We start from the raw sequence: 72,089 nt of genomic DNA on the forward strand, positions 1-72,089 counted from the left end.
GGTGTTCCCCAAGGGTCCGTGCTTGGACCTCTGTTCTTTTTGATCTATATCAATGACCTTCCTACAAATATTTCATCTAACATCAGATTATTCGCTGACGACTGTGTCATCTATCGGCCCATTTACAACATTAACGACACCCTAGCGCTACAATCTGACCTAATTCACGTTGAAGACTGGTGCGCCAAGTGGCTGATGTCGCTAAACGTTAACAAAACATCTCTGTTTTCATCGCAGGAAAGACCACCACACACCACAGTACTTTCTTAGCAATTCTCCAATTTCCTCTGTCTCCTCATATACATATCTTGGCATAGAACTCACCACCGATCTCACTTGGACACCCCACATAACCAATATAGCCAGCAAAGTTAACCGCGTACTCGGTTACCTCCGCCGGAACTTACGCCTAGCACCATATTCACTAAAACTGTTAGCTTATAACACTCTACTGCGACCCAAGTTAGAATATGCATGTACCATATGGGATCCTCACCAACGTAACCTGATGAAAACATTAGAATCTGTCCAAAATCGTGCAACTAGGTTTATCCTCTCTGACTACTCATACACTAGCAGTATTACGGAACTTAAATCTCGTATTAATCTTCCGAACCTTGCTCTTCGCCGCAAAGTCGCTCGGCTCGGTCTTTTTCAGAAATTTTATCACGCTACCCCTCGTACACCTGCAATCATTCCAGCTCATCGCCATTCCAGCAGACTCAACTACAGCAAATCTGTTCACCCGCCCTGTGCTCGGACCGTAGCGCATTCGTCCTCGTTTTTTGTGCGCACGCCAAAGGACTGGAACGCTCTCCCTGCCAGCCCCGTGCACCACTCCAGTTCGATACTCTTCAAAGAACACGTTGTAAAACTTGTGCTATGCTAATCTACTGCCCACCCCTCATGTAAAACCCCTAAATAGGGGCCTTTGAGGTATTGGAAATAAATAAATAAAAATGAAATCTGTTCAAACAAACCTCCATTGCATTTATGATGCCAGGAAGAAAACGGTACGAGAACGGCATCACGGGTGGCCGCGGATGAGACCAGGACTCATGTATACCTGGCGACAACTTTCTGTGGCAGCACACCTAAAGCTACGTGGGCGGAGCTTCTGCACATGTGTTACTACGCCAAGTAGTCCGTTCGCGGGCGATTTCGGTTTTGGTTTCGCGAGCGCATAAAACATGTGCGTTTCCACACGAGTATTCATGGCTCATGATGTTATTTGGGAATTTATGCAGATAGTTTATTCACAGATGTAGTTGAAATCTGCATGACTTGATATACTTAAGCATGCAGCATAAATACCTGGAATTGTTGCTGAGCTCTTCTGCAAATCTAATTATATAACGCTAATGTGCTAGCGGTTCAAGTCCACGTGCAAAGCGAGCGCCATTTAGTATTGTTTACATTTCTTTTTTGGGAAAGCATTTTGCATTGCGATGGAACGCAGGAATCAGCTTTATTAAAGTGGTCCGTTTTACTTTTCAAAGAAAAAAGCAAGCCACGGCCCAGCAGTAAGTGCGCAATCGGACATCTTACGCAAAGGTAAGAAGTAGGGGTGTGCGAATATTCGAAAGTTTCGAATATTCGTCGAATACTACATTCAAAATATTCGTATTCGATTCGAAAATCGTGTATTCGAAAAGTTTCGAATATTCGATAACTTCGAATATTTCAAAAATTCGAATATGCGATTCGATGATCATGCAGAAGATAACTCGTCTTTCACATTTCTGCTGCGTTCGTATAGCTAAAAACGTTGCGGAGAGGAGCGATAAACATCGTAAGTACACGGAGGCACGATATCTGTCTGCGACGAGCGCCCCAATACGTGTGATTTATTGCTGGTGCATCTCCGACGTGCAGCGTTGTTGGCGATCATGTAACCGTACATTTTCAATATTATGCGGCCGTAACGTGCCGCACTACCACTCGTTCACTATCCGGGACCACTTCTGAAGAAAGACAGTGACCCATGTGACTAGTGGCGGACTGTAGGCACCTTCAGATACCCCAGTCTGGCAAAGATAACTCGTCTTTCACATTTCTGTACCTCCCTATACTCCCCATGTACCTCCCTATACCAGGCACTTCTGTTCCAAGCGAGCGTGCCTTTTCAGTGGCAGGGGGGGGGGGGTGAGTTGTCTCTGTTAGAAGGGAGCGCCTGCTGCCTGATCATGTGGAGCAACTCATATTTCTTCATGATAACATCTAGTCATTACTTTCATTGTGCCGTGATATTTGCTTGTGTTGTGATGTGCATTGTGCTAGCCTGGACATTGTGTTCTGGAGATAGCAGTGTATGTTGTGTTGCCAGTCAGGCTGTTAATGTTTTTTTTTTTTCAAATATCTACATGTTAAATAAAATATTGCTGCTGTGGAGGCATTTTTCCTTTGATATTCGATATTCGATTCGATATTCGAAGGTGGATAATCGTATTCGATTCGTATTCGAAAAATTTGATATTCGCACACCCCTAGTAAGAAGCCATTTTCTGAATTTCGGTGCACACAGGGTCGACATCGTCGTTTTCCTACATTTGGAGACGCTGTAACTTTCTGGAGACGCTCAAGTCATTTTGTCAGGGGACGCGAAGGCATCGAAAGGCAGCAGATATCTTGGCCACGACCAGTAAGGAGCGGTCGTCTCACGTGTGGGATTATACAAACGGGTGAAACGCGTTCCTTACTCCCATGGTCAAGAATGCTTTTTTTGCAAATTGAAAATCACGCTGTCAGTCGCATAATAGACATGAACGCGTCTGTTGCCGAGGCAAAGCTGTGCATGGGTGATTTTGTCACCGTAAATTGCTCTCATTGCAAAGCGCCAAAACTCCTCCCGCCGTAGACGCCGACGGGCACGGTGTTAGACGCAATCTTCGGTGCGACTGTATCAGTAATAGTAGGCAACCGAAATACCCACCATGTATGCAATGCATTTTATGAAATGGGCCACTTATTAGGGGCGAAGCTCCTTAAGGCGGCACCCGTTCGTCCCTCGTAGTCGTAGTCGTAGTCCGTAACCAGTCTTACGCTTTGACCTCCAAGGTGGTGCCGGTGGGAGATTTTTCCTGTGCGTTGTTGAACAATAAAAAATTCGCAGCGGTAGCTAAAAGCCGACTTCTTCTGTCTCTCATTCCCATTAGCAGCCATTCTTTACCTCCAAGGTAGTGCCTGGTGAGATTTCTCCTGTGCGTGATTAATCAATAACAATTTTGTTCAAAACGCTGTTGATTGATGAAATAAACCAACGAAAGACGCCAGATGTTTTGTAAAAGCAAAACGGAAGAACGGCAGATGTTTCTAAAGCAAGAGGAAAAGACGCCAGCTGCCTAACGAAAGACGCCAGATGTTTTCTAAAGCAATGGTTTTCTAAACAATGAAAATTCACAGCGTACATGTAAAATTAAAGTGAGCTGCAAGTCGTCATAACTCATCGAACCATTAGTATAAACGCGCCCTATCTCACGTCGGTGATGATGTACTGGGCAGAATTCACGGAAGATTCACGGTTTACCGATGAACCTCCGCAGCTTCGCCCACTCATCATCATTCACTCCGTGGAAATGCTGCGATTTTTTTGTACGTACTGTTTCCAATCGCAGTTTTGCTTTCAAGCGGCTCTTCTTGCTGAAGACTTGAAGGTCACCGTCGTCACTGTCAAGGAAGCTATCGCGATGCGAGACCCACTTGCGATGGTGGTATCACTTGCACACTTCTTGCTCGGTGATAGTATGGGCAAATCAACAAAATAATTCACAACGCACCGCTGTCTTCGTTTCATTCTGGTCGATGAACACAGATCACCTAACGAACACGCGCTTATGCTCACTTGCAAGCTTCGATGTGCACCTGTTGCAGCCGAGCGACGCCATCGTTGTTTAGTGGGGACGGAAAACGTGAAACAGACAACAGAAAACCTGAAAACTCGAAAGAGCGAAAATCGCTAATACTTTACGGGATTATCATTCTAACTTTCAACGCAAGCAATCTTGAACGTAATACGTATTTCTTTTCTTTTTATGTTTTGTTTTATACTACGTATTCTACAAAAGCTAGCGTTCGCGGACTACATACAGAAGCGGAGTAAAAAAGTGCGTGGTTTGGTTGCGTAGCCTTCGCTGTGCTGCCACAGAAAGTTGTCGCCAGGTATAGTACGGCCGGCAGAAGACTACCGTATTTCGACGAGATATGCTTCTAGTGAGGAGCTGCTTCTTGTGCTTCTTGTGAGGAGCTGGGATCTTTACGGCCCATGGCATCCCGGCCACGGCGGCTGCATTTTCGATGGGGGAAAATGTTTGAGGCCCATGTATTTAGATTTGGGTGCATGTTAAAGAACCCCTGGTGGTCGAAATTTCCGGAGCCCTCCACTACGGCGTCTCTCATAATAATATCGTGGTTTTGGGACGTTAAATCCCAGATATTATTGTTATTATTTACGGCCCATGGCGGAGGAGATCTTAACCACGCCCTTCTTTCCACGTGACCTCTGAGATCCGCTTCGGCAGCGAGACCAAAGAGAAATTTGGACCAAGGAATACACCTTCGCCAAAGGACGCCCACGTGCCAGTGCAACTACCAGACATCGCGGTGGTGCAGTGGTTACGGTGCTCGGCAGCTGACCCGAAGGTCGTGGGTTCGAACCCGGCCGCGGCAGTCGCATTTCAATGGAGGCGAAATCCCAGAGGCCCGAGTAAGGGCCTCTGGGATTTCACATCATCAACAAAGTGCGCATAATGCCTTACATGCGTTTAGCTGGTACCACGGCTGTCTGTAAAATGACGAAAAATGGCACAGTGCCTACTGCCCTGCTTCTCAAAAATTACAATGATTTATAGCGTAGTGGGTTCCTCGCAAGTGCACTTCTGTTGGTTGCCAAGGAAGCCCATAAGGCTCCCATGATCCATTTCCTCAGGGTCTCAATAAAGTCAATTCTCTCTCTCTCTCTCTCGCTCTACGTTTCTCCGGTTAAAGTGGGTTATAAAGCGTGGTGGGACAGTTAAATAACGACTGGGCGTCACACAATATGCATTACGTAACTAGTGGGTCGTTTAAAGCTTCCAACCCATTACAAAGGGCGCAACCATATATTTATTCGTCGTCATCAACCGCCGCATCAACAAACTGCACATAATCGCTTACATATGGTACCTCGCTTCTCCGCAGAACAACGAATAATGTCGTGCTGGGTGCTTCCCAACTTCCCAAAAATTACGCTTTGTGGCGTAGTGGGTACGTTGCTAATGTACGTGTATTAGTAGCCACAGGAGAGTTTATAACGCGCTCTAGAAAAGCCGCTCTTCCAGCTTTCGCTGTGACTGTGCTGCGCTTTCCGCGCAGGCCTGGCGTTTTTTTTTTTCCTTTATTTTTTTTATTTTGAAAGCTCGCCTTTAGGATTAAACGGAGGCGCGTCAAGCGCCCACGAACAAATTTTAAGCACGCAAAAAAAGCACGAACAAGCTCTCAGGGTCTCTTATACATTCGCTTAGGACGACTAGAAGCGAAAGTCATAACTTTCTTTTTTTGTCAGCGGACGTATTGATTTTCCCCCGCACCCCTCCAAAAGCTTTTGGCAGTTGGCGCGACTTCTCACTGTCTCCAGGATCGGCGGCATTGCGAGCGTAATCTGGCTTTGCACTGCCTTGGTGATCGGCCCACCTTTGCCCAAGCGATGATGCGATGTGATGATGCCACTAAGTGACGTCACGTTATGTGACATAATTGTGACGCCATGATGAAGTCTTATGGGGACGTCATGCCGTGCAGTATTTTTGCATGACTCGTGTGGACGTCAACTCCGCGAAACGATAGTCGACACCGACACTCAGTTTTCGCGTTTGGTGAGGCATCTAAGCTTTTCTACTTGATGTAGAAGTGAGCGATTTAAGGCCGGAAAATCGTACAATTCTTCATAAGTATGCGGGGAGATAACGCCTGTCAGGAAACAGTGGTAAACTCCTGTGAATAATGCGGCGATGATATTGCGTCAAAATAATTCGGTTTCCCCTGCATTGAATGGTTCAATAAGGTATGGTGTTCTTATGTGTGGGCTCGGCGGCACCAGATAATGAAATAAAACAGTTTCAGTTTCAGTGCATAGTTTCAAGAAAAGTTTTATTGGAAGGTTGTGCAACTGTTGTTGTTGGTAGAAAAGAGCATTGTGTTGGCTCAGCTATTCAATTGGCTACGTTGGCAGTTTGTGAGAGCTCGCCTGTAATGACGGGACAGCATACAGCTCTCCAGAAGTAGATTACGTAGTTCTTTGAATCGTCAATTTGAAAGGCGAAAGCCTTGAGTGACAATTTTGGAGGTCCCCTTGCAGACCCAATCACTTGGAGGCGGCACACACCATCACGACCTTTCCATGAATGTAAAGGCGAAAACCTCGGTTACTAGTAACCTAAGGAGGGTCCCTTATGCATTCACCTAAGACGACTGGAAGGCTAACGCCATTTCTTTTAATAGCGAAGCTATCCAAGCCAGAGGTTTGGCCGTTCGGTGTGCGCAGAAATACTTCGCCAAGCGATGACATCACGATGCGTTGCCTAGAAACGCCTTGCCAGCTGTGCTGACTCCGCCTTGTCCAGCCCCCTGGCGCAGCCGCGCTCGGACTAGCTTTTCCGACTCCTCCTCGCCCTCTCTCACCACAGATGTGCACATTGCCTAACTTTTCCTCCTTGCCAACCCACTCGAGACAGCTGTACTCTAACTTGCTTTGCCTCCTCGCCCAACCTCTCGCCACAGCTGCTAATGAAGTGTCCCTATGAGAAACACCGGTGCTTCGCACCTCCCTAGGCTTCATGTTAGTGGAGCCGTCTTGTAGAGTATAGTATAGCGAGGGGTGGGAAAGAGAAGAGAGAGTGAGGAGGAGGGAAATGAGGAGGACAACGCCATCGGTTCCGCCGCTTCCTTAGTAATCGCACTACTAGTGTGTAGCTGCCCCATTTTTATTTTTATTTTTTGCAATCTCATGTGCCAAACGCTGCGTTCTCTGGTCACATGTGCTGCGCTACATGTTTGGTTTGCTGGTCAGGTAGCGGCGTCACGTGTGCTGTGAGGTGAGCCATATAATGTGCTGTAGGGTCATGCAATAAACAAAAGTTGGAAGTTTAGCGCTCATCCTATTGCCAGTGTTTCCTTCTTCCGAGGCGAAAACAGCGCGTACAGACGAGTACGAACAGACACAAGAAAAGGCACAGACACAGGCGCTGACTAACAACTGAAGTTTATTGCTCATACGCCACGAAAATAAATAGCACGTATCAACAAAAAACCAATACGAAGAGAGACACAGCAAAAAAAGCAAGGCTTGATAGGACACTCAAAGCAGTTAGCCAGTGGGACCGTGTTTATCTAGCCCCCGATAGGAAGGCTAGCTCTTTATCTGCTCTTTATATGCTCAGTTTGAGCATAAAGAAAAGAGGCTGAAGCCTCTTTTCTTTATGCTCAAACTGAGCTGCGCTATACCCATACGATATCATAATGCACAAACTTGCCCATTCTGCAGTACTTGTTGATAGCCGGAGATTTGATCCTATTCATCAAAAAGCAGAACTTGAATGTTCAGGAATATAGATGTTTAATTACAAGTTAGTCAGGATTATATACTACAAAACGTAAAATTATGTCATCATTTTTGTCGCAATAAAATATCGGTGGCCTTGAAATACTGTTGCGTAAATTTGACGCATATACAAAGAGGTTTTCATAGTTTAGGTTGCAGAAATGGCTTCTTACGCTATTGAGAAATATGCTGGTGCAAGAATATCATCATCATCAGCCTGTCTATGCCCACTGCAGGGCAAAGGCATCTCCCATGTTCCGCCAATCAACCCGGTCCTGTGCTTTCTGCTGCCACGTAATACCTGCAAACTTCTTAATCTCATCTACCCACCTAATTTTCTGTCTCCCCCTCACGCGTTTTCCATCTCTTGGAATCCAGTCAGTTACCCTTAATGACCACCGGTTATCCTGCCGACGTGCTACGTGCCCGGCCCATATCCGTTTCTTCTTGATTTCAACTATGATGTCCTTAACCCCCGTTTGTTCCCTGAACCACTCTGCTCTCTTCCTGTCTCTTAAGGTTACACCTATCATTTTCCTTTCCATCGCTCGCTGCGTCGTCCTCAATTTAAGTTGAACCCTCTTTGTTAGTCTCCAGGTTTCTGCTCGGTAGGTAAGTACCGGTAAGATGCAGCTGTTATATACCTTCCATTCATGATTTGATAATACTTGCCGAATGAGCCCCAACCCATCCTTATTCTTCTAGTTATTTCACTCTCATGGTTCGGCTCCGCGGTTACTACCTGTCCTAAGTAGACGTACTCCTTTACAACTTCCAGTGTCTCGCCACATATCGCAAAGCGCTGTTCTCTGCCAAGATTGTTCCACATTACTTTAGTTTTATGCATATTAATTTTCAGACCTACTCTTCTACTTTCCATATCCAGTTCAGTAATCATGAGCTGCAATTCGTCTCCCTCGTTACTAATCAATGCAATGTCATCAGCGAATCGTAGGTTACTGAGATACTCTCCATTAACTCTTATCCCTAACTCTTCCCAATCTAGGGCCTGTAAACACGCGGTGAATAACATTGGAGAGATCGTGTCTCCCTGCCGTACGCCCTTCTTTATTGGGATTCTGTGGCTTTCTTTATGGAGGACTACAGTGGCTGTGGATCCGCTGTAGATTTCTTCCATTGTGTTTATATAGGCTTCGCCGATGCCTTGATTTCGCAGTGCCTGCATGACTGCTGATGTCTCCACCGAATCAAATGCCTTCTCGTAATCTATGAAGGCTATGTATAGGGGTTGGTTGTATTCCGCGCATTTCTCTATCACCTGATTGATAGTATGAATATGGTCTATTGTTGAGAATCCTTGGTTGATTGAACTCTAATGTCGTATTAATTCTGTTAGCAATTACTTTTGTAAATAGCTTGTAGACAACGGACAGTAAGCTTATGGGCCTGTAATTTTTCAGGTCCTTGACGTCCCCTTTCTTATGGATCAAGATGATGTTGGCATTCTTCCAAGATTCTGGTATCCTCCCCGTCGAGAGGCACTTCGTATACAGGGTGGTCAGTTTCTCTAACATAATCTCTCCACCGTCTTTCAACAGGTCTGATGTTACCTGATCCTCACCAGCTGCTTTGCCTCTTTGCATTCCCTTTAGGGCTTTCTTTACTTCTCGTGTCAATACTGGTGGGATGTCAGATTCCTCTGCGCTATTACTCCTTCTTACGGTATCATCCTGAATGAGGGTGCTAAGAATCTCTGGGTACGGACAGGCCGCCATTGGAATCTGAATTTGACTACGTATAACGCTAGAACTTTATCTAGTGAGGCGAGTCTAGCTATACTATTCGAGGAATTAGAGGGTGTTAAATGGGATGTAATAGGGCTCAGTGAGGTTAGGAGGCCACAGGAGGCTTATACAATGCTGAAGAACAGACACGTCCTATGCTATCGTGGGTTAGCTGACAGAAGAGAACTAGGAGTGGGGTTCCTTATTCATAAAGATATAGCTGGCAATATAGAGGAATACTATAGCATTAATGAGAGGGTGATATGTATCGTAATTAGGTTTAATAAGAGGTACATGATGAAGGTGCTACAGGCCTACGCGCCTACATCCAGCCATGATGATCAAATGGTTGAACGCTTCTACGAAGACGTAGAATCAGCAATGAGTAAGGTAAAGACACAGTATACTGTACTGATGGGCGACTTTAATGCAAAGGTAGGCAAGAAGCAGGCTGGAGATCATGCAGTTGGGGAATATGGCATCGGCTCTAGAAACTCCAGAGGGGAGTTACTAGTAGAGTTTGCAGAACGCAATAATTTACGCATCTTGAATACCTTCTACAGAAAACGGGCTACTCGTATATGGACGTGGAGGAGTCCTAATGGCGAAACTAAAAATGAAATAGACTTCATAATGTGCGGCCACCCGGGCATTGTACAGGATGTGGAAGTAGTTAACAAGATCCGATGCATTGACCATAGAATGGTAAGATCTAGAATTCAACTTGACGTGAGGAAGGAACGGCAGAAACTGATACGCAAGAAGCCGATTAATGAACTAGCTCTGAGAGGGAAAGTTCAGGAATTCAGAGTTTCACTTCAGAATAGGTACGCGACTTTAACCGAGGAAACCGACCTTAGCGTTGACGCAATAAATGATAATCTGACTAGTATCATCAAGGAGTGTGCAGTTGAAGTCGGGGGTACAGTCGTTAGACAGGACACTGGTAAGCTATCCCAAGAGACGAAAAACGTCATTAAGAAACGTCAAGCTATGAAAGCCTCAAATGCAACAGACAAAATAGAGCTGGCGGAGCTTTCGAAGTTAATAAATAGGCGTAAAGTAGCCGACATAAGAAAGTATAATATGGAGAGAATTGAGCATGCTCTAGACAACGGAAGAAGCCTCAAAGCTATGAAGACAAAACTGTGCATAGGCAGAAATCAGATGTATGCATTAAGGGACAAGGAAGGCAAGGTCACAAGCAATATGGATAGAAGAGTTGAGATAGCGGAAGAGTTCTACAGAGATCTGTACAGCAAGGATATACTGCTTGTTTAAAGTTCGCTAAATGCGGCTACTGTTTCCTAAATGATTACAAATATTGGCTTGTGTTGGCTAAATGGCGGATAATATCGACTAGGGTTGGATAATATAGGCTACAGTTTTGCCATCGTAACGCATTATGGTCCTGGGTCCACCTTTTTAACCAAAGTGCAACAATGATTCCCAACAGTCAAAGTACACGTGCGTCATCAGAGAAGCAAATGCGACGAAGCATATTTAAGGCTTAAGTTAGTGCTTAGTTGAGTGGTCTGCCCGTGTCAGTTGGGCGCACGCAACCTACGGTTGGGCTACCGCACACGTATATATGATAACTTTTTCATTCATTCATTCATTCATTCATTCATTCATTCATTCATTCATTGCTATGACTATCAGTGCTTCTTTTGGTTGAATCTGCCTCTTGCTTGGTGACGAATTCGTAGCAGAGAAACGGCACCATTCCGGGTATTTTTATCATCTTGTTGTCATTTGGTTAGAAGATGAAATGGAAACTCAATTTAATTTTTGGCGTAATTTTTATTGCTTAGGTTTTCATCAAAGCTATTTTCAGAGGCAGCAGAACTCTGCCCTAGAGCCAGATTCAGCCCGGAAGCTTTTGAATATGACGCAAGCTAGCATGTTCCCTTCTCTACTTGGCTCCATTGACGGTATGGTGCGCGAACATTTCCCGCTCTATTGTGTAAGGCGAGAGAATTGCGTGACTCATTGCGTAACCTCATTGTTGCCAGAAAGCCGTGGCAGAAAAACGGAACAAAAATTGGGGGACGCTTAAGCTTCGCCTTTAAGAGTTGAACGCAACAGCAATATCCTGCCCCTAGTGCGCACTTTGAACACTACGAGTGTTTAACAGAATGCGCGCAATAAGGTGTGTGCCTTATGTAATGGGTAGCATGCTTTAAACCAGGAGCAATTATGCGCGAGAACCTTTTTCGAAGCTGCGATGCACCCACTACGTGGTCTTAAGGTAATACGCACCGTAATTTGTGTGCCTTTTGTAATGGGTGGCTGTCTTTAAACCACCAAGTCGTTATGATATTGACGTGGTGTGACGCCCGATGGCAATGTACGCTTGTACCACGCAATATTACTGCCATATTACATCTCGTACTGTGACACCTGTATACAGGACGCGTATTTTTGGGAAACATCAAAGTTACTTTCAGCGCAGGTCCAAGCAGAGGCGTGGCTATGTGGTAGAACACCTGCTTGCCACGCAGACGGCCTGGGTTCGATTCTCACTCGGACCCAACATTTTTATTATTTACTTTATTTGCAGCTTTTTCGATTTTTCGGTCACGGACAAGATGATTTTTCGCTCACAACCAATGGTGCCGGCGCCGACGCCGACGGCGGAATTTCTGCAATACGAGCTCTTTAACGCTATCGCGTTAATAACTACGTCATCCTCGGAAAGCGAGTTGTTCGGAAAGCACGCCTTCGAACAGCGGACGTAAGCAGGCGATTGGCTAGGTGGCACCTACGTCCACTGCGGACGCGAAAGGCAGAGCGAGCCCGATGATGTCCAGAGAGGCAATGGGCAATGTTCTCTCCCAGGAATGACCAACTGCTTGTTTTGATCAATCGACAATGAACCCTTCACTGGCCTAGCCATTAATCGGAATCTACGCGATTCTTTTGTTCATTATTCTGCATTTTGGACACGCACTTTCAAAAAAGCAGAAACAAAATTTCTACTCACGCAAGACGCTATTTATATGGCTGGTCAAACACACTGGAAAGATGCAGGTGCGTAACGGTTTGATCGATAAATGATATTGTTTACTTCGGTGATTACTAAATATACTTGGCACAAATGTCTAGTGAAGTAATCAACAAGAGATCACATCAAACCAAACAAGACGGATATTCCGGTGACGTTAGAGAATCGAAGTGGTAAAAAATTGTCGAACGGAGGGCTGGTGTGCTGGAATGGTGTGGAGCATGTAAATGTCATATAATATAGGACCACTTATTATTTTTTTATTTATTTATACTGTAACATGGTAGGGCGCAGACAAGAACGCCAGCGAAAGAAGAAGACGAAGACGGTTGTTGTTGGTGCTCGCGCTTGCTCGGCTTGGACCGCTGATCACTTCAGCTGCTGCAATCTTCTAATAAACACCTTACTGCCTCAACGTTAAACGCATACCATCAAGTGGTGGAGGTGCTGGTTCTGTTCTCCATCCTGGAACTCCGCAGCCGGACTCTACTTTCCCCTTCAACAATGCCGAACGATGCTACCACACCCCAAGCTGCCCGCTGTCCCGGTGTTCCAAGAGAGCGGGACCCCGTCATTTTCAGCGGTACTGATGAGCAAGACGTCGAGGACTGGCTCTCTTCTTATGAACGAGTGAGTGTCAACAACAGGTGGGATGACAACGACAAACTTGGCCGTGTCCACTTCTACCTGAGAGGAGTAGCGGAACTCTGGTTGAACAACCACGAGGCTGAGATTTCCAACTGGGCCTCTTTCAAAACGACCTTCGCGGACGTATTCGGCCGACCAACCGTGCGCAAGCTCCGCGCAGAACAGCGCTTGCGTGATCGCGCTCAACTGGCTGGCGAGTGCTTCACTTCGTATATTGAGGACGTCGTAGGCCTCTGCCGCCGCTTCAACCCTGTCATGTCCGAAGCCGATAAAGTCAAGCACGTATTGAAGGGCATTGAGGACGATGCGTTCCACATGCTTGTGGCGAAAAACCCTGAAACAGTCGCAGACGTCATTCAGCACTGCCAGAGCTACGATGAGTTGCGAAAGCAGCGCATTTCCACGCGACGTCCTAGTTCGGACTTGACCAGCACGTCAGCAGTGACCGTTGGCGCAATATCTGCGGACCCGGCGGTCCTGACACAGCAGATTCAGCAGTTTATCCGAGAGGAAGTGGCTCGCCAATTGTCTCTTGCGCCCTTTCTCCCAGGCAATACTCATGGGCTCACTTCATCGCTGCGACAAACCATCGAAGAGCAAGTCTCCGAGGCACTACCGCCCACGTACCAGCCACCGCCTGTATCCGCGCCCCTCACCTACGCTGACGTCGCGAGAAGGCAGCCACATGCGCTGCCACCCATCGCGGACACTGCTCCCCAAACAAACGCATTTTACGCAACGCGGGCGCCGGCAGGCCCGCACGTTCCTCTTTATCGCCGTCCTGCAACGCCTTCCAATAACCCTTGGCGCACATCGGATAACCGGCCAATCTGCTACTACTGTTGTCTACCCGGCCATGTTGAACGGTTCTGTCGCCGGCGCGTCCCTCGTCCAGGTACCATCGATGACAGCTACAGCTACGTCCGCCCAGAACCACCACAGTCAATGCCTCTACACGCTACTTCAGACACCTCTTCATCGAACCGCCGCGCCTTCAACCCACGTCGATCGCCCTCCCCGCGGCGACGTTCGCTTTCACCTATGGTTCGTCGACCACCACCCGCCCAAACGGAAAACTGACCATCGCAGTTCCGGAGGCAAGAACTGCGCCGCTGTCGAACTCTACAAGGCCTCGTTCTCTACCTGCCAACGAAATTTCTGTGTACGTTGATGGTGTTGCCGTGCAAGCATTAGTCGATACTGGAGCTGCTGTATCTGTATTGAGTGAAGCAATGTGCCGCAAGTTAAAAAAAATTACGATTCCGCTTTCTGGCGTCTCCCTGCGCACGGCAACCGCGGATCACGTAAAGCCTTCTATGACGTGCACGGCTCGGCTACTCATTCAGGACGTTTTCTATGTGGTCGAATTCGTTGTCTTTTCGCAGTGCTCGCACGACGTCATATTAGGCTGGGACTTCCTTTCCACACATCATGCCGTTGTTGACTGTGCCCATGCCGAGCTAGAATTATCATCGATCGCCGAAGTCGATTCTTGCAAGTCTTCTTTTTCTCGTGTCCTCGTCGCCGCGGACACGGACATCCCACCTTTGTCGTCTGTTCTTGTGCCGATCTCCTGCGACTATGCTCCCTTCTCTAGCGCCATGTTCACGCCATCAGCAGACTTTGCCTCTCGCAAGAACTTCATTCTTCCCTTTGCTCTTCTCACGATCGTCGACTCTTGCGCAACCATTTATGTGACGAACCTGCTTTCGGTCCCCGCCACATTATTTCGCGGAGAATGTATAGGCCGACTTGAGGACATTGATTTTGTTTGCGCTAGTCAAATGCCCGATCGCACGACAAGCCTCCAGGTCGACAGTGTCAATTCCGTTACCACGTCCGACGCATCCTCCCTGGACGTCTTCCTTCCATCAATTGATTCGGAACTTCCTGTTGCTCAACGGACCCAACTTTTGAAGCTCCTCGACCGCTTTCGGACGTCTTTCGACTACAAGCAACCCACGTTGGGCCGAACATCTGAAATCGTTCATCATATTGACACCGGCACCCATGCACCCCTGCGCCAGCGTCCATACCGGGTCTCTCACGCTGAACGCCGAGTTATTGACGACCAGGTGACCGATATGCTTAATCGTGGCGTCATACAGCCGTCCCACAGCCCTTGGGCCTCCCCTGTGGTGCTCGTTAAAAGAAGGACGGTAGCATCCGATTCTGTGTTGATTATAGGCGCCTTAACAAGATCACGCGCAAAGATGTTTATCCGCTCCCTAGAATCGACGACGCTCTCGACTGTTTGCAAGGGGCAGAGTTCTTTTCATCACTGGATCTTCGATCGGGTTACTGGCAGGTACCTATGGATGAAGCTGATCGCCCCAAAACTGCGTTCGTGACTCCCGACGGCTTGTACGAGTTTAACGTGATGCCGTTCGGCCTTTGCAACGCCCCTGCCACTTTCGAGCGTCTTATGGACAACACACTTCGAGGTCTCAAGTGGCAGACGTGCCTTTGCTATCTGGACGACGTCGTCGTTTTTTCAAAGGACTTCGATACCCATATTCTGCGCCTCGCAAGTGTCCTAGAATGCCTCACACATGCTGGGCTCCAACTGAATTTGAAAAAGTGCCATTTTGCCGCCCGGAAGCTCACCATCTTGGGGCATGTTGTCAGCAAGGACGGTGTTTTACCCGACCCCGCGAAGCTCCGCGCCGTCGCCGAGTTTCCCAAGCCGTCAACACTGAAAGAACTCCGGAGCTTCATAGGCCTATGCTCGTATTTTCGGCGATTCGTCCGTAATTTCGCCTCCATAATGGCTCCTTTAACACGCCTACTTGCTGACAGCCAAGGTGTCACAGCATGGTCTTCCGCTTGCGACGACGCATTCGCGAAATTGCGTCATCTACTGACATCACCACCGATTCTTCGTCACTTTGATCCAGATGCCCCTACCGAAATCCACACGGATGCCAGTGGAGTCGGCCTTGGCGCTATTCTTGCTCAACGCAAATCTGGCTTCGACGAGTACGTCGTTTCTTACGCCAGCCGCACTCTCACCAGAGCTGAAGAGAATTATTCGGTCACAGAAAAGGAATGTCTAGCCATCGTGTGGGCAATCACGAAATTTCGACCTTACGTATATGGCCGCCCATTTGATGTCGTGACTGATCACCACGCCCTCTGCTGGTTATCGTCACTCAAAGACCCATCTGGTCGTCTAGCTCGTTGGGCGTTACGTCTCCAAGACTACGACATCCGTGTCGTCTACAGGTCAGGCCGCCGACATTCAGATGCCGACGCGCTTTCCCGCTCTCCTCTTCCCCATGAATACGGAACTGCGTCTGTTTCCAGCTACGATTCTGCGTCACTTACATACGCTGACGTGCCATCTGAGCAGCGCCAGGACCCTTGGATAGTCTCTATCATGGAGTTCCTGTCTCGGCCATCACCACCTACCGCCACTCGTTCGCTGCGACGCACAGCTCGACATTTCACCGTACGTGACGGGCTCCTATACCGCCGCAACTACCTATCTGAGGGCCGCAAATGGCTGCTGGTGATTCCTCGCCAGCTACGGGCCGATATCTGCGCCTCCTTTCACGCGGATCCCCAGTGCGGCCACGCCGGCGTAATAAAAACGTATGCACGCCTCCGGCTGCGGTACTACTGGCGTGGAATGTACCGCTTTGTCCGACAGTACGTACGCTCGTGCTCCAAGTGTCAACGCCGGAAGAGCCCAGCGCACACAGTCACTGGACCACTACAACCGTTGCCTTGTCCCTCCCGGCCCTTTGATCGCATCGGCATAGACCTGTATGGCCCCCTTCCCTACACACCTGACGGGAACCGCTGGGTAATCGTCGCTATTGATCACCTGACACGCTATGCTGAAACTGCAGCGCTGCCAGAGGCCACATCACGTGAAGTCGGCTTATTCATTCTTCAAAAACTCGTTCTTCGCCACGGCGCACCTCGCGAGCTACTCAGCGACCGCGGACGTACGTTCCTCTCTGAAGCCGTGCAAGCCCTCCTTCGTGAATGCAACGTTGTGCATCGGACAACCAGCGCGTACCATCCCCAAACCAACGGAATGACTGAGCGCTTTAACCGCACACTGGGTGACATGCTGTCCATGTACGTGTCCGCTGACCACACCAACTGGGACCGCATACTACCCTTTGTTACGTACGCCTACAATAGCGCCACTCAGTCTACGACAGGATTCTCTCCATTCTTCCTTCTTTACGGCCGTGAACCTTCCTCGTTTATGGATACCATTCTTCTGTACCGCCCGGACGCTTCAGAATCCACGACTTTATCTGAAGTCGCAAATTATGCCGAGGAATGCAGACAACTCGCGCGTTCTTTAACCGCCGAAGACCAAGCGCGCCAGAAGGACCGTCACGACGTAAACCTGCCTACTCCGTCATATTCGCCTGGAACGTTGGTGTGGCTTCGCGTTCCCTCCTCTGCTCCTGGCCTTTCCACAAAGCTACTGCCTAAGTACGAAGGCCCCTACCGCGTCCTCCGTCAAACATCCCCAGTAAACTATATTATTGAGCCTGTTCAATCATCTACGGACCGCCGTCGTCGCGGCCGCGAGACTGTTCACGTCGATCGACTGAAGCCGCACTATGACCCACGAGTTGTACCTGTTCCTTAGGTCGCCAGGATGGCTCCTTTTCCGCGGGGGAGTGGTTTGTAACATGGTAGGGCGCAGACAAGAACGCCAGCGAAAGAAGAAGACGAAGACGGTTGTTGTTGGTGCTCGCGCTTGCTCGGCTTGGACCGCTGATCGCTTCAGCTGCTGCAATCTTCTAATAAACACCTTACTGCCTCAACGTTAAACGCATACCATCAATACAAGTACCTGCAGCGCCACGAGGGCATTATTGCAGGCGGGCAACTCGAAAAGATATATTCACATAACAAAATATATGTATACACAAATAGAAGATAAAAATATGAGCTAATTACAATGCGGTGTATGCAGCAATAAAAAGTGGACAAGATATCACAGAGATTATACAGAGATTGCGGGGATATCGTGAGTTTTCATCAGCATCATCGTCATCATCGTAATAAAATTCATCAGCCTGACTAGGTTCACTTCAGGGCAGAGGTTACTCTCGCGTTTCTGCAATTTTAACCCGCTTCGGTGTTTGCTCTGGCCCACGATATTCCCGCACACTTCATAATCTCATCTGCCCTCCCAACTGTCTGTCTACCCCTGGTGCGGTTGTCTTTTCTTGGAATCCACTCTCCACCGTTTATCTTGCCTTCTCGCTACATACCCTGCTCATGCTCATTTCTCGTTCTTAATATCGACTAAGAAGTTCTCAATGCTGCGGTGCACAAAAGAACGAAAAACAGGAAGGAAGGCCAACGAAACAGGGCGCAAGATGATGAGTTACCAACTCGCCCAGTAGTCCGTACTTCTGAAGTTCTTAACATTCGTTTGTTCCCTGACCCACTGAGCTCTCTTCTTGTTCCAGGTTAGGTACACTGCGCGGAAGGAAACAAAGATGACGATAGAGACGGGGACAAGCGCAGACTATCCATTGAATTTTTATTATTAAAGGGGCCCTGCAACACTTTTCCAAGTAGCCATAGAATGGCTCCACTAAAGGAATTTATTGCCTCACTAATCGAACGCCGCAAAAAGTTTTAGAATCCGTCCAGTACGAGCGCAGTTACCAAGATGTGTCGCACGCTGTAATTGCTTTCTCTTTTCTCTCGTCCCGACGAAAGCGCTCAAAGCTAAGTAGGGGTCGATAGCATGGGGGAAGAATGTACGTCACACGCGCCTCCTGACCTTCAACACATTTTTTTCCTTCGAACGCGTGGCGTATTTCAGTGCGAACGCACGCGCGCGCGCGGGCTAGTGATTGCCTTTTGTGGCGGCCTCAGTAACTACCGAGCGCGCCATGTTCAAACCAGCCAATGGCGTAGAACCTGCCTGTGACGCCGTAAGCATTATATTTTGTCTAGAGAAGAGGCAGCGCATTTTAGCTGACTTTGCGAATTTATTGTAAATCCAAGGCCGCGTGCTGCGCTATAATGTTTCGCTCGTGTGTTCTCGGGTGTCTCGACCACCGATCGGCAGCGTTTTCTGACCATGCTGAGAAAGTGTTGCAGGGCCCCTTTAACAAAAGATATGCATACATAATAATAACAGGAAGTAAAAGAACGGAAGAAACGCAAGTTCGCGGTGAAATATATAAAAAAATGTTTAGCCTCTTCTTGTCCCTTAACGTTACACCTATTAAACCCTTTTCGTAAGCCTTTAAGTTCCTGCCCCGTAGGTAACTATTGGTGAGGTGCAGATGTTATATACTTGTTATATACTTTTCGCTTGATGGATACTGGTAAACCGCCATTCATGATATGAGGATGCCTAGCAAATGTTCATGTATCCGCCTCCCCATTTCTTATTATTCCTAATACATTAGTCTCATATTTCGAATCTGCGGTCACCACCCGCCCATAAGTAGAGGTTTCCCTTACCACGTCCAGTGCCTCTCTACCTATTGCAAACCGTTGTTCTCTTCCGAGCCTGCTGAACATTACATTAGTTAATTTTCGGGCCCACAGTTCTGCTTGGCCTGTCCAATTCAGTAATAATGCTTCGCAATTAGTTCCCTGAATTACTCAGCAAGGCAATCATCTGCGAATCACAGGTTACTAAAGTATTCTGCATTAACTTTTGCACCTAACGTTTCCTTATCCAGTACACTGAAAACCTCCTGTAAACACGAGGTTTATTGTGGAGAAACGACGCACAAGGACAGAAGACACAAGGACACAGCACTTTGGTAGCCTCATGTTTTCCTTAATCCTTCGTTCCACTGCGATAACCTCAAGCAACGCGGAACCAACTAGCCCATCAGTCTCTTTTCTCAGACTTGTCGAGTGAAACGCAGCAGGACCAAACAAGAAATAAAAAAAACGACACTAGTGAAAGGTGAGGTTCAACAAAATATGGAAAAACTTCTGATGCGTAAACCAACAAAATGGATACATGTCTTGGTTTTTCCAACATGCTATTTCACACACAGCAAAAGAACGTCATTTGGCTGAGAAGCTTCATTCGTCACTGCCACGCTGGAGCACCATCGCCGTTTTTTCGGTGAGAGCAAATACCCCTAACTCTTTCAACAAGCTTCCTTGGCCTGTGATTAAGACAGTCCGTGCCAAGAGATGATCTTGTCCAAAGAAAGAAAATTCGGCAGCATGTTGCCCTCTTTAGCACTTGAAGTTGAAAGCCGGCGCCACATCCGGTTAATACATTAAGTTATACAATAAGTCATCTCGATACGAACGACCATCAGCTGGTACTGGGCTCAACTACGCGCACACCGGTACTCTATGGCCGACCTACACGAGATCGAGGGATAATTTCGCACAAAGGAGCTTCAGGAACACCTCACCAGCATCCGACCGGTGCTTGACACCACCATCAAGACCTCGATCGCGCCGTACTGCATCGCCACGGCGGCGCGTGCCGTCACCACCGCCGGAAAAGTAACCAGCGCGGCCGATGGGCATGAGGTCGCTGGAAAACTGCGTTCAACAGATATATCTCTTCCCGTTTTTCTTAAGGAACAAGGTGCATGTTGGTGTCGATGGAGTACCTACTATGGCTTTGGTGGACACAGGTGCTACTGTCTCGCTAACGAGCCTCGTATTTAAGACGGCGCTACGTTGCAAGGTGTAGTTTCGGTGGGATCAAGAAGGAATGTTTTTTGAAGTTGGCGGCGAATAATTGTCTCCACTTGGAATCTGTACTGTGGACGTATCCTTGGGTGGCATACTTTTCACCAGCAATTCGCGATCATTTCTCGGTGTACCCACGACGTAATTTTGGGTATTGACTTTTTGAAGCAGTGCGGAGCTACAGTTAATTTTCGAAGGGGGAAGTTGTCAGTAACCGACAACATTCCTTCCGAAGCTTTGGAGGATAGCAACCGCAGCCACGAAAGTACTTTTGTTGTCTTTGTGGATACCAACGTGCGTTGGCGGGCTAGTAGGTTGTTCATGCCTCAGTTTCTACAGCGCGACTGGACGCGGACGGAGAAGGAACACGCAAACACACACACGGCGCTGACTTTCAACTGGAATGTTTATTTTTCATATGCACGTGACGCTTATATAGACACACGCGAGCAGGTGCACACAAAACAAGAAACAAAACCAGGACCCAAACGCGCATGTTTTGCCGCAATCACAACCAGTTGCCACCTACCTAGAGTGACGGATCCAGATATATCTTTTCCTTATCTGATAGGATGGCATGCTAACACATGTATCATTCATTTTATCTATTTCATATGCTTCAATAATTCCTGTTGTCAATCGATCTCTTTCCCTCTTGAGAATGCTAGTTTTATCAAACATGGGAAAACAGCCACAGCATTGACAGTGAATTGCAAGGTGTCCGGAAATAACTGTGGTTACAATGTACTTATGTTCCCTCAACCTTTCATTTACACAACGGCCGGTCTGGCCAATGTACACACGAGAACATGACAGCGGGACGGAATAAATTAGGTCTTTAACGCAAGCCACGAACTTCTCGCTATGTTTAGTGGAACACGATGTATTTTCTTTTTCAGCGCGGTCTATGCACGAAGTTCTTGGCACACAATGATGGCCCCTTTGTGATCATCGACCGTTTGAGTGAGGTGAACTATACGATATCGCGCCTCACACCCAGCGTCCGACGTTCTCCAAGAACTGAAATTACGCACGTCGTCCGGCGTAGTTTGATAAACGACGTAGCTTTATAAACACTAATCATACAGTCAATCAAAGTGCACGAGCAGGATAAAAATAATGCAAGTGTTACAATCAAGCCGACCTAGCGCTTCAACTGCATAAAAGTTGGGCCAAGGGAGGACAGCCTGACACATATCATTATGATACTGTTATAAAATCTCTGGTCTTCATTGATACTGACGGGTCTACCACATTATAATATTAATCGCGGTTGAGCCATCATTACTGTAGTGCTGCATGCTAACTTCAGGTCTCCTCGAATATACGAATATTTTTTGGCTTCCTCTTCTAATGAGCAGAGGCGACGCGTTTGAACCTCGGTTGCCGCAATTGTCACGTTCTATAAGCAGCCATTTACTTGAATTATTACAATGCGCCAGCGCGTGTGGTCCCTGAAGCACCTTCTATGTGACGTCTTCCGCAAAGGTTGGCATTTCTTAGCGTACGTACACTCATACCACGGTAACGTATAAATATACCGATAAAAGAGAGTAACGGATAAAATAACAGTTACATCGTTCCTATTTTTGATGTTTTCATTATTTCGTCTCGTTCTATCGGTTACATTGCCCAAGTTAACTGCGAATGGATGCGTGTATCGGTTACCTCGGAAGTTTATCCGTTACCCCGGCATGTAACTTATATATTGTAACCCATGCGTAACGCATACACGTTTTTGGTAACTTCTTATAACCGAGATTCCAAGGAGACCTAACTAATGGAGTGGAAGTTTGCAATTACACATGAGCAAAGTGCAGGCTAAGTCGCCTTCGTGCCCGCATGGTTAGTCAGCCTAATAAGAACGTGCACACTACTGAGTTACAAATTATGCCTCAAGGTGCCTCACTCGAGAAATAAGCAGGATGCCATACCGGAACTAGCCCGCAGGCAAATGTTGTGCGACAATAACGACGAATATTGCAAGACTTACAATAACCGACTTCTCGAGTATCACAAAATCAGCGTTCTTCTCACGCATGTGCCCTTGTATATCCATATGACAAGGCGAAAGCCATCTTTTCTTCTCCGTCAATGTACTCAATCTCCTCCGTCCACCTACGAAAGTTTTATGCACCTAATGTGGTTTTGGACTGCCTCCAGGATGGGATACATTGCAAGCTTTCTGCACCTTCCCTGGTTCTGCACCGCCTCCCTGATCGGCTCCCTATTTGCTAAGCGATGACGTAATGACGTCATCACGTGCCGTGATGTTGTGTGACGTGGTGGGGACGTTATAGTGACGCAAGGGATGCTCATTGGCGTCCCTGCCGAACATGGTCTGCATCCTACAAGGACGCTTCGAAGCGAACGTGTGCCTCACAGCCCAAACAACGCAACCCTATAAACTTCGACCGCATCGCAGTTTTCATTGACGTCAATTTGTTGAAGTACAACCTGGTTGAGATGCCGTGTAAAACGCGTTGCGTGAGAAACCGTGATATTAAAATAATGCCGGAGCCCTCTAGCGTTCATTTGTGTTTCCCTTGACGCAGCTGGCGAACAGAAGAAAGCGGGAGAGCACAATGTAACACAGGGGCAGAACGACTGTGCGTCGTCCCTTACACTGACACTCTCTAATGAGATAAAAGTCACGGTGGCAGCCATCTAGAGGTACATATCGCAGAGAACCTATCTCTGACGTCACATGAAAACTATGTATATGATTTCCACACACCGCGCCTCACCCCCAAGCAAGCCCGGAACCGGTTGTTCGGCCAACTCAGATTGAGTAACTGTATATACAGTAACTCTGCACTCAAAATGCTTCTATTACACTCAAGCGGGGCTGAGCGTAACGACACTCGGCTAAAAATATGTATTATTTGAACAAATTCGGTTACGGCGCGAGCATGCGTCTAAACTAACTGGAATGACATAAAATGGACAGAAAAAAACATCTGCAATACGTCATTCGTTGCTATATTGTACATTGACACTGGTGGCCCAACGCGTCAATTCTCGCCAGCGCGGCCTTGCTACACCGAAAAGCCACATACTGCCGCTCCATTGCCGAGGAGACTTGTGGATTGATGAAATAGACAGTGGGGTGAAGCAACAATCATCTCTTTCGCCACGCTTCAATAAAAAATGATAGTTTTCAATGCAGCAAAAGTCCTGCTGAGAGCGAACTCTGGTCACAAATTTTCGTTTTATTTTACTCACAATGAACGTGGTCTTGTGTAAGTGCGAGTAGCCGGATCCGAATGTTTGAATCATGCTTCGGGGCAGAAGCAGCGGCCATGTTTCTCTGATATCTCTACATGTATTCTTGTTGCAGCGCTGCGTGTCGGGAAGGGGTTACGTAGAAGGCGTCGTGATCGGTGCATGGTGTTGGCCGTGTGTGTTACCTCACGTCGCCGGCTTCGCGCCAAATTTATACCATTATTCGCGTTGGACGCGCTTCCGAACATGTCAGCGTTGAACGTGGACTTGTTTGGAATAGCGCGCGGCCGCTGCAAAGAAGTGGGTTGTGACTGTGAACGCTACACTGTGCTCGCTTCAGCTAACGTACGGTGTGACTACTGTGACCATTGCCCCGGATCGCATGGAAGTTTAGACAAACTTGGTAAGTGGTTCTTTTTCATTGTTCTGTTTTCTCTGTTTTCGGTATAGATAAACTTTTTTTGTGCGGAAGTGTTCTCAACTGCACCTGTCGAGATTTAGCGGCTGCCAGGAAAGAAAAGGAGGTTTCAGCTGGGCCCAATGGAGGAATTCGTCGCGAACTATGCCTGGCCAGGCTTTCGCCGGCTCTTTGACGCTTTATGCGTTTGCTTTGGCCACTCCGGCTTTGTGTTCGTCGTCAGCTTCGGCAGTGCCCTTGTCATGACGTTTGTTGACATTATAACCGTCTTTGGCATTGTTTGCAGGTATTCTCAATGCGTACTGTCTTTCGAGCTTTTATGACGACAACAGTGTAATATTGTCAGCAACACGTGCTCCTTTGCAAGCACTTAGAGAAGCCTACGGTGCAGTGTTTGTCTATGACGTTTGTCTTCAACGCTGTTTGTTTGTATGTTTGTTTGTCTGTCTGTTTGACTGTTTGTCTTCAATGGCGACGGCGGGGTACCGGCCTAAGGAGCTTCGCTACTAATAATTTGAGTTTTTTACAGGGAGCACCTGCGGCTGGAAACGCTGTCTCTAATGTTCTGGAGAACTCCGGACAGGCCGGTACCTTTAGTAATCGCGAATGCGTAAAGCCAGCATTGTTTAAAACAAGTACTTACATATATAAGTAGAATAGCTGTTTTCTGTGTTTTAGTTTTACAGTATCCGCTGTACTAGGCAAGCGTAACGCCTTTCGTGCCGAGTATTCTTTCTAGAGGCTGGTTTCAGATCCCCGAGCAATTAACGAGAAAGAACCTGTGATGTGACGCTCCGGGCATCGCTAGCAACCTGATTGTTGTAATTTTTAAGCAAGCGCTGAACAGCACCCATTGATTGGCAAATTACAAAAACCTTATGTTTTATGTTTTTTAGCTGTGCGCCACGTTTTTATGGGATAATTTGAATCCGCCCCTTCACTGGGCGTAACTGACGGATACCAGTGGCGCTCTCTGCGCATTTAGTTTCACTTTACAGGCGGGCTTTACAAAAAAAAGTCTATGAGATTTAGCAAAAAAAATCGAAAATATTTGGTGTAGTTCAAGAGATCCATCGTCGAATTTTCAGACCGCTGGGCCGGCGATACCGAAACTGAGTGCACCGGGTGCGTCGGAAGGGCGGTCCGTGTACTGTGTCACACCGAATCTTCCCTTTACGTAATTTGATGATGGCGCGCCGCGTGAGGACTTCGCCGCGGGAAAGACGGCGTGTCATTTGAGGGGAGCAAGCCCAGCAACGGTCCTTCGCGCGTGATGTGCGGATCTTGTCGCCTTCTTTGTAATTTTGACTTTGCCTTTCTTTGCAATTTTAGCTTTGACGCTCATCGCTGTCTTTGTCATGTGCGATCCGCGACCCGCAACAACACTGCTCAGCATGACGTGAGCTGTAGTGTTGAGGGGAACGCTGGCAGCGTTATCATGACCACTTTAAGATCACAAGGAATGCGACAAGCACTGCACATCACGCGCGATGGACAATCAGGTGGCTTGCTCTCCTCAGTTGACACACTGTTTTTCAAGCATCGAAGGCCTCGCGTGGCGCACCATCATTCATATCACGTCAAGTTAAGTTCCGGCGTGCCGCTGCACCTTCCGGCGCACCCGGAAGGTGCTGCTCTGCAGTTGCGGCATCGCTGGCACCGCGGTCTGGACATTCGACGAATTTTTTAATCAAATCTAAAAAAGATGTTCATTAAAAATGAGCCGCTATAACAAATGTCAGCTTTAATGGCGACCAATGCCGAATAGGTTTCAGTGAATCAGCTGACCAACTTAATGAACATTAGTGTTCACATCTGTACAGCTTTTCTTTATGACGCCTAACAATAATTTAAGCCTGTTTTCATAGGAGTGATGGTTCTCAATGTCCTAAATTGCTTTGTTGCAGTTGTGCATCGAGGTGGCACTTCGGTTCAATGCTAACATAGCAAGACTCGAGAGCGAACTCAATGATGTGGTAGAGGTTTTCTCTGAAAAGAAAGAACGGGTCTGCACACTGGTGGATGTTATGAAGCACATACAAGGCAACGTTGGGCACAGTCTGATAAATTATGTACGTGGACACCCTCTTCAACACTAATATTTTGCGTCTTGAGCCCTCTCGTAGATACGCGAAAAGGATTCCTTGTGCCTCTGAAAAACCTGTTTAATATTTTTGTATCTTACACCACAACACTCCCACATGTGGTATGTTGTAACACTGAATACATGGTTTGCTAGTGCCAGCATTAATAGATCGCTGTTGTCATTTTGCCCTTATTGGCACATATCTTCATTTTATTCTGTGGGCAAGTGCATGCATACCATACTCTGCACCACCAACAAACATTGGCTAGTAGTTTATGTAGTCTGTAATTTCTTTTTGTAGACGGAATTGCCTGGTGATGAACTTCGAATATCAGCGCCTCACATTAACTGCACTCCTGCCAAAGTCTGCGTTTTTGCTGGCAGCCAAGCCGAAGTCATCTCTGTCGCCACATCTGGATTACCACGGGCACTTATTTTTTTGTCTTTTGGTGCAATATATTAAGAACTTAGAGCATCCCTTTGCGTATTCTCAGATGCTTGCTCTTGTGCAGACAATTGCATTGCCAGGAGATAGGTCACCAAAAAGTGTGGTTGGTGGACCTCTGAAATGTTTTTTTGGCCTTTCGAAAGCGAAAAAATGTAATTTAAGCAGCAGCACATTCCTCTGCTATTTGTGTTTTTGTTTATGTAGCCGTATTTGTGACATCTTTTGTGTCATATTTTGTGTCTTTCATAGCTGTAAGCCTCTGACACTACTCGACGCGTTACCCTGTTTTTGATATTACATCTTGCAAAGAATAGATGTTTGAATAAAGAATTTCGTACCTGACAGTGCTTTTTTGAGAAAATTAAATAAATGTGTAAAGGAATACCTTGCTTGAAAAGTTCAGACAGAGTTAGGAAGTTCACTAATGGAATTGCCTTCAAGTTCATTTGAAATGCCATTGATATCCGAGACATTGCCCGAAGAGCTTTGCAGTGTGATTGAACTCACCTGTTCTAACACCAGCCAGCCTAAAATAAATACAAAATATAGCTGCCACAACCGTTTCTCGCCACTGCGTGTAGTCGTGCATGTTTGTGAATGTATACGTACATGCAAAATTGAAAAATTACGAGGGTTAGATCCACCAACCCTCCTCCCTCTACCAGCTACGCCAATGTCGAAGGAATACCCGAGTGAGTGGCAGTATATATGTGTGAAAAAACTGCAGCTTATTTATGTGAGTGGGGAAGCCCAGACAGTATCAAAAGAGTGTGTTGATTTTTCAGGATACTTCACCTACTTATATGGACATTTTTTTGTTTTGATAGCACTCTGTTTTACAGCCAGTTTTCAACATTTAGACAATGTTTCACGTCAAGAAATCTTGCCCACAAAGTTGGTCAGTAGCGTGATTTGTCGACTTGTCGGTTCCCATGAGAGAATCTGTGTAGAAGATTGAGTAATGGGACTGAAAGTGAAGCCATATACGGGTAAAGCAGCAGTGCGAAAAATGGTCATCCACTCTTCAATGACTTGTTCAAATGCATCGAAATATAGGCGAAGTGATTTTATCAGACTCCCAATTTTGGCATCACGATCTTCTGTGAGAACAATTGCCAGACGTGACAGTACCATTGTAAACCTCATTACAGTGAACCTAAGGTTGGCAATACCGGGTGTTTCAAGAAATGTGCCCAAAATTCTCAAAAATCGCGAAAATGCGATATTTGCTGGCTGCCGTGAGAATTGCGTGCGCTGTAGCGGCACGCGTCTTAAGATTGTTAAAGACCATTTGGGACTGCAATTAAAAAGTAAATTAATTATCTTTTTAATTAGTGAAGTTAGGTGGTTCTGTCAAAGGGGTGAATTGAAGTTATTTATGCAAAGAACGCATCCCGGCTTTGAAGTATAGAAAAATCTGCCTCTAGTAATGTTTTTTGTCGTAGTGGCATTCAACCAGATTCCACGGCTTTCAAAGGTGGCATCCATTGAATTTGGTTGAATTTCACTACGACACAATAATTACTACAGGCTGCTTTTTCTATATATCAAAGCTGCCATGGGTTCTTCGCATGTAAAACCTCATTTCACCCCTTTGATACAACCACCTAACTTCACCAGTTAAAGAGTTAATTAGTTTAATTTTTAATTACACTCCTAAGTGGGGTCTTTAACAATCTCAAGATGCCTGCCGCTACAGCGCAAGCAATTCTCAAGGCATCCAGCAAATATCGCATCTTCGCGATTTTTGATAATTTTCGGCAGATTTCTTGAAACACCCGGTGTAAATAGAGTGCAATGAAAACTAAAAGATATCAATAGCTGACATAACCCTTAAAAACACCTTTTTATAAGTTACATTCAATTTTAAAAAATAAAAGGCTACAGCGTAACCTATATAATATCAACAATTATAAGGGTTACATTGTAACTGATATCTTTAACGGTTACAATGTACCTTATATATGAATGAGTTACAATGTATCTTGTTAAGTTATCCGTTACAAAGTATGGGATAAACATGACTTTGTGCACGGATAGTAAGAGTTACAAAGTTAAGAATGTATATAGACGGTGTATTAAAACCGCATAAGGAAGTGCGAAAAAAAAATCACCGCATCTCCACTAATGTGAGTCATGACGAGTGGCGAAGCACTGGGTATCGTACCTGTATGTCACCGTACGTCACCCGCGCGTTGCCGCTGCGAATGTAAATTGAGTGACATAAAATGTGTGTGTGTGTGTGTGTGTGTGTATATATATATATATATCAATGTATTTATTTTAATTCTCTTGTTATAATTCATATATCCTCTTGAGTTCTGGATTCATTTGCCATTCAATATTACTGCTTTGTGGTCTGTGAAATGGAGAGCCCATGGCCAAACTGTCACGCACGACACCTTGCACATCCCACTTTGCACATCCTTCAGATTTGTGATAGCCAAATTTGTTGATTTCGGAAACGTAGTGCGTGTATTTATAATTCGTTTTCATTTTCATTAAGATATTTCAGGAGTGTTTTGAGTGCTGTGCAAGTCCCTTATCTGAGACTTCATAATCGTAATCGTAATCGCAATATATAAATGGTATATCATCTTGAGTTCTGGATCATTTCGTTTTCGTTTTTCGTTGCGCAGGTGTTCAGTTTCGGTTTCGGTTCTGTGTAGCGTTAGGGACATCGACAAGGCTAGGCCCTAAGGAACTTCGCCCCTAGAGCGCGAGGCACGCGCAGCAGGGAGTGCGAAAAAAATCACAGCATATCCACGGAGTGAATGATGATGAGTGGGCGAAGCTGCGGAGGTTCATCGGTAAACCGTGAATCTTCCGTGAATTCTGCCCAGTACATCATCACCGACGTGAGATCGGGCGCGTTTATACTAAAGGTTCGATGAGTTATGACGACTTGCAGCTCACTTTTATTTTACATGTACGCTGTGAATTTTCATTGTTTAGAAAACCATTGCTTTAGAAAAATCTGGCGTCTTTCGTTAAAGGGATGCTGAAGTGGTTTTACAATTCGGTAAAACTTTGTTGTTAACAAGGACCAACATTATTGTCGACGATGGCGTAATTTTTTTCGCTGTTGTGGCAGCAGGAGCTTTAAAATACGCGAAAGAAAAGTTCGTCTTGCTCCGCCCACGCGAACGCGCCGAAAGTGTGGGCGTGACCGGAACTACGTCATCGTCGGTAGTTTTGGCCACGGTGGTAGAAGAACAGGTGGCCCGACGCGCCGCTCCGCCAATGCGCCGCGCGTGTCACGGAGGTGCTCGAGTTGCCGCCGCTTTTCCGCAAGGTGGCAGCAGGTATATTCTGGGCCTAGGGAGGCTACATGAACGGCCGTTTTGCCGGTCATGTAGGCTCCCTATCTGGGCCGATATCTCCGCTCCGGCGCATTTGAAAGCATGTGGCCAGTGTGCGTCGCGAGCATTTAAACTGCAATTTACATCTTTAACTTTTGAGAACGAGATCCGCGGTGTATTTATTACACCAGAGAGGCCTAGAGTAACACTGAAGAGTTGCCGTCGCTTAGAACGGACGCGCCACTAATGAAAGCATGCAACGCAACCAGCGTTGCAGCCGCGTCTCTTCCTTTCTGCTTGGTCATCTTCGATAAATGCGGAGGCGTCCGTGGGTGCAAGCGTCCGAAGACCAAGAGCGTCCCTATCTGACGCAACCAGCGTCGCAAAGTCGCAATCAGCCTTCGAGTCATGATCACGGCCAGATCACTGTGGTCGTGATTAGGTGATCCCACGGCTTGAGATCCGCCCTGATGCGTCGCGTTTGTTGCGCTCTGTCAAACCAACGTGCGCGACCGCATCGGTGTTTCCGCTCACTTTGTAAGCTGGAACCACGGCTGAAACCACGGTGGCTCGATCTGTGCCGCTGATGCGGCGGCCACCATGGGACGAAAATGCTTTGCTCCAAATTGCAAATCTGGCTACAAAACGTGCAAAGAAAAGCTGTGTCTTTTCTCCGCGCCGAAAGACGAAAAGCGACTGTAGTTCTGGAGAAATGCAATTCCATGGAAAGACCGCCAGCTACAGTCCTCCGTCATACATAAGATAACGTGAAAACCAAATGCTTTTTTTTTTACCCTGTACACTCGCCGGTAGGAATTTTCACGCTTTCGAAAAAAAAAAAATACACGCAAGTCTCTTGCAATCGGCACCCTGTGACAGTCATATCGGGACTAACCGTGTCGATTAAAAAATTTTGAGCTTCATAAAGCCTGGCACTCTTACTTTTGCGGTCGAAGCTGGCAGACAGCCACTACAAGCTAGTAAAAGCCCAAACAACCATTTAAAGCAACAAAATTAGCTAGAGAAACCAGTTTTTACAGCACAGCGAGAGCTTGCGGTGCGCGTCTTTCGGCCCCAAAACTCGTCGCGTACCTAGCGGCGGCCACGAGCAACTCGAGCAGTACGGCGACGCGCTCGCGGCGCTCGACGGGCCACCTGTTTTATTCTACCACCGTGGTTTTTGGCGCAGCCGTGGCCTCCGTGACTACTTCTGGCTGCGCGCGTTGGTGGAACGGATCGCGAAGGCCATGCTTTTACAGAGCCGATGGTGCCGATGACGTGGCACACCGAAGTTGACGTCACCGCCTTCGCTCAGCAGTTCAAGAATCCCTGTGGCTGTAGCCGCTGTTTCTCTGCCAAGAAATGCCATTTGCGTTCACTTCTGTGAACTCTTACATTGGTTTTCGAATTCAGCAAGGGTCAAACTATGATTACACATTCCCAAGTCATCTTTTTTTAAAAGTGCTTCAGCTTCCCTTTAAGCAGCTGGCGTCTTTTCGTTTTGCTTTAGAAACATCTGGCGTTCTTTCGTTCTGCTTTTACGAAACATCTGGCGTCTTTCGTTGGTTTATTTCATCAATCAACGGCGTTTTGAACAAAATTTTTATTATTTAATCACGCACAGGAGAAATCTCACCAAGCACTACCTTGGAGGTAAACAATGGCTGCTAATGGGAATGAGAGACAGAAGAAGTCGGCTTTTAGCTAACACTTACACTTCTACTTCTACTAACGTTTCCTACTGGAACATGACAATGGCTGCTAATGGGGAATGAGAGACAGAAGAATTCGGCTTTTAGTTAACGCGCACGCTGGGAATTTTTTATTGTTCTACAACGCACAGGAAAAATCTCCCACCGGCACCACTTGGAGGTCAAAGCGTAAGACTTGTTACGGACTACGACTACTACTACTACCTACTACTACGACGACGACGATACGAGGGACGAACGGGTGCCGCCTTAAGGAGCTTCGCGCCTAAAAGTGGAAAGCCGTGCTTCCGTTGCTGCGGCATACCTGGCTTATCAAAGCATGCGATGAGCGTAACCTCCTGGAATGCGTCGAACAAAGAAGAGCGAAGGAAAGAAGAGGCGCAGAGCGGTGGCCCTATAAAATCGCCTGCAAGCCGTTTTGTGTAAACAGTATAACGTGTACTGTACAAGGTAACCTTTATTTTTGCGTGAGAAAGCTCAATATTGTGCACGGGTACTAAATGTTATTTCTGTAATTTCTATTGTCAAGGTAAATCTGTTTGTTTTTAATAAAGGTTAACTTTGCAAAGGTTGTTAGATAACCTCTATTTTATAGGTACATACATTTGTGAAAATGTGCACATTTAGTAAACGTTACTGTGCTTAGAGTGCAGTTTTCTTGTAAGTAATGTAATGAAGTATTACACGTTAAAATATAAAAAACAGCAATAAAATGCGCACTTCTGGCTTCGTCTCGTTGTGCTCAGTACAATAGGGACGTCTTGCTAGCCTGGTTATTACACATAGGGCGATGCGGCACTTCTTGTTAGCATCAAGAACTCTGATACGCGAGATAATAAGCAGAACGAGCTTATACGAAAGCCTAATAATAATAATATCTGGGGTTTAACGTCCCAAAACCAAGATATGATTATGAGAGACGCCGTAGTGGAGGACTCCGGAAATTTCGACCACCTCGGGTTCTTTAACGTGCACCTAAATCTAAGTACACGGGCCTCAGACATTTTCGCCTCCACCGAAAATGCAGCCGCCGCGGCCGGGATTCGATCCCGCGACCTTCGGGTCAGCAGCCGAGCGCCATAACCACTAGACCACCGTGGCGGGGCTTATACGAAAGCCTCTGAGAGCAACGTAGAGAGAGTGAGGAGGGAGTCCTGTGCAGACAAGCACTGCGAGAAGGAACAGCACCCTTAAACTAACAGGAGAATTCCTTGTTGCCTGCGATAATGTGGGTCTTCCGAAACGATGCGCATCCGGTCGCCCGCGTTGCACAAGGAAGCAGCGAATAAAGTGCGTTTCTCCTTTGTTCGCAAGGCCGCCCTCGCTGCAGCAGAAGAAACTCTTCGCAGATTCGTATTCTTATGGCGATGCAAAAAGAAAGTAGCACGGTGTGAGGCAAGAGCGTCGAGGGCAGATGTTGGAGCGATACTGTCTCGAATAGCTGGTATAGGGTTCTTTCTTTAGGAGACATAAGTTTGTCACTACAAACATAGTATCCTTTGCACGTCTTGAAAGTGTGACGGTCCTTCATTGTCTATTTTTGTGTGACGCGTCAAGTTTAGGTCCGGTTTATAACATGTAATTATGAAATATTATTATTTTGTGTAGTGAGGAAGAGGAAGAAGAGCTTCCGCGTCTGTTGTTGCTGTGCACGCGATCTACCTTCGGCTTCTGCCGGTGCTATACCTCGACTGTTTAAGACGTCGCCGTCGCACAATAAATCGTCGTACGACATTTTGTTTTATTTAGCGGCTAGTTTCAGGTGTTCAGACAGAGCCTTCGTGGTTCTCGGGAGCAGTCCGCCAGTCACACCTCCAGCGTCACTGGTTTTAGTTTCGAAGGTATGTGTCCGAGGCTCCCATGCACTTGTTCGGCCACCCGAACAAGCCCACAAAACGTAGGCCTTACCGGGAAGCCACCACACATCACGCACGTGGGAGACCCGTCCTTTCCTTGCGTGTGTGGGGGTCACAACAGTCGTGGGGGTCACAACAGACAATGTGGGGGTCACAACAGTCAGATACAACTTAAGATGTCTAGAAAATCCGCGCACAGACAGCCAGAGCGCGCAGCCAGTCACCTCCACGACTAAAGAAATAGTCCCACTCGTGCACTCTGCAATGTCCTCCGAATGCGGGGTCACCGGCCATGCAGCTCACGACGGTTTCCGGAGTACACTCCAACTGGTGCGGACTTGTACACATCTGCCTTTGAATAGGAAGTACCACCGAGTTGTCAAGTTGTATCCGACTGTAGAGAATCAGGTTATGCATGCCTCACGAGGACCGCCCCGAATCTCGTCGTGGAGTAGGGTGCATCAGACTAAAACTCTGTGACTGGTACGCATGTCGCTTAATATTGCAACGAGTCGGAACGCACCAACGCAAGTAGCTCGGTTCAGTGAATCGGGCCACCACTTGGGAGGGCCTGGAAGGTTTACGTGGCATGTGGTGTGCGCTACTTGTTTCTCTATGGTCCCTGAATGACCAAGTACCGGCTGCTTCCACAAGCTTGAGGAATGGTGCATTGTAATGCGCGTCTCAAATTCCACCTGCTGAGTGGGCACGACCAGTAAGCTGGGCTAACTTACAACAACAAGCCCAAGCTATTTCAAACAAGCCCATTTCAAATGTATTATATAGCTTTGACCATTGGTGGAGTAAGATTATAACAGTCTAAATAAAAATATACCTTGTCCTATACTGCCGTCCTCTTCTAGTCCAATGTTGTATATATTTTTCTTAGAGTGGACCAACAAGCCTCAAAGCATACGCTTTAATAAAAATGGTTGACTGTTCCCCCAAGTTAACTACAAAAGAAGCCACAAAACGTCGAAAAACGGAAAACAGCAGAGCGGCAGAAAACAGAGACAGAGCGCAGAGACGCCACGTCTCTGCGCTCTGTCTCTGTTTTCTGCCGCTCTGCTGTTTTCCGTTTTTCGACGTTTTGTGGCTTCTTTTGTAGTTAACTAAGTATGTACCAACTTGCCCAACAAGCAACTCTCCTGAACGTGTTCCCCCAAGACCGGTGAACTAAGGATTAAGAAAATGTCCCGTGAGGCTTAGTACTATGGCTTATTTTCTAAGCTCTATTATATGCTTGAAAAGAGTTCAGCCACCAAAAAGACCACTAGCAATATTTTTACCAGCCGTACAATCTTTACATATGAAGCGTGGCTCATACCTTGAGCCTTCGAAATTATTCGCGCGTCAGAAAACATATTTCGCAAGCGCTGGCTTTTTCTGACATCGCAATCAATTAGGGCTCGAAATTCGCTCACTGCGAACCCATGCTTTGTTACCATAACGCGTCTCGGTTAATCGAAAGGGCATAGCTGTAACAGTTGCAACATCTATCGTACAAAGCCGACAAATCATTCGTGAATCACATAGTAACAAGGCACATGTTCAGGAGAAGATGGAGGCTAGAAGAATTCAGTATTCTTGAGCAAGGGGTGTCCCTGTAGCCAGCGTTTCGAGAAGTGGTCTTGTCTTCTTCGACGAAGTTGCTGCCTTTAAGAAGACAAAATCACTCGTCGAACGTTGGTTCCAGCGACACTGCCTGTCCTAGAATATCCATATTTTTACCAAGGATGTTTCCTGTAAGAGTTTTCTCAATGGCCATCAAGACAATCTTGTATGTCCACGCGAGATAGCCCAGTACGTCCACAACAACTTTGGTATTGGCGAAAGCCAATCACTGCTGATGAAAATAACAGCTGCCAATGAAAAGAAAAGTACGGAGCTCCAAAATAGGTGCATGAGAACAAACTTAGAAGTTGCAGTGCCGCTAAACACAAGTGGCCATAATGAAGGCCGTGCTGTGAGACGTTCTTCGCCTCTCGGGGCGATCTTTCCATTACAGCCAGGCGACGAGATCCAAGTGTGAATGTCACATGCACCGAAACTCAATTGGGAAGACGAGATTAGGTGTTAGAAGAAAAGCCATCCACGGTAACGTCAGCATCCTTACTTCTCTAACAAAGCACGGGAAGACAGTGGCGTAGCAAGGGGCTGCCCACCGAGCAAGTCCCCCCCCCCCCAAACAAAAAAAAATTCTACCTTCGTCCCTGCGGGGAGACGTGTGTTAATACCTTTTACAGCGAAAGCTGTTATGATATCACTACAAGGGCCGTTTCTCGCGCCGTAGTTGTCCGCCGCCGCCGATGTCCGTAACCACTATCATGCGAAATAGGAAAAAAAAAACGAAATAAGAAAAAATATCCAGGATGGAACGAGGTTCAAACCTGGGCCCTCTGCGTAGGAGCCCACTATTATGCCGGTGTTTGAATATGCTTTGCAAAAAAGACCCTATTCAGGCTTCATGTCGGGAAGGAACCACATTAACATATGGAATGTAGTGTGGCAGAAGAGTAAAATAACAACCAGGCGTCACACAACGCGAAATCTGTAACGAGGTGTCACACAATGCGAAATGAGCAATGAGTGGGTTGTTGAATGTTTCCAACTCATTAAAAAGGGATCTGCCATAATTCTTCATCGTCATCAGCCACATCATCAACAATGTGCACATAATGTCTTACAGGTGTTTAGCGGCTACCACGGTTCTCCGCTGAATGATGAAAAATTGCATAGTGGCTTCTTCCCTACTTCACAAAAATTATGATAATTTATAGCGTAGTGGGTTCCTCGCAAATGCACTTCTATCGGTTGCCAAGGAAGCCCATCAAGCCCCCATGATCCATTTCCTCAGGGTCTCGATAAAGTTATTTTCCTCTCTCTCTCTCACTTTCTAACTTTAACGTATGTTATATAGCCTGGTGGGAGAGTGAAATAACGACCTGGTGTCACACAAAGTGAATTACGTAACTATTAAGTCGCTTAAAGCTTCCAACACATTACATTGGGTCAGCCATAATCTTCATCGTCATCTGCCGTCGCATCAACGAAGTCCACGTAATGCCTTACAGATGTGCAGCTGATACCTCGCTTCTCCGCAGAATGACGAATAATGGCGTAGTGGGTGCTTCCTAATTTCACGAAAATTATGATTTACGGCGTAATTGGTACCGTGCTAGTGTACTTGTACTAGTAGCCCCAAGAGAGGTAGGTTACAACGGGCTCTACAAATACCGGTCTTCCAGCTTTCGCTGTGACTGTGCTGCGCTTTCCACGCAGGCCTGGCGTTTTTTTCAGCTTAGTGCACTTCTAGAAGCAGCGTATGTTCATCGGAGGGTTGTGGTCGGGCGAGACGAAATGTTCCGGTAATATAGCTGAAGCATGATCAGCATAGTTTCTTCCCCCAAGAGAACTACACTCCAAGCAAAAAAGAAAAATGGTACGCCGTACTTTTTTGGAAGAATTCTCACTTGCCCCGTATATGACTGACTTTAAACAGACACGTCACCTTTCATTTGGGTTCCACGAGTGTCCAACGAGAGTATATTGTTCTCCAAAGAGAGTCCGCGTGTCTTTTTAAAGACATTCTACTACGTGGCAAGTCAAGGCTCACAGAAAAGAGTCAAGGACTTTTCTTCTTAGATTACATGCTTGGAGACCGAATAGTATAGTAAGATTAGGTATGGCAATCTCTCATCAGAATACTCGTAAAGTGAAGGTGTTACAAACGCGATAATTGATGTGCTAATGATGCAGGCTTGGTAAACCCGTGTGATATGTTGCAGATATATATGGAGTGGTAAGAGAGGCAAGCATCAGTTGTAATGCGGGTGGGGAATAAAAATAACGGATAGCGAGTGAATGAGAGATTAAGCAAAAGGTAAGCCTGATTAGCAGAGGTGTCTGATTTGCCATCATGTACTGGGTGTGTGGGAGAGGACTGCAAAGGTAAGGAGAAAAGCCAGAGAAAACGGAGATATAAACACAAAAGCACATGCACATAATCACTTTTGTTCTGAGAACCAGATAATAATTTTCGGTAATGTACCGTGTTTGACACGATTCTAAAGTAAGCTTTTTTTTCGCTGAATATAGCCTCCAAATTTGTGTGCGCTTCAAGATCGGGCTCAGAAGCAAATTCGGCGTTAAGGTATTACGCTTTCAATCTTGAGAACGTAAAACAACCTGCGCGTAAAAAAACGGGGGTGGGTTGGAATTGTGCATATAAGGTAGTTCTTTGGGTACATTTCTTGGTCACGTTAAACAACAAAATTGTTCCAAACGTGACGGCAGGCCCCACCGGTTCTTAATGCGTCGTAATGAGCTCATCACTGTACGTGAATGTAACAAGAGAGTTCTTGTACTCAATGAATTACTGAATACCCAGCGTTTATGACTAAAAGATAAGAGCAAAAGGTGGAATAGCTATTTTTCTATTAATTATGAGCAAATACTTATCTATGAGTGTATGAATACATTGGGCAGATGTGCAAGTGATTAACGTGACTAACGAGTTCGCTCTCGCGTGATGCCGTTTACTTTCGTTTGGACAACGTTATCGCGAAAATGATAAAAAAGAACTGTCGCTTGCAAGACAGCTGTGAAGCTCAAGAGTTTGACATTGCATTACTTGGTAATCACGCATATGCTGCACATAATATCAGGCGTAGGTGGAATTATAGCAATAATAATAATAATAATAATAATAATAATAATAATAATAATAATAATAATAATAATAATAATAATAATAATAATAATAATAATAATAATAATAATATCTGTGATTTAACATACTAAAACCACGATATCTTATGACAGACGACGTAGTGGAGGGCTCCCAAAATTTCGACCACCTGGGGTTCTTTAACGTGCACCTAAATCTAAGTAGACGAGCCTCAGACATTTTCGCCTCAATTGAAAATGCAGCCGCCGCGGCCGGGATTCGATCCCGCGACCTTCGGGTCTATTGGGATGCGGTTCCTGGAATGAAGGCATGCGAATATGTTACGGTAGATGCAGCATTGTGAACAACGTTGTGGACAAAAGTGAAGGGTGAAATACGAAGCCAATCTTGTTTTCGTGCTTCGCGCCCTTGTGAACAAGACTCCCGCGTAGGCCAGTAAATATTTATCATTTCGGTTTCAGCAACGTTTCGCCCCGACCAGGCGAGATTTCGTCAGACCAGGCCCGTAGCCAGAAATTTTTTTCGGGAGGGGACGGGTGGGGAGCGCCCATTGGGTGAAAACCTTGACTATTTGAGAAAAACGCCTATTTTCATGATTTATTTTCGATAAAACACCATGTGTCATCAAAATATCGGGGGGGGGGGGGGCCCTGGGACCCGGCCCCCCCTACACGGCAGTGTCGCCGGATCCCGCGTAGCAGCGTTCCTCGCGACTACATATCTTTGGGAACCTTATGTTACGGACAACCCTCGTAAAATAAGCGGCATTACTTTTGCCTGTGTGTTTCGACGTGTGTACAGGTTATTAAACTCAAAGACTAAGTCAGTGTATGTTGAATACTCTTCGAAGCCTGTATTTGTGCTACGTTTGAGGAAACATAGCTTAAACAAAAAACTATAAAATTAGTGGCACAGAGTTTGATTGATTTCCTTTCTTTAAGATCGCGGCTCAAGAATTTAAATAAATCTGGGCCGTTAGGCCTAGCAATACTACGATACGTTCTCTACGCTTCACCGGATAAAAAGTTTGCGTTCGTACACCAAAGTTAGCAGCAATAAACGAAATATTTTCGAACTCACGTGAAAGCGTAGAGAAGGGAAATATCAACGAAATGCAAAAAAAAAGATAAAACTAGGATGCACAGAGGAGCACTACAGAATATTAAAGCTGGGATGCTTTCCGCTGACTCGATCTTGTCAAAACTATCTCGTTGAGTTAGGATGCTATATTAAAAAATCATGACTAACTTTATATATTTCACACTGAAAGCCCAACTGCTCATAGCCTAAGATTGCAAAAATGCCATTCTGCATATTTCAGGAATGTCTAGCGATCTTGTAAAGATGATCGCCAAAACACCGTACCGAACGGTGATAAATTTCAGCAGTTTTATTCTTGAATATTATTTTTCTCAAGGAGAGCCAGTTTGGAATGTAATGCATGATACTGGAAGCACCTTCGAATACCTGAAACGCACGCGTAAGAATCAATATATTAGATGCAACGTCCAGTGCTTTTTCCGTTTGGAGACCGAAAAAAATTCATCATAAGGAGCACTTGAGCCATTTTCAAAAGTGAACAAACAAACACGTGCACACACATAAAAACAACACACGCAGAGTCACCCTATGTACCCTATACAGCGCAATGCTCACGACTCTGTTTCAGAATTTTCGTTTATATGAATTGCACAAAAATATATGAGCTTGATGTCACTATTATATGTGAGAAATATGGGACCTTTATTTAGCTATGTGCGAGGCAGTGGAACCACGTGTCGGTAGCGTAGTACCACTAAATAAGTCCGTCCTGGCTTTCTAAACGGATATGAGATTCGGTACATGCCACGGGAGCAAGGTGAGTACGAGATGAAAATGATCGCTGGTGAAAGAGCTGAATCTCCTTCCGAGCGTTTTTATTTCGCAGTAGCACTGAAAACTCAGCAGGCTGAACGCACCCCAGAATAGTACAAGGTTTTAGGTGAACAAAAAAAAAAGAAAAACAAGAATTCAATGCACATGTGATCAGCGGCGGATATAGCATAAAATAGGAACTGAATTTTAAATACGCTACTTGAACTTTGGCTAAAATGTTGATGCTTGTACTTCGTCAAAAGTTGATGCGAAGACCTTTATTCTTACATTCGAAATTGTAGAACTGTTTCTGTTTACAATCGCTGTTATTTCTGCGCTGGATGGCATTGGTTTATTTTATTTTAATCAGAGTAACACTCAAGAAAAATTCGAGAAGGCAATGTGTTACCAAGATATATCTCATTAGGAATGCTAAACAAAAACTGTCATCTTTAGTAGCCACGACCTCGGAAGTGGTTTTTGAATTGTGTTATGCTAGATCGGAAAAAGGTGGAAAAAAATTTGCAGGAAGTTTATGGTCGCCATATCGACGTCAAACCTCTGTGTACTCGGAGGCAAATATGCAATTGTAATATGAAACTGCACTGTGTCTTTGTTGCTCAAAAGCTGTGGAAATTACAGATATTACTTTCAAAAGCGGCGCCACTTTCTGATTCGTCATGGTCTTGATTTAAGAAGAAAACGCCATGCCTGTGCTGAAACCGCAGCACAGTCACAGCGAAAGATGGAAGAGCGGCGTTTCTAGAGACGGTTGTAAGCTCTCTTGGAGCTACAATACAAGTACACTAGAAAGGTACCGACTACGCCATAAATCACAATTTTTGTGAAGTTCGGAAGCACCTACTAAGCCATTATCCGTCATTCTGAGGAGAAGCGAGGCACCAGCTACACGTCTGTAAGGCATTATGTGCACTTTGTTGACGCGACGACTGATGACGGTGAAGAATTATGGCTCAAGCCTTTGTAATGGGTTGGAAGCTTTAAACGGCTCACCAGTTATGCAATTTGCATTAGGTGACGCCCGGTCGCTATGTCCCACTCCCGCCATGCTGTATAACATACGTTGACGTGGTAGAGAGTGGTGGGGGGGGGGGGGCAAGAACTTTACTGAGACCCCGAGGAAATGGATCACGCGCTTATGGGCTTCCTTGGAAACCAATACAAGAGCACTTGCGAGGGACCCACTACGCTATAAATCATTGTAATTTTTGAGAAGTAGGGAAGCAGGCATTATGCTATTTTTCGTCATTCTGCGGAGAGCCGTGGTACCTGATAAACGCATGTAAGGCATGATGCGCACTTTGTTGATGCTGTGCCTGATTACAGTCAAGAATTATGGCGGAGCACTTTGTAATGAGTTGAAAGCATTCAACAACCTTCTCGTTACGCAAGTCGCATTCTGTGACGCCTGATTACAGAATTCGCGTTGTGCGACGCTTGGTGTTTATTTTACTCTTCTACCACGCTATATTGCATATATTAATGTGGTTCCTTCCCGAGATGAAGCCTGTTTAAGACCTTTTTGCAAAGCTGTTTCAAGCACCGGCATGGCTCAGAGGTTGAATACTGGGCTCCCACGCAGAGGGCCCAGGTTCGAACCTCGTTCCGTTTTGGAATTTTTTTACACGAAAGTGTTTTATGTTGGGGTCCACCAAGTACATCTGTAACGGATATGACGTTGTAACGGATATGACGTTTCTTTCTCACCAGCTGGTGAGAAAGAAAAAACCAAGAAAAAGATACCCCACTGGGAATCGAACCCACGAGGTTGCGGCCGCGACGGCAAGCGTCCGACGCCCTAGCGACTAAGCTAACTCGGGAGATGCTAGACATGGCGCGAACGCGCCTGATATCTTTCACACATTCTCTTTCGCGCCTGTGAGATGTGAAAAGAAGTAATGCTTCACGATCGACACTTACTAGCGCTTACTCCGAGATTGCACGCGATATCGGGGGTCATGGTTAAAGCGTCTCGATACCAGAGAGATAGACTGGCCGCGCTGGCGTCGCCGAGGCACCCTTGACGAAGTTACGTCTGGTTACGTTCTGTTCCTTTGGCTTCGTGTTAGCGTGCGTCGGCTCATCGGAGTAATGCAGCTTCCACGTGCACCAATGGGATTTCTCCGCCGCCGACTGCTTCAATTGCGAGAGCACCGACTAACAACACTGCTGTATGCGTTGCAGAAAGGACGCGATTTCGACGGGCGAATGTCGTGCCTTGGTGGAGCGAGAGCAGCGCCTGCGAGACAGAGGACAGCGGGACGCACGCGTTTGCGGCTCAGGCTACGAACCTCTACCTCCCGTGTTGCTGAAGTGCAGTGTGTCATGTATGCATGAGCACAGGCGTCGGCTACCTTTTACTAGAAAGCGCACACCGTGCCGTTTCTCTCCTTAATTGACGACGCTTTGAAGAAGTGCATACCGGGTACCAGTGCTGATTATGAGCTTGTTGATATCATCCTTATGCGGGATTCACGATTATATGTTCACACCGTCAGCTACCACAACGGTTTAATCATGATCATGGGCGTTAGTCGTCGCGATAGACATGCTGTCAACATGGGTGCATCCACGTCAAACGGTGCTATAGCCGCCAAACACGAATAGACATTGTACAAGCTCTCATATATCACTACACAATAAGCACTACTTCTGTGAAGACACGTTTCACTTTCATGTTATACCGGTTCCTATGACGGAGGCATCAGCCATGTTTTTTTCTTATTTCGTTTTTTTTTCTTGTTTCGAGCTATAGTGGTTACGGACACCGGCGGCGGCGGCGGACAACTACGGCGCCAAAAACGGCCGGTGAAATGATCTCATAACAGCTTTCGCTGTAAATATCTATGAACCAGTGGTGAAATATTTGCGAGGTACACTCTTAAAAAAAAGGGTGTCTGTACTGACTACCTTTGGGTGGTAATCGCCTCGCTACACATATGATGACCTTTTGGGGTGTCAAACGACTCCCTTCGTTCTTCAGACCAACGACTCCCTTCTTCACAATTTGGGGTGTCAAACGACTCCCTTCGTTCTTCAGACCAACGACTCCCTTCTTCACAAGCAGAGAGTCTACGTTACTCCCAACGCAGGAGTCTACGTGACTACCTTTTATTTCCCGCTAGTACCTCTAGGTAGTCAGGGTGACCCCTTTGCCATGGTAACGCTGACCCCCACTGGAGCGTTCCTTTGACTCCGTTGTCCTTAAGGACAGTGGTGTACATGACTCCCCTGGCAAGAGTCAGTGTGACCACTTCGTGGTACTCAACGAGACACTCTGCAACAAATAATGCATTTATTTTTCTTCTTGGTCGATATTGATGAAACTTGCCGAGTTTAGGTTTACTTATGTGGCGATTTCAAATATGCAATTATCTGGAAGAAAACGCAGTTTTTACACATAAAAATTTCATGTGTCTTGATGAGCAAGCCTTTCCAAACTCGGAGTTACAAAGTAAATCGACATATCGCTATAGTTAGGGGATAAAAACTGTATGCAATAGTTTTAAAGGAGTTTACTGCGCTGTTCTGGCATAATGTTCATGAACCCACTAGCCCACATACGAACTCGCGTTTTAAACCCATTTGAGTTAAAAGTTACGTAATATTGAACTCTCGTGAGCGAATCACCAGCTAGACATACACTTACTGGTCAATGTTCAGCATACTATGACTATTGTTAAGTGGGTTTAGGACATGCATTCTGGTTATGTTGCATACAGTTCCCATTTCATATTATTGTGATATGCTTACTTTGTAACTCGTGCAGGCCTAACATGGCACATGAAATGTTTGATATACTTAACACGACATATAATAGTAGAAAAATATTTGCATTTTCAAAATCAGCGTACAAATACACATAAACTAAACAAGTTTTATAGAGACTGATCAAGAATTTCAAAAGAACTTCAAATCAGAGCGAACACCATTAGGGTTTTTATCTGACAATCGACGAAAGTTGGTGCCGCTACCTCTTGTTACTCAACAAGGCACTTCCACCGGGTTTACTCAAACAGGAACACTGTGGTGGATGCATGACAGCCGCAACAAGTTTTTGTAGCAACTTTACAGTGCTGCACTCGATTCCTCTGGGGGAAATAAAATACTACTCGAAGTTTATATAGATGAGTCTCAGAACAATTTCCGCTCGCGTAAAACAACAAAAAATGTTGATTCTAGAAGAAAGTAGGCCATGCAACACGGAAACAGAAGAGATGCGGACAGCTCAAACGCTAGCATTTCGTTTGTCTGTGTCTTCTCTTTCACGTCTGCATGCCTTCATCCTATAAACAAACTAAATTTCTGCGATTCGTAAAATTATTCTTTGAATCGGTTTTAAACACTTCATGCCATTTCATACATGTTCACATTGTAATGACAACCTACTGTTTTATCAGTAAGCACCTAAACTATAGGCACAACATCCTGCGAATAATGCGTAGTCCTTAGCCACGTCACCACAATTGTTAAGCATTTATATATATATATATATATATATATATATATATATATATATATATATATATATATATATATATCTGTGTGTGTGTGTTTGACATTTTTGAGCGCGCAAAAGAACAGGGACGAAAAACGACGCGGACACAGCGCTGACTTCCAACATATGCTTTATTTTCTACAGTGGTGCATATATATATATAGACAACAAAAAGCAACGCACGCAGGTGCATTGTACAGGAAGGCTTCATGTAAAACCACAAATAAGTATGCATGATAAGCAATCAAACAACCTGATACCGGATTTTTTTCTTCTTTAAGAGATCAAGCGGTCATTCCCGACTACCACTATCGTCTAGTCACCCTGTGGGCCTTGCTTAGAAAGTCTAGTTCTTTTTGGATAAGTCAATTGAAGGTGCACTAATGCACATGCATAGGTCGGCAAAAAATGTGGAGCTCACTCAGACTCACTCACGAAACATATCTTACCCTTAGAGCTCACTCGGACTCAGACTCACCAAACTTTTCCTCATCCGGACTCACTCGGACTCAGACTCACTATAATTTTTCTCAACCGGACTCACTCGGACTCAGACTCACCAAAATATAATTCACTCGAACTCACTCAGACTCAGACTCACGGCTCGATCTGAGTCTGAGTGAGTCTGAGTGAGTCGACTCATGAGTCCGCTAACCTATAATTAGCCTTTTTCTACCATAATGTCAATGCTCTTTAACGCCAATATTTCGCATAATCGGTGCGCTACTTAGCACCTTTTGATCTCGTACCTTCAAATACGAGTTATCTGACTTTGTAGTTCAATAAGGACCGTTTTATTGAAAGAGATGACTCACACGAGATATTTTTATCAGTAACTTCCCATGAAGAAGTTTGCGGGGGGAGGCCAAGGCACCTCCTCCCCCTCTCCCTCCTCATCTCACGCCTCTGATCAATAAATAATGAGCTGACGTATGAACGGTAGCACGTTGACGTATGCGGGACTACACGGGAGTATAAATGTGAGCCGACATAAGGCTGATAGTAATGCTAAAGTTGAGTAGACAGGACCATAGGTCGGCAAGAAATGTGGAGCTCACTCGGGCTCACTCATGCTATATATTTTGCCTTAGGGCTCACTCGGACTCAGACTCACCAAAATTTTTCCCAACCGAACTCACTCGGACTCAGACTCACAAAAACTTTACTCACCCGGACTCACTCAGACTCAGACTCACGTCTCGATATGAGTCTGAGTGAGTCGACTCATGAGTGAGTTTGCCGACCTATGTGCACATGTCTCCCAAACTTGCAATCTTCGCCGCTTCAATTATCTCGCGTGTTGTTTGTGCCTGGCTCCTTCCTGTCGCAGTGCACTGCGAATACATGTGATCGCACCCACACTTCCTGCAGTGTAAAGCCACATGTCCCACACCTCCACTTCGCACGTTATTTGCGTGCTCACGCAGCCTGTCATTGGCACACCGTCCCGTCTGCCCTATGTATTTCTTGCCACAGGACAGCAGTAACTCAAACGATGTTGTTCTCACATTTAACAAAGCTTTCTTTGTGCTTTTTTTGGCACCTGGGTTTTTCAGAACCACTGTAGGAGGCCTTGCACAGATTATAAATCTTGTTTGGTGCTGAAAGGACGACTCTTACGTTGGCGTTGTTTCCTATCTTTTTCAGCCTATGTGAGACATCGTGAAGGTACGGTATGACGGCGCATTTCTGCTTGACAGGCTCCGTTTCTGGTGAAGCCTGCTCCTCACCCTCGCGAGCATGTTTGACAGTCTTGAGAAGACCCTCCGCCACAGATGTGACGACATACTGAGGAAACCCCGCCTTTTTCAGGCAATCAGCTTGCGCCTGGAAACTACACGAACACTTGTGAGGACATGAGCGGCGAAGCGCATTCATTAGGGTTAATTTTGCAATACCCCTTTTAACTAGCTTGGAGTGGCCCGAAGAAAACGGCAGAAGCGGCTTATTGGCCCTAGGCTCGTACGACCAGCAGACCTGGTCTCGCTCGAAGAACATTCGTAAGTCAAGAAAACGCAAGGCGTTGTTTTGCGGCATTTCATGCGTGAGTGCGAGCGGTTGCAGGAAACGCGTGAACAGATCAAGTACGTTTGAAGAATCATTGCCAAATTCGCCTGGACTTGATTCTAGAAAGACAACGTAGTCGTCTACATATCTAAACACCTTCTTTACATTTGTGCCTGTTAGCTCTGTTTCTAGTTTCTAGTAACAGGCACAAATGTAAAGAAGGTGTTTAGATATGTAGACGACTACGTTGTCTTTCTAGAATCAAGTCCAGGCGAATTTGGCAATGATTCTTCAAACGTACTTGATCTGTTCACGCGTTTCCTGCAACCGCTCGCAGTCACGCATGAAATGCCGCAAAACAACGCCTTGTGTTTTCTTGACTTACGAATGTTCTTCGAGCGAGACCAGGTCTGCTGGTCGTACGAGCCTAGGGCCAATAAGCCGCTTCTGCCATTTTCTTCGGGCCACTCCAAGCTAGTTAAAAGGGGTATTGCAAAATTAACCCTAATGAATGCGCTTCGCCGCTCATGTCCTCACAAGTGTTCGTGTAGTTTCCAGGCGCAAGCTGACTGCCTGAAAAAGGCGGGGTTTCCTCAGTATGTCGTCACATCTGTGGCGGAGGGCCTTCTCAAGACTGTCAAACATGCTTGCGAGGGTGAGGAGCAGGCTTCACCAGAAACGGAGCCTGTCAAGCAGAAATGCGCCGTCATACCGTACCTTCACGATGTCTCACATAGGCTGAAAAAGATAGGAAATAACGCCAATGTAACAGTCGTCCTTTCAGCACCAAACAAGCTTTATAATCTGTGCAAGGCCTCCTACAGTGGTTCTGAAAAACCCAGGTTCCAAAAAAAGCACAAAGAAAGCTTTGTTAAATGTGAGAACAACATCGTTTATGAGTTACTGCTGTCCTGTGGCAAGAAATACATAGGGCAGACGGGACGGTGTGCCAATGACAGGCTGCGTGAGCACGCAAATAACGTGCAAACTGGAAGTGTGGGACATTTGGCTTTCCACTGCAGGAAGTGTGGGTGCAATCCCATGTATTCGCAGTGCACTGCGACAGGAAGGAGCCAGGCACGAACAACACGTGAGATAATTGAAACGGCGAAGATTGCAAGTTTGGGAGACATGTGCATTAGTGCACCTTCAATTGACCTATCCAAAAAGAACTAGACTTTCTAAACAAGGCCCACAGGGTGACTAGACGATAGTGGTAGTCAGGAATGACCGCTTGATCTCTTAAAGAAGATAAAAATCCGGTATCAGGTTGTTTGATTGCTTATCATGCATACTTATTTGTGGTTTTACATGAAGCCTTCCTGTACAATGCGCCTGCGTGCGTTGCTTTTTGTTGTCTATATATATATATGTACCACTGTAGAAAATAAAGCATATGTTGGAAGTCAGCGCTGTGTCTGCGTCGTTTTTCGTCCCTGTTCTTTTGCGCGCTCAAAAAGTCAAACATGAATTACCAACTTGCCGATGCCTACGCTCAATATATGTGTGTGTGTGTGTGTGTGTGTGTGTGTGTGTGTGTGTGTGTGTGTGTGTGTCATTCCATGCCAAGTGTCCCAGACGTGGCGCTCGCACATCACAAATTTTGCTGATAAAATTTGTGCCTTTTTCCTGTGCCACATGGAGTATTGTGGCAAAACACTTTTGGTCGAAAAAATATTTGACAATCATGGCACCCCCTCGAAATTCGCTTCTCTTTATTAAACTGTACCTAATAGAAAAATGTGTATAAAATCTATTTTTGTGTGTTGAGCTACGAAACCGCGCTTGCGCTATCACAGAGGTTGTGTTTGGTTGTCCCATTCATTATTTCCTATTTTTTTTGTGTTTCACTACCAGCTACGTAGCTTCAAAAACTACAAAAATCTTCAATGTTCGTGAATTTTTCTTGAGCTATTTGCAACTCACCCTAACCAATATTAATCATAGCCTGATTTCCAGGAAAGTGTATTTTAGTACAGAAATGTTTAGGGGTAAAATAGACTTCAAATCTTTCCGAAAAAATTGTGATATTTGAGAAAATGTACGATTTGTCACATGTTTGACCGTATTTTTCATACTGATGCGGTCAAAGTAAAAATCCTCGTCATGTGGCGTTTGATAGAAGACTTCATCGTTAAGTAACGAAGAAAGTCTAATCAAATCATTTTTTTTGTTTTAAGGAAGAAAATAATTTTTGAATTTGGGCCTCTGATCGCGCAGTGCATTTCATTTTGCTGCCACTTCGCCGCAAAGCACGTGGTCGCCCTTACAGCTGACACTCGTCACAGGCAGCGGCCAGATGCGAGATGTATGTCAGCAGCTCGTGAGTGGTCGAAAGTCTTGTCGCGCTGTCAGGGCGATGAGTAATGAATTTGCGTTACAATGAGCATTTGCTAGGCCGGCCCAATGGAAAATATGGACGCCCGAGAGCAGCATGTGGAGTTGTTGGCACAATGTCCTAGAGGGACGTCTGCACAACTAGCATACACATACTGAAAGAAATAATGCACACTGTACACACTTCTTTCTCAGGGTATACATGTTGTACAGACGGCCTCTAGCACAATGTGCCAACGACGCCATAGGCTGCTCTCGGGCGTCCATACTTCCCATTGGGCCCGCCAAGCAAGCTCACATTGTAACGCGAATTCATTACTCGTCGCCCTGACATCAACGTGACAAGACTTTCGACCACTCACGAGCCACTGACATACATCTCGCATCTGGCCGTTGCCTGTGACGAGTGTCAGCTGCAAGGGCTACCACGTGCTTTGCGGCGAAGTGGCAACAAAATGAAATGCACTGCGCGTTCGGAGGGCCAAATTCAAAAATTATTTTCTTCCTTAAAAGAAAAAAATGATTTGATAAGACTTTTTTCATTACTCAACGATGAAGTCTTTTATCAAACGCCGCATGACGAGGATTTTTACTTTGACCGCATCAGTATGAAAAATATGGTCAAACATGCAACAAATCGTACATTTTCTCTAACTTCACAATTTTTTTTCGGAAAGATCTGAAGTCTATTTTACCCCTAAACATTTCTGTACTAAAATACACTTTCCTGGAAATCAGGCTATTATTAATATTGGTTAGGGTGAGTTCCAGATAGCTCAAGAAAAATTCACGAACTTTGAAGATTTTTGTAGTTTTTGAAGCTACGTAGCTGGTAGTGAAACACAAAAATTCGGAAATAATGAATGGGACAACTAAACAGAACCTCTGCGATAGCGCAAGCGCAGTTTAGAAGCTCAACACACAAAAGTAGATTTTATACACATTTTTCTATTAGGTACAGTTTAATAAATAGAAGCGAAATTCGAGGGGGTGCCAGGACCGTCAAAAATTTTTTCGAGCAAGAATGTTTTGCCACAATACTCCATGTGGCACAGGAAAAAGGCACAAATTTTATCAGCAAAAGCTGCGATGTGCGAGCGCCACGTCTGGGACACTTGGCATGGAATGACCCTTAAATATAAGAGCTACAGAAAGATCACGAAGGTCCTGATACTGTAGGAAGGCATTTGACACACGACGTACGTTTTAGCACTATGCTAATGCTAAAACGTATGTCGTGTGTCAAGTACCTTATATATATAAGGTATGATATATATAAATATATATATTTAGCGGTGGTATGGAGAGTTCTGTACAGAACTGAAATACAGAAACACCATCCAGAAATACAGCGAGACACATTACTGTCAGAATGAGTGAGATATGAAAAGCAATAGTTTCGCTAACATCGTTCATTACTGTCAAATGCGGCAATATACTAGACCTGGCATAAACATTAGCATAGCCAGCAGTCAGTTTTTATGAATAGGAATCAATGGCCAGCCATCAAGCACTTCTTTGCGACATCCATTACATATTTTATGTGGCATAGAGCGCAAAACATGGAACATGTGTAGTTCTCATGTAGTACAGGATTCTTATGTAGTCATCTGAGATACAGGACCCCAATAGGTGACACAGCTTGCGTGCATGAGCTTGGCAGTGTCGTGTTCCCAGACCATGTCAGGGTCAGGTGGCATTCTGGCGAAAAGGACAGCAGGTTGCACTGATTCGAGACCACTCACGGCCAGACCTTAAGCGTGGCTATTCCGAATTCTTGGACACGTCTTGACTACCTCGAGACACGAAGTTTCCAAGGAGGCTTCCTGGTCAAATGCAGCTGTAGAGCTTCAATGTGCAGTCTTGAAGCAACCTGAAATAGTCAAGTGCACAAAAATAAACACATGATGACAGACAGGTCGATCACCTTTTAATCTGACAAGGGATGCGCTCACACACCAGATTCCATGAAGTGTCATGGCAATGAACAAAACCAGGGATACTTATTAACTTTGCTGTACTTTGAGGGTCTGTTACTCCCTTAACCAGCTGCAACTGTTTCCGCTGCATGACCTCCGTACAATTAGAAGGATGTTTTTTTAGAGAACGCATATTTCTTATCAAAATTGTATAATAGTCACGCTCAAGATGTTTTCGCGCACACACTCTATGTCAAGAAGGAAATAGTTTGCTGCAACTAAAATGGCAATGAAGAGATTAATTAACAAAAACTCATTAATTGACTTTTAATTCCTGACCTGGAGGTAGTTGTTTATATTAGAAAGTTGTATCGCATGCCAATTTATGGCATACACATTTTTTTTAATCGCGAAAGTTACACGTAATTCGTGATATTCATCCTTGAATTTCAAGGACGAAATCGAAACTGATAGCGCCTGACGTGCAGGAAACGTCGCTTCTCTGTTACGTAAGCTCGGAGCTACACGTGAAAAGAAAGTGATGATAGTTTAATGAAGGTGGGCCGAAGCAGAATGTGATCAGGAAAATCTGCAAGCATTCAGAAATACACAAGTAAACAGCTTATTATTTGGGTGCGATGTGTGGTACTTATCTGTAAACATAGAAAGAAAAGGTTGATATTACTGCCGTTTCGGATGCGCGCATCTCGAAAGAAACAAATGAGCACCAAACGCCACATGCAAAGGTAAGGCGATCCGCTGACACAAGTTAGATGACTTGTCAGTTTTCACGAAAAGGTACGACCACCATGCGCCTTCATTCAAATTTCGTCACTCCCTTGTCGCGGGCAGCTCCGGTCTGACGTAACAGAAAAACCGCATTTTCTGTGTGCCGGACACGATCAGTTTTGATTTAGCCCTTAAAATTTCACTATAAATATCTCGAGTTACGTAAAACTTTCATGATTTCTGAAAAATGGGTATACCATAAAGCGGCACGCACTACAAATTTCTAATATAAACAACTGCCCTCAAGTCAATAAATAAAAATTAGTTAACGGGTTTTTGTTAATTAGTCCCGTCAACGCATTTTTTGTTGCAGCAGAATATTTCCGCCTCAAACTAGAGTACTACTGGAGCGTGACTGTCATAGAGTTTCTTTATAAAAGATATGTACTGTCTGAAAAAAAATCACCCTGTATAGCATGGCAGCAGTATTTTAATAATAATAATAATTGTTGGGGTTTGACGTCCCAAAACCACGATAAGATTATGAGAGACGCCGTAGTGGAGGGCAGTTCTTTAACGTGCACCTAAATCTAACCATTTTCGCCTCCATCGAAAATGCGGCCGCGGCGGCCAGGATTCGATCCCACAACCTGCGGGTCAGCAGTAGAGCACCATAACCACTAGACTAGCAGTATTTTAACAAAGACCTGTAGGTCGCGGGATCGAGTCCTGGCCTCGGCGGCTGCATTTTCGTTGGAGGCGAAAATGTTTGAGGCCCGTGTACTTAGATTTAGCTGCACGTTAAAGAACCCCATGTAGTCGAAATTTCCAGAGCCCTCTACTACGGCGTCTCTCAATCATATCGTGGTTTTGGGATGTTAAACGCCAAATGTTATTATTAGTTTAACGAAGAAAACGGCAAAATGTGTATACAGCTACACGAAATATGGCGAATGTACGACAAGACTAGGCTTGCCTTCACTGCCTTCTTTCTGTCGCATCATTGTGAGCGTGCCCTTCTAGTGCCTGGCTTCAGAACAGCTGCACGAAGGTGCAGCTATTCTAAAGGCCTAATGTGCCATTTTTTCTTCAGATCTATATCAACAGGCAAAGGTCTCGTTTTTCCGTTTGTCTGGAAGGACAACCCACCAGCCAGCGTTGACCAGTATAGAGGGTTGGGAGCAAACTCGGGCAAACTGTGCAGCACAAACATCACCTCAAACCTCAAACAATCGAGGTGATGAGAAGCGGTCAAACAAAAAGGAACAGTGCTGAAGTGACTTATATATATTAAAAACAACAGCTGATTATGGCACGAAATTGGGACAATTAAGGTGCATTGTAAAAGAATGTCAAATGAGGTACCCTGCTGTAAAAAGTGCTAAATATTCATTGCAGACTATGGCGAATAGAATTCAAATAGGATACAGCGAGTGTTTCGAGGTATAATGACGAAGCAATAATTGCTAGAGATTTATGAGCGAAAAGCACAATGCGATTAAGCGGTGCTACATAGTGGGAGATCACGGATTAATTTCAACTACCTGGAGTTCTTCAACGTGCACAAATCAGAGGGCATGGGAGTTTCTGTATCTCGCCCCCTTCTAAATGCAGCTGCCGGGGTCAGGAATAGAACCCGCGTCCTTGGGCTTCGCAGCGTAACGCTTCCAAGTCCATTTTAAAGGATTTTTGTCCACTGCCCACAACATCACTGTAGACTGTATCTTTGTGTTGAAAATAATAACGAACTGAACCACGGCTGGTATAACAAAGGCATCCAATATCCACGAAACACAGCGTTTGAGCAGTATGTTTACTGCCATTATTACTAGCCGGTGTTGTGTTTACTATTAGGTACTAGCACCACACCACATTAGACAAAGCAAGTCTCACAGGAGGATGAGGTTATGCTCGTATGCAGTTTGTGGACAAAAAAAAAAAAAAAACTACAACTTTGAAGTGAACTCACATTTACCTTTGTTGCATGATAATTTTTAGCATCATAAGATCAAGTCACCACTGTTTCAATTAAATGAAACCGTGCTACAAAAGCTATTGCATCAAAGTTTTATAGCAGTTACGCACGCACGCACGCACGGACGCGCGCGCACGCGCACGCGCACGCACACACACACACACACACACACACACACACACACACACACACACAAACAAACAAGCAAACACGGCGAGAAGTTCGAATATGCAGCGAATAAATACGTATTAAACGTGTTTCAACGTCTGGGTAGCAAAGGAAAGAAACACTAAATTCTAGAGTTTCACGAGCCAAAATCATGATCTGGATATCAGGCATGTTCGGGCCGGGTGCATTAGATTGATTTTGATCAGCTGATCTTACTTACCCTTCAAATATATATCGGTGCAACGTTGCTCTACGTGTCACCACACTCGACTTGCAACCGAGATTTCAACTCGCAATTTCATGTTTTTCTGGGATGTATGGCATAAGGAAACACGATATTGGCGCGCACCACTCCGTTTTACCAGCTACTGGATAGTCCAGTGCGGTTTTCGTCGTTGCCAAGCCATTGAAACACGATAGCAAAATCCGTGCAACTGGAACATCAGAAAGACAAGTGGCAAAGCTACGTGTGAAGCGAATAAAAGAGTTGTAGGCAGAAGCCGGCAGAACTCACCTGAAATCTATAACGACCGTAGGAGCGTCGTCCACAGGCTTCGTCTGTCGGTGCCACTGGGATCCGTCATGCGCTGCCATCTTGCTCAGGCAAGTTCACGACGAAACGAAGCTTACTGCAGGGACTTCTCCGTCCGGAGGCTGCTTTTCCCAAACACTGAGTGACACTGCTTCAGCCAGTCACGGCAAGCGTGAGCCGACGACACGATACTACGCCACGAATGCATAGCACGGAAGGAAAGTCACGCAAAACAATCACTTGCAATCACGCCTGACGACACAGATTATTCTGGCGGACTAAAGAACGACCACAACGAGACGGATCACGAACAATGCCGTCTAACGACGCCAGACCAAAATGGCTGTCTCGTATTGATGGCTTCGGCTTTGGATTAAAGTAGCCTCCACGAACGCCTAAATGGTTTCGGTTTTGTTTTTGTGCTATAGAACACACATCCATGCATAGTTAAAGCTCTATTGAATAATATCAGGGTGGAGGAGGCGAAGCGTGCCCTGTGTGTGTCTGTAAGGGCTGTACGGTGGGAGGGGGCGCAGGTGAACGTGCATCCCCTGCTCTAGGGGCTAGGGAGAGTGCGGTGAGGCCGTGTGTGCGTGCCTAGCTGGGCTCAACGTTTGCTGAGCGATTTGGTGGCCCGCGCGGATTATCGTGAAGATATAGTTTAGCTGTGGCGGGCAGAAATGATGACCACGCGAGCTATAATTCTGGTAGTATTGTCGCTCTTTAGGAGACGCGGTAAAGCGTCGCCTTGATAACCGGTCTGCGCTGTTATCATGCCAGCTTTGCGGCACATGTTTTTACGGCCGTCGAGTTAGATGTGTACCCGATCGCCAGTGCGTTCAACACCATGCACGTCCATTTCACTAATAAATGTATGTTTTCTGCCATACATGCTGTCGTAGGAATCTACAAACCTCGCTTGCAAACGTGCGAAGATTCGCAAATTTGTCAGCGCTGCCATTGTTAAACGTTGTCATAACTCTGAATGTTTCGCTTGGGGGCAAGATTTTTTAAGAACCCTGTTTACTTGTAGACGTTTTCGAAGCGCCGTTTCAGCAATATCGTAACTGAAGCCATAACACAATACGTGCGTAATTCCACATTTTACGAATCCATGTTATATATTCTCAACCAAAATTTTTCGGTATACCACAAGCCAAAGCAGCGAACTGTATCTTGGTCGCAGCCAGTGAAGCTTTCTTTTAAAAAAAAACCCACCCTGTATATGCAGAACCATCACTGACTCCCTTGGAGCAAGGGAGTCATCTATTTCATTCAGGAGCGTCGACCAGAGCATTGTGACTCCCCTTAGAAAAAAGGTGGTCATCGGCTGCCACAAAGAGAGTCAAGCAGACGTGACTCCCTTTTGACTCTCTTTTTTTTAAGAGTGTAGATTGAAAACAAAGAGCAAGGATTTTCAATTGAATGCTGGATACGGCAGAAATTAAATGGCGCAGCGAATAGCAGGGATATTTTACTATTGTATTACAGGAAAAATGAAAACATTTGCGTATGTCACTGTCGTATTCCTTGATGTGTATTTTATTAGGAGACGTACATTATTAGTGTGACTAAATCAAAATGTCCACATAGATTAATTGAGATGTTCAGTGTCTAGAATTTCACATAATTACCTTTAGGTGCGCATAGCCATTTACGAAATCCAGCTAATGAGATGTAATGAAAGGCTGATTGAACATAATTTAGAGGTGATTCCAGTATTGCCACACGGCTTTGTGAATATGCTAGCATTCTAGTTATTTTGTACTGAAGTGCATAGAAGAGCATCTATTTTTTTATGTTATGCAACAGCTAAATTTTAGCTTAAGTTTACGTCATAAAAAGCATTAAAACTTTTGCCGTCCTCAGTATTTGAGTATTTGTACCAGCTACAACTGGCAAGTCGAATAAAAGTGTGCCGCAAGATAAGTTAAAACTTTAGCACTGCCTTTTTGCAAATTATTTAATCATGCAGATACTTTCATGTTGCAAGGAACGCATGACATTTCTGTAATAATAGTTGAGAAATCGCACTGACGTCTTCCGACACAATTAACAAAACATTTCTCTGAAAAATGGACACATGGTATTCTTCCACCTGTCCTTATATACGCTTAACGGCTGTACCCAAAGGTACGCTTTTTGTGCAAAGCAGTGGAAAGGCTCGTCTGGTAGAGCTCTTCAAGTCTACTATTACACCTTTGCAACAGCTGTTAAGATGCTTTAAAGGCAAAGAGAATAGGTTCGTTAAGCAAGAAACGTACTTATTGTTTACGAAAGTCATCTTGTATACGAGTCGTAATCACACGATAAACATTTCTCCATCTATCGAGAAAAAGCACGAACAAAGTGAACACGTTTGTGACCATAGCACAACATCAGCTTTCTGGATGCTTTGAAAACAAGTTTCTGACTCACATGACCTCTGGTTCACTATGTTTTCTCACCGTGAAACCGGTGCTTATGTGTTTTTAGCTTATAGTTCATTGTACTTGTCAGGCACCAAGTAGGCTCTTTTCGTTTCTCACGGGAATGCCCGTCATGTTGCCCCAGAAAAGTCAGTTGTCAAGAAGACCACCCTACAACCTGCGTGGCTGCTTCTTTCCGGAGCAATATTTCGGGCATTCCTAGCGACGCCAGACGGCGCTTGAATTTTGTTCCCGTGTTTTCTGGAGCAGTACTTCGAGAACAGCATGACAATTTTCGTCGTCAAGGTGGCTTTCAGGCACTATAATAGTACGGTTGTTCTGTAAGACTAAAAAATAGAGGTTCACAAAATAAACAATTCGAGTAAACATTATCTCAATATACATTATCTATACTGCTCGGTAACTGTAGTGACCAGCACAATTGAAGGTTATAGGTAAAGATGAAGAGAAATAGGAAATCTAGGTGCACCTTTGCATTAGAAACCACTCCAAACTTACGTGTAGTATGAACTTACACGTGCCAACTTTCTTGCATAGCCCGTTTATTATGACCTAGTTAGCGGATATGCAGCTTCACTCGGATTATTAAAGGCTACGCACGTTTGTAGACGGTCAGTTAGTTTTTCAGGACATTTCGTGGTGTCTTACTTTAGCGATGAGGAACAAGGCTTCGCTAACACAAACGGGCTGTCATGCGTAAGTGATATACGATTTATTCATACAGCATTCCAAACGAGTATTACGGTAAGACCGCTCATAGGAGAAGCTCAAAAACAATTCTTATGTACTACATATCATTAGCGAAGCTAGCTGGCCGATTGTGAAGAGTGTTACGAATACGAAGCTTCATAAGTTTGGTCCATGATATCTTTCTATCAATTGTGTTGGCTTACTACTTAAACAAGGAACAACCGCCCGGAATATATGGCTGTTTCCCTTTTGTGAACTATATTTGCATGTTTTCATACTGCGACGAAGCCTGCGTAGAGAAAGCATATATTTATGAATACAGATATGTATTTAATACTTATTTCACAAGTACAATACCCAAGTGCTTTCGAGTTTTTCAGGAAAAGAACGACAAGAAACCGATGTTTACCAAGAGAGCATTGTGAATCAGCAGCTATTCAACATACCCCGTTGAAACGCGCCCTGTAGTCGCTTCCGCTTGAGCTTGCTATCAGACGCCAAATATTATTTTTGGGGTTTTACGTGACAGAAGCGCTAAATGGTAATGACGCACCCCATAGTAGAGGTGTCGGAAAATTTCTACCACCTACGCTTCAATAGCGTGCACGTAAATCTAAGCACATGGGCCTCTAGTATTTCGCCTCCATCGAAATGCTATCACCTGGCCAAGATCGAAACCGCGACTTTCGGGTAAGCATTCGAGCACCGTGGCCCCTCCACCACCTCGGTGGGATGCAGAAAAGCAATGACAATAAAAAATTGGCCGCATATCTGCGTGCTTCGCTGCAAATGTCGTGTAAAGACGATAGAAGAGGCGCTGCGTGAGATATGAACGCCATCTGGCAATACGTCGGGAAACGTGAATGCTGTGTTGCGGGCTGGTAGTGCCGGCGCAGCAGCAGGCAAGAACGGCGGGGACGCCTGCCAGCCCGAACACGCGGTTTGGCGCGAAGCGCCGAAGCAGAAGAAACGTCCGCACTCAACGAGTACTCTCGACACACTCTTTTATATTCACGTCGCCTGGGTAAAGCAGGAATGCGAGGACGGAACTGAGCTCGCTCGCTGGATTTCAAGCAAGACGGACGTGCCTGCCGCGATGTCCTGGATTACTCCTCGTACCTCTCGCTGACCGGCGCCCCGTGACGGGCTCCTCGCCCGCTATGCCGTGCGCCGCTCATCGACGGGGCCTTCGCCGCTTCGCCGATGTTGTGCACCGTGCCTCTAGCAGTGTTTCGCGGACCCGTCCATGAACTCCCGTGACTGTGTCCCCATCTTTCCTGTCCTCTTTTCTCTTCGTTGGATGGATGTGCTCCTATCACTTTTCTCTGTATTTTCCCACTATTCTTTTATTCCCTCCTTACCCCCACCCTACAAGGCACTGCGCCGTGTCGCCTATAGGCAGAGAGAAATTAGGTGCATTTTTCCTTTCATTAATAACCACAGAAGAAGAAGAAGAACTGAAACCGAAACACAACAATGAGCTCGCGCAGAGGGCAGGCACGGAGGAAGCCAAGTTTCGGCGCAGTCGCATTTTCAGCGCAGCTTAAGAAACTAGGGTCTCTAGAATTACGTATCTATGCATTTTCTATTAAAGGAACACACCGCCTAATACTTACCTAGTGATGTTGCGCCTCAGATATGCGTAATGTTTGCTTTTTGATCAACCATGTAGACAAGTATGAACCTAGTGAGCCGTTCACGATGGCTGGCCCCTGTGCAAGGGGTTCAACTTTGGCCGAGTGGCTGAATCGAGGGACGTGCCGACAAACAGAAAGACAGACAGACAGAAAGACAGACCAAAATTTCTGCGTTTAAGTTCCCCAAGAAAGACTACCGTCTTTAAAAAACGCGCAACCAGAGCGTCAATATAATTTTCCAGTCTCGGGCGCGGTTACGTCACTCCAGCTGCGCACTCCAACTGGCTTAATCAAATACTCAACGGTAGTATCATCGAAAAGCCGCCACGGGACCACCAACCGGCAGCTCGGACCACCTATTCGGTAATCTTGTTTACGGGCGCAGCCGGCTCCTCAGGGTAACCTCGTTTCAGTTCTCTTGCGTTATTCCCGTTCGTTACACGAGAGTGCGCGGATTTCTTTGCTCTTTCCAGCTGTATTCGCTGCCAATATCTTGCTTCACGGCCTTTCTGTTGCATTTTCCTGTTTGTTCCTGCAGTCTTAGCGGCGTGTATTTTTTTACGCACTCTTACTCGGTACAAAGCTTTGAGCAGTTATCGGAACCACACGAGCACTGATAAAGCGTCTTTGTGGCATCACTGCTCAACAGTTCATGAGGTGCTGAACTGGGACTATAGATTAGAGCACTGCACGGGCCCGGGCAGGGCCGTCCGAAGCGTTTTCCGGCGGGCTCGGGCCGGGCCCGGGCTTGAGGCTGCGGACCGGGCCGGACTCGGACCCGCTCATTAAAAGGCGTAAGTCGGGCCTTCGAGCGCACGCGAATGTTATGCATTCCATGGTCTAAGGTATACTGTGGCAAGCTGAAGGGACACGTATATATATATATATATATATATATATATATATATATATATATATATATATATATATACATATATATATATATATATATATATATATATATATATATATATATATATATATATATATATCAGGGCTGGGCAGTATCGCGATAGTATTTCAGAGATACTTTTGAGTATCTGTATTTCTGTATCGAGATACATTTGAAAAATGTATCGATGTATCGTTTGTATCGCGATACTATGCAGGACACGAGCATCTCGTTACACTTTTTTTGTCGGAAATGAGTTGAGGCGTGTTTCCAAGGGGGGAATGAGGGGTTTTTTTGTTTGTTTCTGTGCCAAGACAAGCAAAGGTGCGCCACCGGTCGCCAAGAGACATTAAGAAGAAGGGCGGCGATGGTTTCTCCTCATGCTCAGAATGGCCCATGTGGTGAAGGACGCGACGCCACAGACAGCAGAATCGCGGAGGCAGTGTTGTCGGCCTCTGCCGACGAAAGTCGCTGTCTCTCAAGGCCACTGCAGCACGCCTAATTTTTTTCGGATGGCAAACGATTACTTCGTGACCCCCCGTGCTGATACCGCCTGGGACTAGAGGCTTTGCAATGCTTCGCGTGCGTTCCGTTCTCAAAGCGGCGGCACTTCGAAAAGCAGTTCCCGTTGTCGCGGCGGAAGTGACTAGAAGATGGCTGTCTTAGTCGCGCTTTCAGCCACCTCTGCAGCGTGTCGGGTGTGTTCATAATTGATCACAAGCGTGAAACGCTCTTTTGTGGTACCAGGCTCCCCCACCGCCGTGCCGACATCGCCTGTGGCGGCTAGCTGAAATGGGTGCTGGTAGCATCGGTGGTGGTGACAGCATTATCGAAGTGTCCCATTCGGCCCAGGTGACGAGTGCTTGCCGTAGTTTGTGATAGGGCGCTCTGAGCAGCTGCCCCTGTTTCCACGCCTGAGAGATGGCAGGAGCGACTTGGGAGGACTTAAACCCTCTCACCACCAAACAACGTGATTTTAGGAAGCGAATGTTTGAATTGTGCAGTTTTGACGTATTGGGTTCCGTGGCGCGTAGGTAATTATGGCCGGCATATATGGGCAGTGGAATCCTCAGCCGTCTGGCCCGGCGCCGACTGGGCAAGACGGCTGATTCCGAAGGGGGGGACCGACTTCGGCTTCTGAACGGTCAGAACAACACACGTGAGGGCGGAAGTGTTTCGCTATCTAGATGACCCGAGAAGAGATATCGCCACGCTGTAGGGCTACCCGGCTTTGAAGGCAGCATTTATTCACTATAACACGAATTTGTGCTTATCTGCAGCGGCATAAAGATACTTTTTTTTCTTCTTTCGCAAGTCTTGTGCTGAGGCCGAACCGACACTGTCTAGAAGACGGCCTATTTGAGATGCTCACACAGCAACCTTCTCAGCAACGCAGATATTATGTGCAAAAATAAATGTATACTTTTTTTTCAATTCACTGGTGTTCATTATTGATTCGAGTGATTTGCTTAAACTGTGCTGTTTCTAGCATACCTCATTTTGTCGTCACCAAGTATGTCGATTTCGGTGTCTAATTCTCGTTACTCTTGCTGTGAAATAGTGTACTTTGTGTTGCAGTTGATACGTGTAATTATGTCATTATTACTAATCATGTACTTTGTAACCCCCCTCCTGTTTAATGGCTTAATTGCACTGAGGGTACTGTAATAAAAAATTCGGCAGATCCCACGTACCGTGGGAAACGATGTTATGCGAAGCATGCGCGGGATGATGCCTGCGGCGCGATTTTTCACATTGAGCGAAACGTTACGGAATGACGCTAGCGAAATGTGGAAGTGGTATACGCACACTCATATGTTGAAGAGTCGCATATGTATTATATAACCAGTTGTTGACAGTTGCGTAACGATGGAAACGGCAACATGGGTGTTACCAACGCCAGAAGCGGTAAGCTGATATGTAGTGCTTGTATTCTTCAATACTGTATTACGCGAATCCGAACAGGACAAAGAAGGAACACAGATTCACAGGACCGGCGTTACTCCAAACTAAGCTTCATTTGGGAGAGTTTCCCTAGATATATGGTACGCAGCCGAGTGGCACGCGCAGGCGCAGTGCACGTATGCTGCAGTCACAGTTGCAGTTGCTACAGTTGCGTTACAGTTCTTATGCTGATATTTGCCCGTTATGACGGATAACGCACGCACGTTTCACGGACCTGTGTGTGTGTGTGTGTAGGATGGGTTCTTGACAGTTCTTGAACAAGGTCATCGTCACCGTGATCAGTGAGCACTAGCAGCCGGACCGGACTTGTTATGGGATCCGTTCGTGATCGCGGCTACGAGGGGTATAAGTGTAGTGAAATGCGAGGTATAGTGCAGCTCGTGGAAATCCTGGGTGCCTCTTACTATAAAATGATCTACGATGCCTCATGTCCTGGACGTGGCAGCGACGTCTTTTGATGCCCTGTCCACATCCAAACCGTCTTTCATGCAGTATAAGGACCAGATGTTGTTTGGTCCTGATAAGTCAACGTTGAAGTCACCGGTAATGATGAGAGGCCTGGTCCTCTTGGCAGATTTATTGTAGAGAAGCTTTCACGCCGGATGTTTGTAATCCACGTAGTCCACGTTGCGGACCATGTGGACGAGTGGATGGTAGTTGAGCGTCATCCAGGGGTGCTCTGTCTTCCGCTCGCTCACTTTCCTTGCATCGCCCGCGGTGGTGTAGTGGTTACGGTGCTCGGCTGCTGACCCGGAGGTCGCGGGTTCGATCCCGGCCGCGGCAGTCGCATTTCGATGGAGGCGAATTACTATGTGCCCGTGCATTTGCGATCGCGGTGCACGTTAAAGAATACCAGATGGTCAAATTTCCGGAACCCTTCATTATGGCGTCTCTCATAATCATATCGTTGTTTCGGGACATAAAACCCCAACAATTATTATTATTATCACTTTCCTGGCGTATCAATTTATGTGTTCGCCGTAACTGTGTTGGTTCAGACTCTGTATCACCTGTGGCACATACCCGCATAGCATGAACTGTAGTATGTGGGTATGTGCCACACGTGACTGAGAGAAAGGGTTTTATGACGTACGCGACAGGTATTTTGCCTTATTCATGTCATGACCAGTGAATCGTGTTCGTCATGCAATGATCCCCTGCTATGCCAATTTTGGTATATTACAAGTTATGGAGACGACCAAAAGAGCGCCCAGACGTAGGCGGCTAGATAGATAGATAGATACGTAGATAGAAACGGCCAAAGTGCCTGAGGTTCACTAAGAAATGCTTCGCATTTAATAAATAAATGAACTGAATGTATCAATGCGCTACAACTTTACTTACAACATTATGCTGCACTTATAAATGTCTTTACAGAGTATGAGCATCCTTGAAATGAAAAAAGTATTCCAGTATCTGTATTGCACTATCTGTATTCCGGAATACTTTTTTCGTCTTAATGCGAAAGTATCTCCGAAATATCCCGTTACGTTAAAGGCAAAGGTATCTCAGTATCTGTATTTTAGGCTTCCAGACCATGTATTTCGATATCTGTATTCCGGATACTTTTCCGAGTATCTCTGCCCAACCCTTATATATATTAACAGCACTAACAATAGGCCAGATCACGGTTGTTCCCATGGGAGGCAAAAAAGATTTCGGTCTTTTATTCTAGGTTGACACATACGATACATTTCATTTATATTCCTTGGTATTACGTGCCAAAACCACGATATGATTACGAGGCACGCCGCAGTGGCACCGGATCAATTTTGACCGCCTCGAGTTCTCTAACGAGACCTAAATATAAGTATATACACGGGTGTTCTTGCATTTCGCCCCCACCAAATTGCGGCCGCCGTGGCCGCGGGAATCGCACCCGCGTCCTAGGACTTAACAGCGAAACAGCTTAACCGCTGAGCTACCACCGTGGGCAAAGCAACATTTCGATGCATGTACACACCGGATTTTCCGTCCGATCGCCCGCTACAAAGCGCACGGCATCATTATTAATCATCATCAACAACTAATATCCTCTAGCGGGCCCGGGTCGGGCCTGGTCATGAACAAGTGCGCCCTGGATTAGTTTAGTAATGAACGCCCGGGCCCGGGCCAGGCCCGTGCCGTAAAATCCGGCCCGTGCAGTGCTTTAGTATAGATACTTAACAATGAGATGACAGAGCACCGGCAGTTTCAACTACATCTGGTGGTGTAACATTCTGTTGTAACTGAAGGATTGAGGGATATCGATGGAGGCTACCATTCCTGCTTCTGCGCTTATTGATTTGCAGATAAGATATAGCTTGTGGCTTCAACATTGTTTTACGGTTAGAAATCTCTGCACGGCTCCACTTTCTTAATATATATTACATGCCATTCCCAAAGCTAAAGGCAAAAAAATAAATAAAATAAAATATACACATCTGAAAGTCAGATAGTTTTGAAAGTACGTGTGCAGAATGAAAACAAGAAAAGCGTAAAAAAAGCAGCGAGTAGTAAAATAAATATAATCGATAGTAGCGCACTGGGACGGTCCAAGCGTGTTGAGCGAATTTGGAATGCCATGTCTCTCTTGATTTATGAATAGGCGCCCGGTTTCTTGCAGTGATACAACGGCACAGGACCCCTCCATAGTGGCTCGTTCGCTCTCCGCTGCGTTTGTTCCTTACGGTGAAAGGGAATCATCCCAACGGAGGCGGAATAATATGCGTGGGGAGCGTAGCCATATCGGAGCCTCGTTGTCGACGTGCCACCTGAAACGCATTAGCAATTCAGATTGCGGGGTAGCACCAACATTGTACCGGCCTTCGTGGAGAGATCTACAAAGGTGGGATTTGGCGTTGCCCAGAGTCTAGATGTCCGCGAAATAAAGTTTTGGCGTCGGTTCTTGGTACGATCGCGGAAACAGCGCGACTTTTTTCAAGAGGCTCATTTTGTACATTCGATTATTCCGCCTTTTCTCTCTCAAGTGACTGGTGGTGCCAACCGACCACGAGATACATCACCATAGTTGGTAATGCCTTGATCAAGTTAAGGAGAGGTGTAATTTCGTGAATATCAGCATTGACCCGCCGTGCTAATCTAGTAGTTAGGGGTGCTCGTCTGCTGACCCTAAAATTGCGGAATCAAATCCCGGCTGCTGCGGCCGCATTTTCGATAGTGATGAAAATGCTAGACGCCCTTAAACCTGAAGGTAGGCGCACGTTAAAAAAAACCCAGTGGTTCGAAATTTCCGGAGCCCTCTGCAACGATGTCCCCCGTAGTCATACCGTCGTTTTGGGACGCAAAACCCTAGCAACTAATATTACTGATTATCAATTTCAAAGACACACAGGTACTCTCACTGTGTATAGGTTCTGCTAGACATATATGCGAATACTCAATCTGAGTTGTTGATATTATCTTTTTGCACCAGGCACTTAAAAATGACATATGACAGCGAGAGTATACTTCACGCTTTAGACGGTGCTCTTTGGACTATGCAGTTGAGTTCACAACGTCCCTGAAGATATTTCTGTTAAATTCATGAGCCCTTGCACTCCCTGAAGGGAGATGACATGCGAGGTTCCGAAGCTTACGGCACAGAGGTGACACAGAATTGTGATAAAAGGGGCAGAAAGGTGAAGAGACGCTGCATTGGATTTAGCGCACGCCCTTTAAAGTTTACCATTTCAGCAGCATGCGTGTTTTTCCCGCTACATGCGTCGTCTTGCCTGGCTTCCCGCATGCGCTTGGCGTTTCGGGCACAATCCTGAGGAGCCATTTTAGCAGCGAGTGTCTTTTGCTGCGTTAGCTACACTAGCCTAGCCGAGCTAAGATCAAGGGGCTTTAAGCCGAGCCAGTGTCGCGCGTGCTCAAGAGCCGTGCTGCGCATGCACGAGGTTTAGTGATGTCTCGCAGCTGGCGCACCGGAGCCGGCACCTCCCTCGCTCTCCGCCGCCTCCGCGCGGGATCGCCGCCGCCGGTCTGCGCATTTCAGAGTAGTGACGTCGTAGCCAACCGTAGCCGCGGCAGACGCACTGGCGCCGGCGCGCGCGCAGCTATTTGCCTTCGCTGTGCAGTAGCTGTCTGACATTGCATTGGAGCCGCTTGATAGCGCCTCTGACTGGCGTTTGCCAGTGTGGTATAGCCATGGAGAAATTGAGAGCAAAAACTCTTCAACGGTGAAGAAGAGCGGAGAAGCTTAGCTCATCCGATCTCGAAATAGTTGCCTGGCAATTAGATGTTGAGTGTAGGAAGAACGAACAGAAGAAGGCTAAACGTGCTGCGAAAAGCTAAGAATAATCGGCTGAGCATTTGCAAACGCTGCGTATATCCTGTCATAGCCGAGCTAAGCCACTGCAACATTTTTTTGTTGCATTCTCCGTTTGGAGACATTTTAGCGGACCAGTGGTGGGTAGTGGCGTTTTAGCAATATCTGCGGCCCAGACCTGCGCTAGGGGTTCTAAAGAGCGAAGCTGTTCTTAGTCAAGGCTTTCATGTCCGTGATCTGTGATAACGCTTTGGGCATCCGAAACGGGTATGCGCCACAGCCATTGGGTAAATCCCACTATTCACCACTGGTGCCCTAAAAATGAAGGCAACAGTTAGCCCAAGAAACGGGTATGTGCCACATAAATCTGTGAGGCCAAGATGGGCATTGCAGCACGACTGATCAAACGAGTCTCGTCCCGATACCGGGGCATGAACGAGAGGGGGCTCCTGCGCCTGCTGCAGGCTTTCGTCGTAAGCCATGCGGCATATGCGGGGGCCTTCCACCGCTGGACGTGTGCGGAGCGAGCCAAGATCGACGCCGCCATCCGGAAAGCCTACACGGGGGCCTTGGGACTCCTGCCGGGCACGAAGACCACGGCCTTGCTGTCTCTGGGAGCAGACAACACGCTCTCGGAGATTAGCGAGGCCCAAAGAGCATCGCAGCTGAGCCGCCTAAGCAGCACGGCAGCGGGCAGAAGACTACTAGACCGGGCGGGATTACTACCTCCAGGGGAACGTGTGGGTACAGGACCGTACGGCGAACTGGAAGAGCAAGCCCTCCTAAGCGACGAAGCGGCGAGGAAGATTATCGTCTACCCGCTGCCCAAGAACACCGACCCAGAGAGAGACGAGGGCAGGCGAGCGGCACGAGCGGTGGCGCTGGCCCGTCAGCACCAACAAGACGAGGGTGCAGTCTACGTGGACGCCGCAAGGTATCCGAGGAGACGCAACGCCTTTGTAGCGACGGTGGTCCGAGCTACTACCGGAGAACTGCTAACAGCCAGTACCGTGCGCGCCCGAACAGCCGGCCAGGCGGAGGAGGTGGCGATTGCTTTGGCCATGGGCCTACCGGGTACGCGCACGGTGCTAAGCGACTCGAAGTCGGCGATCAAGAACTTCGCCCGAGGCACGATCTGGCAGGGCACGGAGCGGCTAATGAGGTCCATCGAGGCCACGTGGGCCGCCCGAGGTGCCGCTGCGGGACCGACCGTTGCTCTCAAGTGGTTCCCGGACCACATGGGTCGGCAACTAGCACCCGACATCGAAAACCGCAACGAAGAGGCGGACGCCGCGGCCCGTGATCTCATTACGTGCCGGACCGCGGCAGTCCGTCCCTCCGAGACCAGCGGAGAAGACCAAAAAGAGGACTTCGAGCCCCTCACCGACTACGGTGGGATCCTGGCGGCTTACAGAGAAGTCAGGAGAGCCTTCCCGCACCCGCACCGAGAACTCTCGCGCGCGGAGGCAGTAAAGTTCCGACAGTTGCAGACCGAGTGCGTGCTGACACCGGCTCTGGCCCGGCACGTGTGCCCCGACATGTTCGTGGACGCAAAGTGCAGTGTGTACGAACGTGAACTAGCTACTCTCCGCCACATCTTGTGGGGAGGGTGCAACAGTGCTATGCACAGTGGGAACGGGCAGTGCCAGGACGCCACGTATCCCGAAGAGGTGAGAGCATGGATACGCTCCGAAGACCTGAAGACGCAACGAAGGGCCATCCAGCGGCTTGAGGAGGCTTTGGCGAAGCAACGGAGAAAAGGAGCCGACGACCCGTCCAACGGGCGCGGAGGCACCCGAGTAACTGTCGCCTAGTTGGAGCACAACATCCTCGAGGTCTAGGCTCTGAGATTATCGGACACTAATAGCCGTAATCTTAAGATAGGGAACATCCGCGCCCTGCGAGGCCGGGGACTTCCCACACGCCGGATGTGTAAATAAATGTTATTTCTCTCTCTCTTGAAATTGTACATCAAGTGGCTATGTTTGTAAAGGCTTCAATCTCTCGGGAAAGTAAGATGATGCTCGTTTTTATTTGAACCTCTTTTTCCGGCCTATCATGTTGCTCCTTTTCTCACGCGACATCTTTTCTCATTATCGTAAACGTTCACTTACTTTTACGCAGCCGCGGTGTAATAGAGGCTATGCTGCTTGGGTGCTGGGCCGAACATCACGGGATCGAATCCCGGCCATCAGCTGCCGCATCTCCCTGGCGGCACAATACTAGAGGCCCGTGTACTTAGGTCTCAGTGCACGTTAAAGGGGCCCTATAACGCTTTTCCATGTAGCCGTGGAATGGCTTTACTAAAGAAATTTATTGCCTCACGAATAGAACGCCGCAAAAATTTTTAGAATCCGTCCAGTACAAGCGGATATACAAAGATTTGTTTGTCGCACGCACTAATTGCTTTCTCTCTTCTCTAGCCCCGACGAAAGCGCTGGAAGCTAAGCAGGAGGGGATGGCACGGGAGAAGAAGGTACGGCACGCGCGCCTCCTGACCGTGAGAACATTTTTTTTTCTTCGAACGAGTGGCGTATTTCAGTGCGATAGAGCGCGCGCGCGCGCGCGCGCAGGCGAGTGGCGGCCTCTCGCGGCGGCCGCAGTAACTACTGAGCGCGCCATGTTCAAATCATCCAAGGGCGTGGAACCTGCCTGTGACGCCGACCGAAAGCATTATTTTTAGGAGCTAGTTGGCCAGGTTCTTAAGCTGGGGCAAAGTCCCGCGTCGTTAGCGTATAACCTTAGTTCCAGAGGCGCCCGCTACAGGCACAGCTCGCGCGAAATAGAAGTCTTCTTACTCTTTTTCTTCGAGAGCCTTGATATGATATTAATGTAGGCAAAACCACATATAGCATAGCCAACTGTAGCATGCGCACGCTCGCGCGAAAGAGAAGTCGTCTTCTTCTTGTTCTTCGAGAGCCTTGATGGTGATAATAACTCAGTCAAAACCCGATTATCCCCGAGCCAGCTCCTCAATCATCATTCACTTCGTGGATATGGCATAATTTTTGTCGGGAGAACAGGGAGCACTTTTTGCTGACTTTGCGAATTCATTGTAAATCCCAGGCCGCGTGCTGCGCTAAAATGTTTGGCACGCGTGTTCTCGGGAGCCTCGACCACCGATCGGCAGTGTTTTTTTTTTTTACCATGCTGAAAACGTGCTGCAGGGGCCTCTTACAGAATCCCAGGTAGTCGTAATTTCCGGAGCCCTCCATTACGGCGTCTTTCATAATCATATCGCTTCCGTTTCTATTTAATCCCTACATTGCATCACGAAACCATTGTACTCATATAGGCAAGCATCGTCAAGCGTGATGTATTACTGTTTCCCTCTTCTTCCTGTGCATTTTATTAGACATATTATAAAGAAGCGCCCTGTGCGAAAAATCATAGCCAACTAGCACAGCTTCAGTCCTTGCTTGTATGGCCTGTACTACTGGCACAAAGTGAAGAAGGCGTCCTTGAGTACCAGCCCCGTTTGTCGAGGCGCCCCACAAGGCAGCGTATTATCGCGATTGGTATCCTATAATCCTGTGTAACTCGGGCTATCTGAGCCGGAAATTGAATTTCAGCCCTCATGCCAAACATTGCAAAAGTCTAGCCGCTAAGCCACCATGACAGTTAAGAGCCGAATGTAAGCAAGTGCTATGAAAGAATGTACAGAAAAGTTTAGAAAACCTGGACAGTGGACATTGGTAAGGAATATTGTTGAAGGAATCTATGAATTATAAACACGAGGCAGGAGTCAGGGGAAGATGAAAAATTCTTATGAAGAGTTGACTAAACTGACTTAACCTAATTTACAAACAAGCGCATTTTGTCTCATTTCTTTCTTTCGTTTTGTCCCGTCCTGTGTCGCGGTTTAATCGAGATAAATACATTACGAGAGTGTAAGCTGAGAGAATAAATGTTTGAAGGTAGTGGTGCACCCAAAGATGTATGTGAACTCTGAACTCTAACCGATAGCGCTGTCTTTATGGGTAAAAAGCCGAAGACATATTGCGGCAGATGAAGGCTCGCCTCTCAAAGGGGCCCTGAAACACTTCTAACCATCGAATGGCTTCACTAAAAATGTTTATTGCATCACGAATCGACCGCCGCAAGTGTTTTTTTTTTTTTTTGCGATCCTTCAAGTATGAGCGGAGTTAGAGATTTGTCGCACGCTGTTATTGCTTTCTCTTTTTACTCGTCCGGACAAACGTGCCGGAAGCTAAGCTGGGAGGGATGGCACGGGGGACAAATCACGGCACGCGTGCGTCATCACCTTGAGCACATTTTTTTTTTTATTTTTTATTTTTTTTTGAGCGCGTGGCTAGCGTTGCATGACATCGCGAGCGCGCGCTCGGGCAGGTGGCGGCTTCCCGCGGCTGGCGCAGTAACTATGGAGCCAAGGACGCTCCAGTCAGACAATGACCGTGAATATGAGTCTATGGCGCGGTCATTTGAGTATATGGCATCATTTTACAGCAAAAGCTGTTATGAGATCTCAACAAGAGCCGTTCTTGGCGTCGTAGTTGCCCGTCGCCGCCGGTGTCCGTAACCGCTATCGCACGAAATAAGAAAAAAAAAGGAAATAAGAAAAGAACCCCAGGATGATGGAACGGGGTTCGAACTTCGGCCCCCTGCGTTGGAGCCCAGTAATCTACCTCGGAGCCATGCCGGTGCTTGACACGTCTTCGCAAAAAGACCTGATACAGGCTTCATGTCGGGAAGGAACCACGCTAACATATGTAACGTAGCGTGGTAGAAGAGTAAAATGACAACCAGGCGTCAGGCAACGCGAATTCCGTAACCAGACGTCACATAATGCGACTTGCTCAACGTGTGGGTTGTTGACTGCTTCCAACCCATTTCAAAGGACTCTGCCATAATTCTTCATCATCATCAGCCACAGAATCAACAAAGTGCGCATAATGCCTTACAGGTGTTTAGCGGGTACCAGGGTTCTCCGCATAATGACGAAAAATGTCATAGTGGCTGCTTCCCTACTTCAGAAAAATTACATTGACTTATAGTGAAGTGGGTTCCTCGCAAGTGCACTTCTATTGGTTGCCAAGGAGGCCCATAAGACCCCCATCGTCCATTTCCTCAGGGTCTCAATAAAGTTCTTTCCCCCCCTCTCTCTCTTTCTCACGTTAACGTATGAAAAAATCCGTAAACAGGGGGTGGGTTCCTGCCGTTTTTTGGATTCACGTTAACGTATGTTATACAGCGTGGTGCAGGAGTGAAATAACGACTGGGTGTCACACTATGCGAATTACTTAACCGTGGATCGTTTAAAGCTTCGAACCCCTTACAGAGGGCTCAGCCATAATTCTTCATCGTCATCAGCCTTCGCATCAACAAAGGGCACACAATTCCTTACAGATGATACCTCGCTTCCCCACGGAATTACGAATATTGGCGTAGTGGGTGCTTCCCAACTTCACAAAAAATATGATTTGTGGCGTAGTGGGTGCGTTGCTAGTGTACTTGTCCCAAGAGAGTTTATAACGGGTTCTAGAAATGCCGCTCTTCCTGCTTTCGCTGTGACTGTGCAGCGCTTTCTGCGCAGGCCTGTCGTTTTTTAAAGAGAACAGGGAGCGATTTATAGCTCACTTTTAAGAATTATTTGTAAATTCCAGGCGGCGTGCTGCGCTCTAATGCTCGGCTCGCACGTTCTCAGGAGCCTCTCCTATACCGATCGGCGGCATTTTCTCACCATGCTGACAAAGTTTTGCAGGGCCCCTTTAAAGGGTACCAATATGGGCTTGTTGGTTCATCGCAAACTGGCTTGTAGCATAGCGCGGAAACAAACGAGGGC

The sequence above is a fragment of the Rhipicephalus sanguineus genome, chromosome 9 (assembly GCF_013339695.2).
Source record: "Rhipicephalus sanguineus isolate Rsan-2018 chromosome 9, BIME_Rsan_1.4, whole genome shotgun sequence".
Taxonomy (NCBI): Eukaryota; Metazoa; Arthropoda; class Arachnida; order Ixodida; family Ixodidae; genus Rhipicephalus; species Rhipicephalus sanguineus.